Source organism: Primulina tabacum, chromosome 17, assembly GCF_025594145.1.
Source record: "Primulina tabacum isolate GXHZ01 chromosome 17, ASM2559414v2, whole genome shotgun sequence".
Classification (NCBI taxonomy): domain Eukaryota; kingdom Viridiplantae; phylum Streptophyta; class Magnoliopsida; order Lamiales; family Gesneriaceae; genus Primulina; species Primulina tabacum.
Genome location: NC_134566.1, coordinates 26,953,750 through 27,025,838, shown reverse-complemented (window position 1 = coordinate 27,025,838; position 72,089 = coordinate 26,953,750). Strand labels below are relative to the sequence as shown.

Genomic DNA, 72,089 nt, shown 5'->3' with positions numbered 1-72,089 from the left:
CGAAAGGAAAAGATATTGAGAAATAAATCGATTCCTTTAGTATGAGTGCAATGGACACGACATGGTGTTGAAGAATCAACGTGGGAATTGGAGAGCAAGATGCGAGATTCGTATCCGCAGTTTGTTTGATTCTATGACATCTGTTCCATTGTATTCGATGTATTCTGATCCTTTTACTGATTTTAGCTTTGATATATACTATAACTGGTGACATATGTATGTTTGCCAATGTTATGTATATAGAAATGTTTGAGATTTCGAGGACGAAATCTTTTAAGAGGGGGAGAAATGTAAGGATCGTGTATCGTATTATCGTAAATCCTGTGTGATTATCGATAATTCATGAATTTGATATGTGATTATACATTTGATGTATATTATGACAATGAAATTGAGAAAATGAATATTGAATAAGAGTTGACGTTGTAAGAGCTCGAGTGGAGAAGCCGGACGCCAGTATAGTACAAAAGTCAATATTTGTACAGAACATGTGGCGCCCGAGCGGTAGGAAATGACCGCCCGAGCGCCAGCATATATAAAATGTATGTTCGGGCAGAACATGCCGCGCCCGAGCGGTAAATTTGTGACCGCCCGAGCACGGTGCAATTGTTAGCTGGTGGCAGAATGTCTCGCGCTCGGGCGCGAGAATTCTACCGCCCGAGCGCGAGAGCGGTGGAGATAAGAATCAGATTTTTGTTTGTTTCTTCTTCATTTTCATTTCAAGAATTTCGAGAGAATACGAGGGAATTCGATTTCTTCAGTCCGAATCGACTTCGAAACGCTGTCTAAACGCGAAACAAATTATATATTTGTGATCGTCGCGTTGAGGGTTTCTGACTGAGGTAATTTTCTTCTAGTTCCAGCAGCTCTAAATATCAAAGTGCTGGAATAGCATGTATTTGAAGTTGAATTTCCTATATGTAGTAGAATAACCGACAAGAAACTCATATTCGAAGTCAGAATTGAATTATGATATGATTTGAATTTGATATGAATTTTTGAAGTTTCAAATGATATTTGAAACTCATATTAATGATTTTGGAGTATGTTATTGATTGGAATGAGTATGTTATTGATGTAGATAAAGTGTAATATCAATATCTTCAGGCTACATCAACTGGAAACGAAGAATTGAGGTATGTTGCGACCGGGTAACATACGACAGGTATCTGTATTATATGATATATGTCGGATTGATTTGATAGATTGGAATGAGATTATGTGTCTATATGCCTTATTTGTTGATTGATGTGGCATACATGAGATTGAGATATCGATGTATAAAATAAATGTTTTGTTAACACACATCATTTTATGCATACATCGATACATGACATGCACGTTGAGCTATGATCCTTGGATACCTTGATATGATTGGATTGGATTCCGGGGTTTGTGAACACAATCGCTATGCCGGTATTATATGACCCGTAAAGCATAGACAATTGTGGCCCCATATGATTGGATATGAGATTTGGGATTTGATGGCGCTTTGCCGACGCTATCATACGAGTATCCCATATTGGCCGGTGTGCCAGCTCGAGCATTGATTTGATAGCGATTCGATTGGTTCTGACATGTGCTCAGTGGATTGGCATATTACCTGATACCTCCACGACATACATGCATTGCATACCATATATCATTATTTAGATACTTGTGGTATATATGATTGGTTGTTCCATACGAAGCTTTGTTCACCCCCAAGGGGGGCTGTTGTTGTCTTTGTGTGTGGACAATGGCAGGTACTCCAGGATATCAGGAGACCGGAGAGGGTACTTCTGGAGGGAGCCACATCTTGGGCTGAGGTTTTATGTTTATGTCTAGTTCCCAGTATATATGTATATGTATCTATATACCGGGGCATGTCCCGAGGATATGAGTTGTTTGTATGTGATTGGCTTTGATTACGTGTGGGCGTGTTTTATGATTTGAGATGAAATACTATTTTTAGTATTCAAATAAAATGATTTGGGCTCATTGTAAAAAAAATTTAAACTCGTTTTCCGCTATAATTACTTAACCCTAATCAGATTGCATTGTAACAACGATTAGGAGCTAAGGGCCCCACATCATCTAGCTCCAGTTGTTCACGACAGAGCCAGAGTTATACCGGAGTCTATTGTAGAACATGTGGAGGGAGACATCCCACAGAGCAATGCTACGGGTATATGAGAGTTGCAACATCTGCAAACAGCCGGGACATTTTGCTAGAGTATGTCCACAGAGTGGTTCCCGAATATCCCAGGGAGCGGAATCATTTGGATCAGTGGCTCAGACTGATAGATGATCATCAGTTGTTCACTCTTTCCAGCCACCACCAACTACTACTCAGTCACAGCAAAGGCCAAGAGGAAGCCAGACTGTTAGCCAGCCTCCGAGACAGCAGGTCGGAGTATCTGCTTTGACTGAAGGACAGGCTCGAGAAGAACCAGATGACGTTGTTGCAGGTAACTGTTATTATGTGGTTATCCTGCTTATGTATTGATTGATACGGGTGCGTCCCATACATTTATTTCTGAGTGATTTTCATTGAGTCATGCATTGCCTGTGGAGTCTTTATCAGCTGTAGTATCTGTCTCTTCACCTTTCGGAAGAGGTCTTGTATCAGTGACGTCTTTTAGACATTGTATGCTACAGTATGATGGGCATGAGATTGAGTTAGATTGTATCGTACTTGGGTTGTCTGATTTTGACTGTATTATCGGTATTGATATGCTGACCAAGTACAGAGCTACCGTTGATTGTTTCCAAAAGATTGTGAGATTCAGACTTGAGATGGCTGAAGAATGGAAATTTTACGGTAAGGGTTCTAGATCGAGAATTCCTTTGATATCTGCATTATCTATGACTCGATTATTACAGAAAAGAGCGGAGTGATTCCTTGTGTATTCAGTTGACTTACTGAAATCGAGCCCATCATTGGCTGATTTGCCAGTGGTCTGTGAGTTTGCTGACGTCTTCCCAGATGAGATTCCGGGTTTGCCTCCGATTCGAGAGATAGACTTCAGCATTGAATTGGTACCAGGTACAGTTCCGATTTCTAGAGCTCCGTACAGAATGACACCGATTGAATTGAAAGAATTGAAAGAGCAGTTAGAAGATTTACTGGCCAATGGTTACATCAGACCGAGTGTTTCTCCTTGGGGTGCTCCAGTACTGTTTGTGAGAAAGAAAGACGATGCAATGAGACTCTGCATTGACTACGGCAACTGAACAAGGCTACGGTAAAGAACAAATATCATTTGCCTCGTATTGATGATTTTATTTGATCAGTTGCAGGGTTCTTCTGTATATTCCAAGATCGATCTGAGATATGGATATCATCAGTTGAGAGTCAAAGATTCTGATATCTCAAAGATAGCTTTCGGAACCAGGTATGACCATTATGAGTTTATTGTCATGCCGTTTTGTTTAACAAATGCTCCAGCTGTATTTATAGGTTTGATGAATCGTGTGTTTCATAAATATCTTGATGATTTTGTGATTATATTTATCAATGATATTCTGATATATTCGAAGAATATGATTGATCATGCTGAGCATTTGAGAACAGTGTTGAGAATTCTGAGAAAAGAGAGACTGTATGCTAAGCTGTCTAAATGTGAATTCTGGCTGAAACAAGTTGTATTTATGGGTCATATTATATCTGGAAATGGTATATCTGTTGATCCTAGCAAGGTTGAGGCTGTGATCAGTTGGCCTAGACCGACATCTGTGCCAGAGAAACGCAGTTTTATGGGTTTAGCAGGTTATTACCGCCGATTTATTAAAGATTTTTCGAGTATTGCTAAACCTATTACTCAGTTGACGCAGAAGAATGCACCATTTGTTTGGTCAGAGGAGTGTGAATTCAGTTTTCTAGAGCTGAAGAAGAGATTGACCAGTGCTCCGATGTTGACTATCCTGTCAGGGACTGGTGATTTCGTGGTTTATTGTGATGCTACTCACAGAGGATTGGGTTGTGTTTTGATGCAGCGAGGACATGTTATTGCTTATGACTCAAGACAGTTGAAGCCACATGAGACTCGTTACCCAATTCATGATCTTGAATTGGCGGCCATCGTCTTTGCCCTGAAGATTTGGCGACACTATCTATATGGTAAGAAGTTTGAAATTTATTCTGATCACAAGAGTCTGAAATATCTATTTTCACAGTCCGAATTGAATATGAGGCAACGAAGATGGCTTGATTTGCTTAAAGATTTTGATTGTGAGATCAAGTACTATCCGGGGAAATCTAATGCAGCAGCTGATGCACTGAGTCGAAAGGTATGTTTCTTATCCTTATCGACGATTGGTGTTTCGAATTTGATTGAAGATTGTTGTTTGTCTGGATTAGTATTTGAAACAGATTGTAAACCGTTGAGACTTTATGCTATTCAAGTCGAACCAGAGCTGATTTTGAGAATTAAAGAAGCTCAGAAAGTTGATCAGAATGTTCAGAACTCGATTTCGATGGTCAGAGCAGGGCATCGATCAGAGTATCAGGTACGTGATCATGTACTGTATGTGAATAATCTTCTAGTTGTGCCAGATGTTTCAGATTTGAGACGACAGATATTGTCAGAAGCGCACAGTAGTCGATTCAGTATTCATCCTGGTGGCAGAAAGATGTATAATGATTTGAAAAGACAATTTTGGTGGAAACAGATGAAAGCCGATATTGCTGAATTTGCATCCAAGTGTCTGAATTGCCAACAGGTAAAAGTGGAAAGAAAGAAACCAGGAGGTTTGTTACACAGCTTGTCTATTCCTGGATGGAAATGGGATCACATTTCTATGGATTTCGTGACGAAGCTACCGCGTTCCTCCCGAGGTTGTGATGCGATTTGGGTCATGATTGACAGATTGACCAAATCAGCATGCTTTATTCCGTACAAGATGAGGTACAGACATGACCAGATGGCACAGAGAAGTGGTCAGATTGCATGGAGTGCCGAAGTCGATTGTATCAGATCGTGATCCTCGGTTTACTTCGCACTTTTGGCACAGTATACAGCAGGCTCTAGGTACGAAGTTACATCTGAGTACCGCATATCATCCTCAGACCGACGGACAGTCAGAGCGGACTATCCAGACATTAGAGGATATGCTTAGAGCTGTAGTGCTAGATTTTGGCACTAGTTGGCAAGAATCTTTGCCACTTTGTGAGTTTTCGTACAACAACAGCTATCAGACGACGTATAGAGATGGCTCTATTTGAAGCGTTGTACGGCAAGAAGTGGAGATCCTCTCTGTATTGGGATGATATCTCTGAGGTACCTGAGATTGGGCCTGATATGATTAGGGATATGACAGAGAAAGTGAAGCTGATTCAGAAGAGAATGAGAACAGCGCAAGACAGACATGCCAAATATGCCAATGTTCGTCGTAGACGGTTGGTATTTGAGGCTGGAGACCGAGTATTTCTGAAGATTTCTCATTTCAGAGGTGTTGTCAGATTTGGCAAGAAAGGGAAGTTGTCTCCACGATATATCGGTCCTTATGAGATTCTCGATAAGATAGGAGATCGTGTCCTATCGACTCGCCTTATCGCCTTCTCTATCTGGAATACATGATGTCTTTCAGGTGTCTCTGTTGCGGAAGTATCTCCCTGATGCATCTCATATTATTCAGCCAGACGAGGCAGAACTTGATGAGACACTGAGTTATTTTGAAAAGCCGATTCAGATTCTCGATCGTAAAGAAAAGCAACTCAGAACGAAGACTATTCCGCTTGTGAAAGTTCAGTGAAGTCGTCATGGCGTTAAAGAAGCTACGTGGGAGACTGAGTCATATATTAGACAGAGATTCCCAGAGTTATTTCACTGATGTGAGTTTACTGTTTAGCTTCTATTCTCCATTTCTTATTGTATCTGATTCGTTATCTGATTTGATTGCATGTGATTTCGGGGACGAAATCAGATCTTAGAGGGGGAGAAATGTAATGCCCGAGAATTTTGTTATTGTAATCTGAAATAATTTATTGATAATTGATGTGATTATAGACGGAAAGGAACATACCGGAAAAGACGAAAAAAAGACTTGAATTATGTGCGAGTAATGAGCCTCGCGCATATGCACGACCCAGCCGGGCGCATATGCGCGAGATAGGCAGAGAACCTCGCGCATATGCACGACCAGGACCCACGCATATGTGCGAGATTGGCAGAGAACCTCGCGCATATGCGCCTGGAGAGGGCGCGCATATGCGCTAGCTGCCAAGAAGACACGCGCCGAGACAGAATGTCTCGCGCATATGCACCAGAGGAGGGTCGCGCATATGCGCGAGACGTGCTGCATAAAGATGAAGCCACTTGCCCCGTACATGCATGATATATATATCATATTCTTCATATATCTTCAGACGAAACAAGGGAAAAGAAATCGAGGCCCAAGGGAAAAGTTTCAATTCTTGATACTAGAATTGTGATTTTGTTAAATACGTCCGTCCGAATTTCAATCCGACTGTAGTACTGTGTTTCTATTGACGAGAGCTTCAACTGGACGTTAGTTTTATCATGTTTTGATATGACTTGAAATTATGATATGGAAGAAATCCTGATATAACGGATATTATCTGTTCCCGAGATTGATGTCATCGTATAATTGAAATCAGATTGAAAAACGGATACCGTATGAATTTGTTATCATTTTCAGAATTGATTTGATTAACATTATACAGATTTGATATCAGATTGAGTTTTTTATTGATTATGAGTTGAGATTGGTATTTGTTGATATCTGTATTGCTGGGTATATTGAGATTGTGCGGCTATGACGTTGAAACAGAATTTGATTGAGTTCTGATTATATCCAGTATTGATTTGAGTGGTATATTGATATTATACTCCTTGATATTGTCATTGCCAGATTGAGTATTGACAGATTCGAATTCGAGACTTCGACTTCGTCAGATCGACAAGAGGAAGGTATAAATCAATGTCAAACCGGGAAGATACGACTCGAGTTTGATTTGACTTGAGTTTCCCAAAACCACATGCTTTACTTTATTGCATTGATATTTGTAATTCATAAGATTGATATGCTTAGTCTATTGATTTATAGCAGAGCATATATTGAGTCATTGGCGGATGTGCCTAGTCATGGGCTGATGTGCTTATTATTGGCTGAGTTGCCAAGTCTTCGGCAGAACCGCCATGACACTAGACTTTTGGTGTATCGATGTTGCGTAGGATTGGATCGACTTCTATTGCGGAGATTCGATACAGAATGCCGAAGTCTGTGGGCTGATGTGCCTTGTTATTGGCTGAGTTGCCAAGTCTTCGGCGGAACCGCCAAGACACCAGACTTTTGGTGTATCGATGTTGCGTAGGAGTGGATCGACTTCTATTACGGAGATTCGATACAGAATGTCCAAAGTCTGAATTGGACCGGGATCCCTAGATTAGGAAAAAGTCGAGTCAGAGATTACGAGTCCAGAGTTTAATTTACAGTTTTATATCGATTCATGTCTTTCAGATTATGATACATGTTATTGATATTTGTTTCACGCTTTTATATATGTTTATATGATTGCATGTATACATTATTTATACTGGGAATGTATTTCTCATCGGAGTTATCCGGCTGTTGTTGTGTTTGTATGTGTGCATGACAACAGGTGGGACAAGATCAGGGTCAAGAGGAGGATGATAGATCAAGATTAGCGTGGAGATCTGGACTTAGAAGTAGATTTGTTTCATCACCTGATATATAGTGAATGAACAGTAGTTTGTTATGTTTTACTTTTGTACAAGATTTGTACTTTAGATTTGGATGTTGATCTTGTAAATGAAATAAGAATTGTTTCATATGTTGCGCACTCTTGTATTTTTAAGAAAAAATTTAGACCCAGATTAATTAATTGATCCTAATGATGATTGAGAATACGAATTAGGTTCGGGTCCCCACAATTATCAACTGTTAATTTATCTCTAACCAAATCAGATCATTTTCGCACTTAATCTATTTTAAAGTGGTTCGGTAAAGTTAGTTGTTTAAGAATAATTCTTAACATCTTAAAAAATATTAAGAACGGTTTAAAGTTCATATAATTGTTAAAGAGTTTATTTACTTCCTCTAAACTCTAACTCGATCCTAACAGAGATGTATGTAATTTTTAAAACTAATGTGTTGTAAACGTAAGATTTGTACAAACCTCAAGGACGACATATTGTTTCAAAATTATCTGGATGATTTTAATATTATTACAAAATTTAAAGGAGGTATATTATATGCATAATGACATATTTTCAAAATCTCTAATTCTCCGTAAGGAGAACTTGCAGGCTATTGTTTTTGGTAATAATGAATGAAATATTACGATACTTGTAATAAATATGTACACAGAGATTGTCTCATGGATACATTTTGTGAGACAGATTTTATATCCGACCCGATCCATGAAATTTTTTATTTTTTACGCCAAAGAAATAATTTTTCACTTCAAAAATATATCAGATCGACTCGTCTCACAAATCGGATCGATAAAAAATATATTATTCCTTTCAAATATAATTAAATTGATGGGGGTTTAATTTTGTTTATTTGGTGAAAGGGATTTGACTTAGTAAAACATTATAGCTAAAAATTAAAATTTGATTTTTTTAAAAATATTTTTTATTGGGTTACCAACCCTCAACATCCTCGTTCTCTCAAATCCCAATGTTGCTCTATTCTTCTAAAAGAAACAAAAAAAACTGAAGTCATGATCATTTGAAAGAGAAAGAAAGTATAATTTTACAATATATGTATTATTTATACCCAACTATATATAATCTTAAAGAGATATCTGAATTTGTTTGGTCTTTTATGATGGAAATATTCTCTTTATATTTACAGACTAGTGTTGGGCTGGATTCAAGGATTTGGGTCGAGTTTTGGGGCAGATTTCCATCATGTTGTGCAGAGTTTTTGGTCGAGTTTCATCATGTTGGGTCGAGTTTTGCTTCAGATTTATGATAGGATGTTGGGTTGAGTTTCATCATACAGGGTCGAGTTTTTGGGACGGAGTCGGGATTTCACGATGATCCAGGCCCATGGTTTTGGGTCGAGTTCCATCACTATGGATTAAGTTTCATCATATTTGGGTCAAATTTTATATTGAATTAAATTTTTTTGTTTTATTGGAGCGTAGTATCAAACATATGTTATATATTTTTGTAGGTTAGACCAGCAGTCATTGTCTTTGAGTAGGATGGTGAATGAGAAAGTAATGAATATTATATCCATATATTTAAATAGCTTTCATGGAATAGTGGTAAGTGAGCATCGAATAATGTAGATTGCGAAATTGTTCGATGGAATATCTACAAAGTGGGATATACGTAATTATGTAACTAGATTACACAAAACAATTGAGATTAAGTTATCTACTAGATGTGTAACATTGCAATAGTCGTCCTATGTATAATGAGAATGAAAATGATTTGAAGACATACTTTTACTTTGGTTGTGCAAAAGATAAAATTGTACTTTATGTCGAAGTTAAAAGTAGTATTATTGCTAATTTGGATGTTGTTGAGAAGGATAAAACTCTTGATATTGTTGAAACTGATTGCATTCTGTCCGTTGATTTATATGTGAATGATGGCATTGTGGATAATGAATACATTGATAATAATGAAAAAGATTTGTATGATGACTAGTTTGATAGAACTTTTGTATCTGATGATCATTGTAGAAATAATGAGATTATCAAATATGTAACTAATGTTTGTTTAACTCGGGATATAGAAATAAATCATATGTTCAGTCGAGAAAATGATGTGGAGCACTTGATTGCAGCACATGTGGATGGCAATAACCTCATTCAGCGAAATGATATTGAGTACATTGTTTTAGCGCATTTGGATGATAATGAGATTCATATGTAGCATAGGAATGATACATATTCATTCACTGATGATTCTAACCTCTATATTGGAATTTTCAAACAAGAACGACTTAAAACAAGAGTTATCCAAAATTATTTTGAACTCCTCTTTTGAGTTTGAAAGTGTCAAATCTTCCCTAAGTGAATATGTTGTTCATTGTGTAAGTAAAAGTTGCAGGCGGAGAATTTGGACTTCAACACTTAACAACTCAACACATTTCGTGATTCTTACATAATGCACGTAAAAGACACCGACAAAGAAGCTCATCTGTCGTTTATGACATGTTGGTAGAGAACTTTTGGGGGAAACAAGCGACACTTCAACTGAATTATACTATGACAATGATGTGGAATAAGAGGCTTAACATTACCATTGCAAAGTCTTGAAAGACAAATGACTTGCCAGTGATATCTTTAGAGGTGATCTAGAAAAAAGGTTTGCTCTTCTGTCTTTTTATCTGAAGATGGTTGATGAAATAAATCTAAGTAACATAAGAAAACTAGTAGTAGATGAGCATAATAGATTCAAAAACATGTTTTTAGCATATGATGCTTGTGTGAAGAGATATAGATGCATGAGAAAAAGTCATAACTATCGATGGTACATGGTTGAAAGGAAAGCAAGATGACAATTTACTCGTGGCTTCGGCACAAGATGGATATTTTCACCAATATCTATTGGTCTGGGGCATTGTTGATGTAGAATCAGCTGCTTCGTGAAGATGATGTTTGATGAAGCTATTGGGAGTAAATCTGACGAGGAAGAGTTGATGATAATCTCATACACACATTTGGGGATCATTGCTGCAGTTTTGGAATTTACAAATATATGCATCATGGTCACTGTGTATGTCATGTCTAAAAATATGTAAAATTGTTGCAAAAAGAAGGGTTATATAGAAATATTTATGCGTTTAGCAAAAATTTATAAGAAAACTGATTTTGATGCAGAGTACCAAAATTGTAAGAGCATATATACCGATGGTGCAAAGTTTTTGGATGAAAGTGATTCCCTGGATAAATGGACTCGAAGCTCTAAAGGTCCTCCATATTTTTCCAAGCTCCAAAACAGAAGAAAAAGGTAACAAAAGTAATAATATTTATTTTACTGTTTATTTATTGTGTATATATTTAATATATAATATAATGTTATAAATTTTTCAAAAACTTGTTATAAATCCTGGGAGGATGTTAAGACGACATCCCACACTCCCGTTAAGGGATACGACAATTATAAAAGCCTATAAGATTTTTAAACAAAATAACTTATGACACCTCATTATAATAATGTGATATGATATACATAATTATTTAAACATGACTAATATTATATACATCATATTATTACCATAAAATTATACAAATACATACATTTATTTTTTTGTACACCAACGGTCATAAACGGTAACAAAACGGCTAGTTTTTGCCCTATAAATATGATCTCACAAACACATTCAATCACTCCAACTTTTTATTCTTCTCTAAACAATTATTCTTCATCAAATTTTCGAAGAAAAAAAGATGGCTTTCTCAAGGTTATTTTTAATTATTTTGGTTATCATACTCACGAGTCTTGTATTTATCGGAGAATATCCTCCTCGTGTGTTTTCTTTATTTTTACGAATGCTTGTACTTGTTGTTTATCCATTACTTTGTATTGCAATATTCATTAACTAATAAAATGCATCGTAATTTTTTTTAGTACCACCATGTCAAACTTGACAAAGCTCGAATTCATTGCTCTTGATATTACGGGGAAAAATTATATGACATGGACTCTCGATGTAGAAATGAATTTTGAGTCATTGGGTCTAAGTGAGACCATAAAAGAAAATGGCATATCGACATCACAAGAAAAGGCAAAAGCCATGATATTTTTGCGTCGACATCTTGACGATGGATTGAAATTTGAATATCTAATTGAAAAAGATCTCATGGCTTTGTGGAAGGGATTAAAAGAAAGATTCGAACATATAAGGGAAGTTATACTTCCGACCGCCCGAGATGAATGGAATACGCTTAGATTCCAAGATTTTAAAAAAGTCAGTGATTACAACTCGACGATGTATAGAATAATCTCGCAATTGAAATTTTGTGGGCACGAGATTAGTGAATTGAAAATGATTGAAAAAATATTTTCCACTTTCACGCATCGAATATAACTCTACAACAACAATATAGAGTTCGTGGATTTTCGAGATATTCTGAACTTATTGTCTGTCTCCTTGTGGCGGAAAAGAATAATGAGCTGTTAATGAGAAATCATCAGGCACGACCCACTGGTTCAACGGCATTTCCTGAAGTAAATGTCGTAAACAAAAATGAATTTAAATCTGGAAACCAAAATCAAAGTTATAGACAAGATTTTGGTCGAGAACGAAATCGAGGTCGTGGTCGTGGACGTGGACGTGGACGTGAACGTGTAAGTGGTCGTGGTCGTGGAAGCGACCGTGGTTTTTAAAATAATCTATATAGTTACTTCCATAACTCATCTCAAAAGAGTATCCCAAACCATCCACAGAAAAGGCATCATGAAAATATGAGTGTTAATCAGAATCACTCAAAAAGATTTGAAAGTTCTTGTTTCAGATGAGGTACTCCAGGACATTGGTCCCGTATTTGTCGAGCCCCTGAGCACCTTTGTAAACTTTATAAAGAATCAATAAAGGGGAAAGAAAAGGAGACCAACTTCACTGAACAGAGTGAACCTTTGAGTGATTCAACTCATTTTGATGCCGGAGATTTTCTTATTGATTTCTCAGACAATGATCAATTTGCTGGTGGAATAAATATGTAAAATATTTTATGTACCCGTATGATAATGTTTTATCGTGTGCTATATTTTTTTACATATGTATTGTATTGTATTTTATTTTTATAAATGTATTGTCAGTAATTTTATTTCATTGCATATTTTTTTGAAGTTCAAACATGGAAAATGCTATGAACAAAGCTGAAGTTTGCATACCCGATAGTGGTACAACGCACACTATCCTCCGAGATAAAAGATATTTCTTGGAACTAAAACCAACAAAAACAATGGTGAATACAATATCAGGTCCTGTAGACTTGATTAAAGGATGTGGTAAAGCACAATTTTTGTTACCTAATGGTACAAAATTTTTGATTAATGATGCTTTATATTCACCACAATCGAAAAAAAATTTATTGAGTTTTAATGATATATACTCCCATGGGTATGATACTCAAACAATGAATGAAGAAAATGAGAAATATATTTGTCTTACCACATATAAATCATGAAATAAATATGTGATTGAAAAACTACCAATGCTCCCTACTGGATTGCATTATACACATATAAGTCCCATTGAATCAAACATGGTAGTTGATAATTCTTCAATATTAACCAATTGGCATGATCGATTAGGACATCCTGGTTCAACAATGATGCGAAGAATTATAGAAAATACACATGGTCATCCGCTGAAAGACCAGAAGATCTTTCAGAATAATAAGTTTCAATGTAAAGCATGTTCTCTTGGAAAACTTATTATAAGACCATCACCAGTCAAAATCCAAACTGAATCACCAATGTTTCTTGAACGTATTCAGGGTGATATTTGTGGACCAATTCATCCACCATGTGGACCATTCAGATACTTTATGGTATTGATTGATGCCTCCAGCAGATGGTCACATGTATGTTTATTGTCAACTCGAAATGTTGCATTTGCAAGATTACTTGCTCAAATAATAAAATTGAGGAATCAATTTCCCGATTATACGATCAAGAAAATTAGACTTGATAATGTTGGTGAATTTACTTCCCAGACTTTCAATGATTATTGTATGTCTATGGGAATCATTGTTGAGCATCATGTTGCTCATGTACATAAACAAAATGGATTCCCTGAATCATTGATTAAACATCTGCAAATGATTGCTAGACCAATGATTATGAAAACAAAGCTCCTTATTTCTATATGGGGACATGCAATTTTACATGCTGCTGCATTAATTCGCATCAGACCAAGTGCATATCATAAATACTCCCCATTGCAGCTTGCATTTGGTAAAGAATCAGACATTTCTCATCTGAGAATTTTTGGATGTATGGTGTATGTGCCTATTGCACCACCGCAACGAAAGAAAATGGGACCTCAAAGAAAGATGGGAATTTATATCGGTTATGATAGTCCATCAATCATTCGATATCTTGAACCTCAGACAGGCGACATGTTCACAGCACGTTTTGCTGATTGTCATTTTAATAAGGAAATCTTCCCAATGTTAGGGAGAGATAAGAAACATACCGAAAAAGAAATTACATGGTATGTATCATCATTGTTACATCTGGATCCAAGAACAAAACAATGTGAAAAAGATGTACAGCAAATTGTGCACTTGCAAAGAATGACAAATCAAATACCAGATGCATTTACAGATACAAAAGGGGTAACTAAATCATATATATATGCTGTAAATGCTCCTGCTCGAATTGAAATTCCAAAGAAAAAAATTGAAAATACTCATGATGTCATAAAACGCCTGAACCGTGGAAGACCAATCGGTTCCAAGGATAAAAATCCTCGAAAAAGAAAATTCATAGAGAAACACGATGATCACAAAATAGAGAATGATGTTCCTGAAGAAACACATGATGATGAAAATGTTCTGTCAGAACCACAAACTGACGAGAATCGTGAAATCTCTATCAATTATATTAATACTGGAAAAATATGGAATCGAAAAGATATAGAAGAAATTGATGATATATTTTCTTATAATGTGGCAATTGACATCATAAATGATAATGAAGATCATGAACCAAAATCTTTTGGTGAATGTAAAAATCGGCAGGATTGGATAAAATGGAAAGATGCCATCCAGGTTGAATTGGATTCGCTAAATAAACATAATATTTTTGGACCTATAGTCCTTACACCTGAAGGTGTAAAACATGTTGGATACAAATGAGTTTTTATTCGAAAGCGAAATGAGAAAAATGAAATTGTAAGATATAAAGCTCGACTTGTTGCACAAGGTTTTTCTCAAAGGCCTGAAATTGATTATGAAGAAACGTATTCTCCTGTGATGGATGCAATTACGTTTCGGTATTTGATTAGCTTGGCGGTATCTGAAAATTTAGAAATGCGTCTTATGGATATTGTTACAGCTTACTTATATGGATCACTTGATAGTAATATATATATATGAAAATTCCTGAAGGATTTAAGATGCCTGAAGCACAAAGTTCAAAACCCAGAGAATGTTATTCTGTGAAATTACAAAGATCGTTATATGGGTTAAAGCAATCCGGCCGAATGTGGTATAATCGGCTAAGTGATCACTTGATGAAAAAGGGATATGTAAATAATTCAATATGCCCTTGTGTTTTCATTAAGAAAACAACATCCGGATGCGTAATTATTGCTGTATATGTTGATGATTTAAACATCATTGGAACGAATAAGGAAATTCAAGAAGTTGTGTCATACTTGAAGGAAGAATTTGAAATGAAGGATCTTGGAAAAACCAAGTATTGTCTGGGTTTACAAATTGAACAAAAAGAATGTGGAATGTTTGTTCACCAGACAAATTATACAGAAAAGATCCTTAAACGTTTTAATATGGATAAATCAAATCCTTTATGTACTACAATGGTTGTTAGATCATTAAACATAGAAAAGGATCCATTCCGTCCATGTGAAGATGATAAAGATATTCTTGGTCCAGAAGTACCATATCTAAGTGCTATCGGTGCCCTTATGTATCTTACAAATTGTACAAGGCCTGATATATCTTTTGACGTAAATTTATTGGCAAGATTTAGCACATATCCAACAAAGAGACACTGGAACGGAATTAAACATATATTCCGTTATCTACGAGGAACGACAGACTTGGGACTTTTGTATTCAAAAGATACTAATCCAAGTATAATTGGTTATGCCGATGCTGGATACTTATCTGATCCGCACAAGGCACGTTCCCAAACTGGATATGTATTTACTCGTGGAGGCACTGCAATTTTTTGGCGTTCACAGAAACAAATGCTCGTAACAACTTCATCAAATCATGCCGAGATTATTGCACTACATGAAGCAAGTCGTGAATGTGTGTGGTTAAAATCAATGATCCAACATATCCAAATCTCATGCGGATTATCATTTGACGAGAAGCCTGTGATACTATATGAAGATAATGCTGCATGTGTTGCTTAAATGAAAGAATGATACATAAAAAGCGATAGAACTAAACATATTCCTTCTAAGTTCTTCGCATTCACCAAGGAGCTTGAGAAGAATAAATGTATTGATGTTCGTAACATTCAATCAAGTGAAAACTCATCAGATCTCTTCACAAAGGCACTTCCTACGACAATATTCAGAAAACACATATATAATATTGGGATGCGCAATCTACGAAATTTGTGAAGAATTGTTCGTGTCAACATGAGGGGGAGTTTACGTGACTGCACTTTTTTTCCCTTACTATGGTTTTTATCCCAATGGGTTTTTCCTAGTAAGGTTTTTAACGAGGCAGTATAAAAACACGTAATGAAGACAATCATTATGATCATCATCACAAGGGGGAGTGTTGAAAATTAATATTTAAAACATGTATCTTGAATATATATATATATAATATACAAATAAAAAAGACGTGTCATGTTCCACCTGCCAGTTCCTCTCCTTCTCGAACAATTTTTCTATCGGCTAGTTTCTGTTTTTCATTGCAACACAAAACCGTTACTTTGATTGAGTCTTGCCGTTGCATCCGGTTGTCAAAAATTGAAAGCGACCACATTTTCGGAATGCTCTCCACTTAAGCTTTCTTTTGGTATCACTTTTATGAAGCCCGTCGCACCTTCGTCGCCCAATTCCCCCGGAAAACATGAGTAAACCTTGATATTAGGTTGCCTGAAGCTCGATTTCCTAATCTTGAGTTAGATTCCGATTTTTGAAGGTATTTTCGAAAATTAGGGTTTCGAATTTTTGGGTATTTTGGATCGAATTTGATTCAAAAATTTATGTGTGTTGTATTATTGATCGTAGGTACAATATTTGAGCCGATTGGATGTATTGACAAATTTTCGAAATTTGTTTTGGAATTATTTCGAATTTCCAGTTTTATATTATTGGGGATTTCGAATTTAATGTTTAATAAATCTATTTTGGATGTTTAAATCCATTAGAATTAATAAATGATAATTTTGGAACTTCCTAGCACATTTAAAAAATTTCAGATTCGGTATAATTGGATTTTCGAAATTTCAACATGGTTGTAGTTGATGATTTCGAGTTGTAGAGCTGTATAATTAGATATTTGGGACATTGCGGTGAATTAGGAATGCTGAATATACTTCTAGAAAGTTTATGCGAATTTTGGAAGTAAAATGCTAAGTTGAAATTTTATTTGAATTTAAATGGTTCTGAGATTGGTATATAATAATAGGCCATTTTGCTCATAGTGAGATTTGAATTTAAATGGTTCGATCAGACGGTCCGATTATGAAAATTAAACATAAAGAAAAATCGAATTTAAAAAAAAAATTAATTTTTTTTTTAAAAAGTGATGAATCGGCCTGGTTATGTAAAATTAAATGTACATACTTTGGCTTGGAAATAGCAAAATATAATTGTTCATAGTATGTCATACTTTAAATGGACTTCATACTCCAAAAAAATACATCACAATTTTATTTTTTTATTTTTTAAAATGAAATCAAAAAAAGGATGGCGGCATCGGGCGGCGGCGGCGGATCGTCGAAATCAACAGTGGTGGATCAAATATCGCAATCAGTGCAGTCCACCTCCAATCTCCTCAACCTCATGCTCGAGTCCTCCCCATCGCATGTAAATTTCCATATTTCTCACGAGTTCTTAGACCTGTGAATTATAAATACTAGATTGATTTGATTTACTAGCATTTGTCTCGGACCTAATGGTTTCTAGAGCTTCTTTAAATAAGTAAGGATCTCACAGGACTGAAATACCTAATTTTTGTGTTGTATAAAATCACTGCTTTTGCATATGTTATTGTTGTAATTAATTGGTTTACTGCAATGAAGAAGAAAGTGTGGTCGTATAATGGTGTAAAACTTCTTATTTGTTTTTCAAGTGCTTTGTTAGTTGAAGAAAATTTCTTATTTTGATGCTGATTTTGGTGAGATGTTATGGTTTGAATGGATAATAAGATGGATGCGAATACTGATCATAACTTTATGTTGTTTGCTGAGTGCCACCCATTTATTCACAAAATCCTGCAATCTAATACCAGGTGGTTTCCTTCACCAATTGATTGGCCTTGCAAAAAATTTTATGGTATCTAATATGTACTTTTAATGGCACAAAAGCTAACCAATAGAAGTTATTATATATAGATTGATTGCATTATCGTGATAAATATGACCTTTTGATTTGATTATGGTGTTTAGATGGTTCTGATAGCGTATCTGTGTCAATTCATCATATACTACTCATAGACAAGGTTTCCCACAAAATTTGATCCTCCCAATGAATCTTCACTAAAATATGTTAAGACTTAATTTTGTGTATGTCTTCATGGTTAAGCATATCTATTTTGGATATGCATAGTAACACTAAGGAAATTGTATAACTCATAAAGTGATTTGGTGTCAAATTTTTGCAGATGCTACTTAGCAAGCTCCCAAAAAACCTTTTGTCCAGGATCTCAACGATGAAGAATACAGAGCTGGTGAGTGAATGCTCTCATGGTCTTGATCTAAAACTACGATCACTTTTAAGGGGGTTATTGCCTTGGTCATGGCAAATTTATGGGTTTTAACACAGGTTTTGGAGCAGATGCCTCAAGTAATTTCAGCTCTGGATGCACACGTGGAAAGTGGACTGCAAAGGTTTTGTCTAATCACTTGATATTATTTCATTTTTGTTTTGTTTTAAAATCTCGAATATCTTTCAATGGATTTGAAGAACCTAAAACCAGAAATATCTTCAAGTATGAATTGAGAGCAATATTCATGTGTAAGTTGAAAGGTGGATGGTATATGACACTATTGGCTTCTTGTTGAAACAACATTATAAATAAAATGTAGAAAATTAATAATTAAAAGACAACATTTCAACTTTTGTGGCAGTCTATTGATTGGATTGAAGTCATACTGTAAATTGTGAGCCCTCAACTTGGGTTACGTATGACATATCGAGCATCAGTATATGAAAAACTATATTTAGGCGATCGGAGTTTCTTGTCAATTGTCAACCAAAAATAGTATGCAGTTTATCTATGATCATTGATCAATAATGCACAAATCCAGAAGTTTTATTTGTCTTACAGTATCTAATCAGCAAATGATATTACATGAGAGTTGAATTTTACAGTTTGCCTCATCTGGATACCGTTGTTAAGTTACTTTCTAACATGCAAAGCTCCCAGCTCAAGTCTTTGTCCAAAACTCAGCTTACTCAGCAGGTGCTCAGTTCATTCTGCCTTATCCTTTATGTTATTTCTTTTGTTTTTTTTTCCTTTCCTTGATTGCTTACTGAGATATGATGTGATATAAATTGCCTTCGAATGTTAAGAGTCAATAATAACTTGTGTTCATTGCAGGAATCTGAACCTCCCGCGCAAGATTCACAAGTGGGCTAACTAAATTAGTCACCTCCTTCCAAGACGCTCTTGTGGGCTAACCATCTATTCTTGATATCTTGTGATCCCTTCAATGGACGTGTAAAATTCATTTGAGAACATGGATAATTTTACCCTTGTAGCAAGTTTCAATTTTGATTTAAAGATACTAATGTATTTACTTATGCTTGAAGATCATTTTCAATATTGTTGATGATGTATCTCGCTATACTCGTGTTCAATTTGTTGAAAATTCCTGCAATGAGCACAAGTTATTATTGGCTTCTACATTTGAAGGCAGTTTATACTTCAGCATATCTTAGTAACCAGTCAAGTAAAGGAGAAAAACAAAAGAAAGAACATAAAGGAAAAGGCAGAATGAATTGAGTGTCTGTTGAGTAAGCTGAGCTCTGGATAAAGACTTGAGCTGAGAGCTTTGCATGTTAGAAAGTAACTGACAACGGTATCCAAATGAGGTCAAATGTAAAATTCAACTCCCAAGTGATGTACTTTTGGATCTATGCATTGTTGATCAACGATCATAGATAAACTGCATACTATGTTTTGTTGACAATTGACAAGAAACTCCGGTCACCTAAATATGGTTTTTTCATATATTGATGATCGATGTGTCATTCCTAACAAAAGTTGAGGGCTCACAATTTACAATATGACTTCAATCCCATTCTACAGAAGTTGAGGGCTCACATTTACAATATGACTTCAATCCCCCATCGATGTACTACCGTTTTTTGTCTTTTTATTGTTAATATCATGCATCTCTTCAACCTCTTATTTATAATGAGGTTTCAGTAAGGAACCAATAGTGTTATACACTATCCACCTTTCAACTTAGGCATGAATATTGCTCTCAGTTCATATTTGAAGATATTTCTGGTTTTAGGTTCTTCAAATTCATTTACAGATATTCGTGATTTTAAAACGAAAATGAAATAATATCAAGTGATTAGACAAATTTTTTGCAATCCACTTTCCACATGTGCATCCAGAGCTGAAATTACTTGAGGCATCTGCTCCAAAACCTGTGTTAAATCCCATAAATTTGCCATGATCCAGGCAATAACCACCCCTCAAAAGTGATCGTTGTTTGACATCAAGACCATGAGAGCATGAACTTACCAGCTCCGTATCCTTCATCCTGCACAAAAGGTTTTTTTGGGAGCTTGTTGAGTAGTGTCTGTCAAAATTTGACACCAAATCACTTTATGAGTTATATGATATCCTTGGTTTTACTATGCAGAGCCAAAATAGATATGCTTAACCAGGAAGACATCCACAAAATTAAGTAACATATTTTAGTGAAGATTCATTGGGAGGACCAGATTTTGTGGGAAACCTTGTCCATTAGTACGTGATGAATTGACACAGATAGCGCTATCAAAACCATTTAAACATTAAACACCATAATCAAATCAAACGGTCATATTTATCACGATACTGGAATTAATCTATACAATTTCAAGCTAATCTAACATCTATCTATATCCTTATAAAAATATAGCAGTTTTAATTGTGTTTTTACCTCATTGTCCTTTTCCTCTTCCAACTTTTTAAGTATTATTATTATTATTTAATTATTGTCATTTTCCTCTTCCAACTTTTTAAGTATTATTATTTATTTATTAACTTATAAATATAGCACCTCATTGCCCTTTTAGTAATTGTGTTTTTACCTCATTTTCCTTGTCCTCTTCCAACTTTTTAAGTTATAATATTCCAACACTTTAATATCCCAATATTTTAAGTATTTACGTATTATTATTTATTATTAATGCAGTTTTAATTTTTAAGTATTATTATTTAATTATTATTAATATTCCAATATTTTAAGTATTTAAGTATTATTATTTATTAATTGTGTTTTAATAATAATAGTAATTATTAATTAATTATTATGTAATTATCCGACTTGTTGGCTTCCCTTCACTGCAAGAGCTTTCTTTTTTCCCTACAGTTTCAGTATTACTAATTAATATTATTAATACTCATATTAATTATTAATCAATAAATAATATTTGTGTGATAATGAGTAATTAATATTTGTGTTTAAGTCCCGACTCTTTATTCTCGTTATGCTGGTTGTACGTGTATTTGCCTCCCGTGTTTCCCCAGCACCTCATACACACATTCGTTTTGTTCCTTGGCTGCATGTGGCTTCTTCTTCTCTGCCGTCACTCCACCCTGTTTCACGCTTGCCTTTTGTTGCCAGTCATGGCTCGTGGTCGAAAGCCTAGACCGACTTCTGCTTTCGTCTCCGGGTGTTGCTCTCGTTTACTTTGTTTCATTCATTTTTATAGCTTCCCGTTGTTTTCGATTTTTAAAACCAGCAGTTGGTGTGTTACTTTCTCCCATTCTCTTGCTCGCATCTTCCTTGGTGTTGTACTGGTTTTTATTCTTTAGTTCTTCCTTACTCATTCCCTCGTGTTTTGGCAGTGAAATGTTGGACAGTTCGTCGCGTTGCGAGAACACACTTTCTACTACGACTGGTTAGCTTCTGTAATTATAGTTCTTAAATGGATTCATGGGTTTTACAAATGCTTTCATCTCTGTTATCTGCAAATCACAGGTTGTGCAATTGGTAGTTCGTCTATTGGTCGGGGATGCTTAAGCCATTGTATGTTTTGTTTTCGTATTCTTGGTATTGGTGGATTTCCTTGTTTTTTCAGATGAAGGTTGTTTTTCTGGAATCCCTCCTTGTATATTTTATCACTTTTTTGTTTACCTCAAGTTACCGAGCAGGACATCGATCACTTGCAGAATTTTCCCGTGGTTCCAAAATGTCGCTATTGTGGTGCATGGAGGTTTCCACATGAATCCCCTACATTTTGTTGTGGTTCTGGCAAAATTCAGCTCACTTCCCCTATTATCCCGTCGCGTCTTCGTGATTTATTTACTGATGTATCGTGTCCTTCAGCTATTTCGTTTCGCCGAAAAATTCGGTTGTATAATAGTTTGTTTTCATTCACATCATTCGTAGTTTGCCTTGATAAAGATCTTGCATCTCTTAATCGTGGAGTGTATACATTTCGTGTATCGGGACAGGTGTTTCATTCTTTGCCACCTCTTGTGCCCAGCGATGATGGTCCTAAATATTTCCAACTTTATTTTTGGGACAGTGACAATGAGCTGCGTAATAGAATATCTGTTGTTGGTGAAGAAGCCGTCAATGAATCTACCATGGCTTTGTTGATGGATATATTAAAAGTGAATCCCTATGCTCAGCTCCTAAAGAGGATTAAGCAATATCCTTCTGTAAAGAATCTGAGGTTGCATATTTGCAAAGATGTATATATCGATCATAGGCGTTATAATAGCCCATCCGCCGATCAGGTTGCTGCTATATGGGTGGAGGGTAATGACAATGCTAATATTCCTTATGACCGAGATATTGTTGTTCACGCATATGATGGACATATGCATATGATAAAACCTTACTTTGGCTGATATGATCCACTACAATATCCGTTGTTTTTCCCCTATGGTGATGTTGGTTGGCAACAACACATTCTGAAATCTGGAATTGATCGTAGTCTTGCTTCTTTTGGCAATAACTTGGCATCTACTTCTGGATTTCCTTCTCTTCCTCAGTATGTTGGAAATTTAATATAAGGTAGAAAATATTTAAAATTACGTCATTATATGGTGTAGTTGATAATTATTATAAATCAAATTTTCAATTGTGCTTTTTAAACAACTGAAATTGAATAATTACTTAAACAAATTACATCTGCATATTAATAATTTACTTATGTCATAATGTGAATAATTACCTCTCCAAATTTTATTCTAATAAAATACTTCAGCATATCAATTTGTTTCCCAATATTTGTTCTTTGAACAATGGAGTTATCCTTAAATTTTTTAGGTATATAGAATGCAACTAAAATTTCAATTTTTTAAAATATGACCAAAATTTAAAATTACATAGACAAACCAATCCTTTAATATATTTAAAAAAACGAGAATAAATTAGTTGGCCATTAGTTAGACAATCAAGTAGGTGTATTGCGAAACAATTATATTATTAAAATAAAATATAATATGACAATATTAATAGAGATTTTAGCAAAATAGAAAGACCAGCATGGAGTATTTCTATCATTTTCAAGATTGAAATATATGTGAAGTAATCTAGGATGCAAAATAGGTAGCCCTGTATTTTTATATAATTTCCAAGATTAAAATATATTATCATGACATAAAAGATAATTATAAGTCACCTATTTCAGCCAACAATTTTTTACAGTATAAATTTAGTCCAAAGGAAATATAAATGAGTTGCCCTACACCGAGGTAAAAATCTGAGCTCGTCCTTGATAAATTAAGTTATTTACATATTTGCTTATACTAATTGAATATGTTGTTCAACGCTTGATATCTTCTCTCTTTTTCCAAACATACTTTCATTTTGCGATTTTAATATATATTCTTTTGATTGTAGCAATTATTCGTGGCAAAAATGATCGAATGGTGTCATGCATGGAGTATTATTGCTATCGGATACAAATCAGAGATAATGATTCATCTATTCTGTTATATGGTGGTAGACTGTTGCAACAATATATTGTTGATATGTACATTAAATTGGAGACAACTTGCCTCGACTACTACAGACGAAATCAAACAGAAATCAGATCAGAGATGTATCAAGGGATAGTCGACAGCGTTGTTGGTGAAGAGACCCGCGGTAGCGAGATTGGTCACCATATGTTCTCCCTACATCGTTTATTGGAGGCCCAAGATATATGCGCAAAAGATATCTTGATGCTATTGCCTTGGTCAAAGCGTTTGGGAAACCAGACTTGTTTCTTACGATTACTTGCAATCCCGAATGGAAAGAAATTAAAGAAAATCTATTTGATGGTCAAGTTGCCCATGATCGGCCGGATCTTGTTTCGCAAGTTTTTCGTTCGAAGTTGATTGATCTAAAAGACCAAATCCTCAAAAAATGTATATTCGGCCGCGTTGCTGCATATGTTTATGTTATTGAATTCCAGAAACGAGGTCTGCCACATTGCCACATGCTTCTTATCTTAACCACTGATTCCAAGATTAGTTCGCCTGAAATGTTTGATTCGTATGTTGTTGCTGAGATTCCGGATGAGAATCGTTTCCCAAAGCTCTTTCATTTGGTGACGAGGCATATGATGCATGGCCCATGTTGCTTGCTGGACAAAAAATGTCCTTGTATGATAAATGGAAAATGCAAAAGCCATTATCCTCGTCCTTTTTCACTTATGATTTGATTATGGAGCATCTAGATAACAATAGGAGTGGTGTATTCTTTATCAGTGGTCCCGGTGGTACTGGGAAAACATTTTTATATCGTGCTCTTCTTTCAACAGTTCGCTCATGGTCCATGATCGCTCTAGCAACAGCAACGTCAGGTGTTGCCGCATCTATTCTACCAGGTGGCCGAACAGCGCATTCGCGGTTTAAAATTCCCATTGAACTACATGAGAACAGCTTTTGTGCTATTTCAAAGCAGAGTTGCTTAGCAGAGTTGTTACGACAGGCAAAACTTATTATTTGGGACGAGGCTCCTATGTGTAAAAGATTTGCCATCGAGGCGGTTGATCGTACTTTACAAGATCTTGTTGGGAATAACGAAGCTTTTGGTGGAAAAGTAGTTGTTTTAGGAGGTGATTTCATGCAAGTCTTTCCTGTTATTCCAAAAGCAACTGTTCGAGAAATCATCGATGGGAGCTTCATTAAATCGTACTTGTACCAATCGTTGCAGATAATAACATTGACCGAAAACATGCGTGCAAGGAGTGATCCTCAATTCTGCGAGTTTTTGTTGCGCATAGGTAAAGGTGTTGAACCAGTAGACGAAAATGGGAATATTCGTCTTCCAAGCGAGATGCTGATTAATTTTAGTACCGAATCTCCCGATTTGTCCGAGCAAAGATTGATTGATTACGTTTATTCAGAACTTGCTGTTAGTTATTCCTCGGCTTCATATTCGACAGAGCGAGCCATTTTTGCAACAAAGAATACTCATGTTGACAAGTTAAACGACAAAATAATTTCATTGTTTCCTGGAGTTGCAAAAACTTTTCTAAGTTTTGATGATGCTACTGACGATACGCAAAATTTTTACCCGATTGAGTTTTTGAATAGCTTAACACCCAACGGCTTACCTCCTCATACTTTGATGTTGAAAAAAAACTGTCCTATCATGCTCCTTCGAAATCTAGATCCATCTAATGGTATGTGTAATGGCACAAGAATGGTCTGTAGAGACTTCAAAGACAATGTGATACATGCAGAGATAACGATTGGTCATCATGCCGGAAAGATGGTATTAATACCTCGAATACCTTTGTCTCCGGCCGTGAACGAAGGATATCCATTTCAATTTAGACGTAAGCAATTCCCAATCCGACTGTGTTTTGCAATGACCATTAACAAGTCTCAAGGCCAAACTATTCCAATTGTTGGTGTATATTTGCCCGAACCTGTTTTCTCACATGGTCAGTTATATGTTGCGCTGTCAAGAGGTGTTTCTATGAAATTTACAAAAGTATTGGTTAAACCAGATGTTAACAACGGAGATGATGGCACACTAACAAGAAACGTCGTATACAAAGAAGTACTTGCTGGCCTTGTTTGAACTTGAAATCAACTTTATTTGGTGTCTTTAAACTGCAGATTCCAGTAAATTTCGATGGTATAATCTTTTCTCCAAACCTTTTCTTTATAAAAATAAAATAAAATAAAGCACCTTTTGTTTTTGTTTACTCCATTATTTTCTTATGTGGTTGTTTCGCCTCAAACAATTAAGTTTTCCATTATCACCTAATGTTTATTATAGTTTATTAATATATTTTACTTCTCAGTTATCTATGAATAATTACATTGAATTCGGTGATATTTAATCTATTTATATTTTCAAACAAACCGAAAATAATCAATGAAACGTTGGCTGATGTTTATTCATACGACTTTGAAAAACACTATTTTTACTCAATTCTCCAAAATAATTAAGAATTCAAATATCAAATGGCTATTAAAACACATTTGTTTAATAAATAATTCGCTCAATAAAAAATATTAACAAATAAATTCATAGGTGAACAATCAAAGATAAAACTTCTGATCGAAATGACGACAAATCTTTCAGTTTTATTCATCAAAAATGATTTTCCGGCGTTGGTTGAATCAAGATATACATGACTTGTGCTTACAAAATTCTACAATAGAATCTATTATTCAATATTTTCTCCAAAGTTATTATCAAATTTTACAATTAATTACTCAACTCTTTCCTTTTGGCTGTGTACTTGTTTTTTTTCTTAAAAAAATACAAATTACCAAAATAAATCAAGGCTAAAAAAACAGTTTCTAAATAAAAAAAATCAAACATTGAACCATAAAACATTTGAGATATGCATTTCAACTTCACCCAAATACGGAAAAACTTATGAGCTTTGACGAACAAATTTCACATGTTAGATTTTTAATTTGACCTACCATACATAATATATATATATATATATATATATATATATATATATATTATTTAATCGCAAAGAGAACAAAATCAATACATGAATACTACGATGAATCGGTTAATTCATTTTGACGAATAACGATATAACTTGACCCATTCGTTATAAAGTGCATAAATCTGTCATGGGGAAAAAATAGCATTACAAGAATCAAGCGTTTGAATAATCATTATCTCGTAAATCATAAAATCATTATTATATATTTTTTTAGATAAAATATTATATTTTATATAAACATATTATCAATTAAATTTAAGTGAACAATATCATAAAATAAAAAACTGGCAGTAAAAAAATAAATGTATATCCTGATAAGTCTTTTCCTCTACTCTCAACATACATGTATTTGTAAACCTTCTCAATTATCATTTACACCAATATAAATAATTCAATACAATAGAGTTTTTTTTCCCGTACGTTATATGAATATACATAATTTATACATTGTACATTGAATAGAAAGAGTAAATACACATACTGCTTTTAATCACACAATCAGTTACGAAGAATGTGAAAAGTGGCAACTTTTGGAGTGGTTCAATTAAGTTATAAATTTCACATTCCACACTTCAAGAAACCAAAAGTTTTCCATAGCATCTGCACGTGGTTTCACATATCACCTACAGATTATTATTTGCTTATCTAAACTACAACAATAAGATGGAAAAAGTTAAGCACACGTACGTCACTCAAAGAACTCAAGCTAAACAACAGTACAATTGTTGTTAAGGTTCTTATTCTTTGACAAGGATCCGAAATCACAACCAAACAAGGAAAGATGAACCGAAAAATGATTCTCGTCGATGAAGAGGTTCATACTTTGATTTGCTACTGTTGCTTTACATTCACATTTTCACTTGTGATTTACATTGGTTTTTCCTCATTGTGTTACGTTGTGTCTTATTCTGAATTACCTCATTATACTCTAAAAGTAATCTGCATAATATTTATTTACTTCACTCTACGGTATTTTTGTAGGGGACATTTATTCATGGGCTGATATTCTCGAATGTTATAAAGCAATTTCAAGGAATAATGGAGACATATAAATCTTATATCATCTATAATCCGTTTGTTAAGGTCATCAACTCGAATTACGAAAATGTTCACTCAAGTTTTGAACTCTTATTCCAACGAGGTACCGTCGTTACAGAGCTACCAGAAAAACTAGCAATACAGCAACTGCACTTGGCTTTCAGGCGATTTACTGAAATAACACATCAACTAAGCGATAAAGAAAATCAACGTAAGCAATTATACGTATATTATTCTTACTTTTCATAGCTTTAAAATAATTTATCCTTGTGAAAATCACCTTTTGCCTACAGATGTAATAGGTGTTCTGAAAAAGGTCAAGCAACTGATTGTTTTTACAAAACCAGAAGGTATCATGGGATACAAAAGAGACATTGTTTTATTGGATACGACGTAAGCACAATTATATTATTTGTGTATGTAAAAACCTTTTGCGATCAAGCTATGTATGTTTTCAATGCTAGGCTAACATCCATTAATATTAATCTATGGGACGACCTTGCTTTGAATGAGGCACAAATGATGAAGCATATGGAATCGAAGAACCCAATAATCATTTTTACCAACCTGAGGATGCAAGAATACAACAGTAAAATTCATTATGTTCATTGTTTATTTGTTTGTTATGAACAAACCCCATCAATTTTCCCATCTAATATCAAACAGGAGTATATCAGTTGAAATCAACGCAAACTACATCTGTTTTTTTCAACCCTCCATGCAGATGCTGCAAACTCATGGTAAATTACAACTTCTCTATATCAACTATCATGGATCTGATAACTCATCAAAAAAAATAAATTTCTTCTCATTTTAACAGTTTCAAATTTGGCGTTTAAATCTCCGCATTAACATTAATATATGTGTCAAAAGATATTAATCATCATTTTTGTCTATCACCAATAATTATGAATTTAATTTCTTCGTATATTCAGACTACTCCATCTCTTTTTCCTAAAAAAATATATTACTTGTTTTCAAACAAATATTAATCAACAGGTTGGACGCAGAAGAGAGGCGCGAAAAACTAATTACTATTTGGATGAAGCAAATGTTTGTTGACTCTAAGTGTGTAACAATTGACGAAGTGATTAAAAAAGAGGCAGCTTTAATAGAGGTTTGAATATTTATTTCTAAACATGTCTTATTGAATTTAGTCTGCTTATTCCAGTTGTAGAGAACTCATATTTATTAATCGGTGTTAATGATCATCCTTAAATAAAACAAAAAACATTACAATTTCAAATTATCATTAATGATCGAACTTTTTTTCAAATATAGAATGCATATTACTATTTGCAAGGAACTATCAAGGAGATTGAGAATGGTTCTTTACCATACTACGAAGCTTGTGATCATTGTCTCAAAGCGGGTACAAAAATGTCAAGTGGCCTTGCGTGTCTAAATTGCTTAAAATTACAAGTCCAGATAGTTCCCAGGTAATACTATGTATTCAAATTTTTACATCTGCCATATATTTATTTATCTAACATTGATATTGAACACTACAAATTCAATCTTCCAGGTATAGATTATCATTTTTGTTGGATGATGGAACAAATATTGCTAGGATTACAATCTTTGAAGAAGTTGTTGACGCATTAATTGGATATCCTGTTGAAGACTACCTAAAGATTCATAATCAAGTAAAAACAAAATATTACAATTTATTTCATATAGGTAATAATTCTTATCATCACAATAAATCTAAACATTTTTGTTTCTTATTGCCTTCAGCTTGCCCCTGATACCACAATTACAAATCCCGTTGATGCATTGCTGAATGAAAACTACAAAGTCTTGTTTAAATTAAATCACTTCATCAACAAACGTGGTCCCATATGTTCTATAGAAGCTGAAGGTGTTGACAAAATCGATGACAATTTGAACAGAGAAAGGAAGATCAGAAAACGGAAATTGACGAAGAAAAGTAAGCCAGAATCTCAATCTATCCATAGAAGACAAGAAGGGAACAAATGCATCATCAATAAAACTCGCCAAAACCACCAAAGAAAATAAGAAGCAAATAGAGATCAACGACGATGAAACATTGAGAGATTATACAAAAGGATAAGATCGCAAGCTACGTCAAATTCAAAGGATTTGCTACGAAAATTTCAAATCAAACAAGAAAAATAGGGAAAATAACTTTTGGAGCATTACATATGTATGTATGCAAATTATATGGAGGATACCAATCAAGCCATTTGCAACTTATATTGAGCATACCAATCAAGCCATTTGTAAGAGCCTCTTTCAACTTTTGTTGCTTAAAAAAACATAATTGCTCATAATCCAACGTTCCTAATATATTACATGAAATTTCATTATCATTAAGAAAAAAGTTAATATTACTCAAACTCGGAAAATACACATATTTATGTATACTCCTTTCAAATAAATCACCGACAATTACATACCATCCTAGTACATATAAATATACCACTTTCAATTGTGAATTTCCTTATATGTCCTTGTTCATTTAAGTTGGCCAATTAAATTATTAGGTTATCTTATGGGTTTTTTTTGTAATTCATTGTCCATCTTAAATGAATTTGGACATTAATACAGATTCCTCTTTATTTCTTAAATTTTTACGCCAAAAAATTTATTTTTTTACATTTCCTTGTTCATTTAAGTTAGCAAATTAAATTAATATATCTTTTTAAGGGTTTTTTTGTGATTCGTTGTCTATCTAAGATAGATTTGGACATTAATTCACATTCTTCTTTATTTTCTAAATTTTATGTAAAAAAATTATTTATTTACATTTCTTATTCAATTTTTGTGATTCATCGTCAATTGTCTATGTGTACTCTATTTAAGTAAATTTTAGTTTTGATTTTGATAAAATTCATTATTCTCTTAATTTTATTTATTGTTTTTTCCGTTTTGAATGATATTTGAATGAAAAATATTTTTGCTGATCATTTATCATTTAAGAGAGCTGTATTATTTCGCGGATTGAAAAATGTCATTGTTTGAGCCAAAATAATTTAATTAGAAGCCCAATTTAATTATTTAATTAGAAGCCCGATTCAATAGAAGTTAATTAGAAGCCCATCAAGTGCAGCGGATTAATTTTCAAAAACTGATCATGAAGCGTTGAAAAGGGAAAAGATCGTGGGAGGATAGGTAGAAATCGTGGCATGAATGGGAAAGATCATGGGCTCATGGGAGAGTGGAGAGAAACGGCACAGCTCTGGGAAGAAAAAGACATCGGCAGACAACTAAACAGACACAACTTCTACACAGACAAATCTGCAAATACTCTCTACTAAATTTCAATCTTCAATCAATAGTCTTCAAGTTTTTTCCAGTATATTTCTAGCATTTCACGTCTTCTCATTTTAGATTTCAGCAACAAGTTATTATATTTTTCATGTCTTTGATGAATTCCTACAGTTTTGTAAATTCAAAATCATGTCAGGGGTTTATTTGCATCGATTCACAATAGTTTTCTTTATTTTGGTATTGCATTTGTTTTAGGAGACTAGAACTGTTGGTCGAATTTAGAATTCACAGTCGCTTGAATATTTAGAAGTTAGATTTTATCATTTTCACACAAATCAGTGCATCTTCGCGCCTGGCACGCCCGCAAATCTCAAATATTGTGCAAACATATTTTTGGCACGCCCAGTGGGACCATCACTATGCCGCCAAGAAGAAAAGAAAACGTCAATCAAGGGGATGGGGAGTCTCAACCAAGCCAGGAAGAGGCTCACGCTCCACTGACAGAACAACCGGTCGCTGAAGAGCCGACTAGGGAGTTGGATTTGCATCCAAATAATGTTCCAGAGGTGTATGCTCATATTTCAAACCGTTTGGTTGAAGAATTGACTGCGATGAAAATTGAAGAAATATCACAAGCACTGTCCAAGGCTATGTCTGATTGCTTGAAGACAGTATTTGGTAAACCGAACCAATCAACCAACAAAGAGCAGAACATAAGTGAGAAAGAAGGGAACCAAGGGAGCAACCAAGTCCAGGGAAATAACCAGGTCCCTGAATTTGACCAGGGAGTTGGAAACTCAAGGGCTGGCGATCCTCGCCGCCCGGAGTTTACTCTCCCAAATCATCCAGAAAGAAGGTATACACCACCTCACAAGAGAGAAGAAACCTTAGGAGGAAGATCTCAGCCATATCCACGTGCTCATGGAGTGGGGAGCTCGAAACAACCAGTTACTCAAGTGTACAGCGTGACAAATCCTCTATACCTACCAGGAGCTTATGATGACATATCGCACATGGATTATCAAGGAGTGGATGGGGGCTTCCTAGGAGGTAATATTGGTTTAAATGCAGGGTTTCAAGCTCGGGGGGCAAATTACTATCATCACAAACTCCCCGCTCGGAACATGCACGGGATTGATCCAGAAATGGTGAGAGAGGCTGTTCAAGAGCTATATGGGCCGGCCTTGAAACATATAGGCCGCCCAGAGTTCCAATAACCCTATCCAAACTACATAGACGTGAATAACCCGTACCCAAGGGGTTATAGAGTTCACGATTTCAGTTTATTCTCCGGGGAGGATGGCCAGTACAGCATGGAACACATAGCCAGGTTTACCATCCAGTGCGGGTAATTAGCCAACCTGGAGAACTTCAACAATTTAAAGTTGAGGCTATTCCCAAATTCTCTCACAGGAACTGCATTTGCATGGTATGCCTCACTCCCCAGAAATTCAGTGATGAGTTGGCAAGAGATGAAAAGACAATTTCATATCCAATTCTATAGAACAGAGCCAGAAGTGTGTATTGCCGATTTGTCCAGAGTAACCCAAAAAAAAGGAGAATCTGTGGAGTCTTTTATCGACAGGTTCAAAAAGATGAAGAATAGATGCAAGGTGTTCCTACCTGAGACCGAGTTCGTGAAGGTGGCACAAAAAAGGCTGGATTTTGAATTAAGGAAGAAGTTCCAAGATATGGAGTTCAAGGATTTCTTTGAACTTGCTGACAAAGTTGCTGAATACGAAGAACTATTGCGGAAAGAGTCATACAAGAAGAAAACTACTATGGGGTCTTATTATCAGGAGGTGTAAGACGTGGCATTGGCTAGAAATTCGATCAGCTGGTTCTTGCACAGTTCCCCTGCTAAAAAAGAAGCCAGCAGAACTTGAAAAGAAGAACAACTCACAACTCCCCAAAGACATGCAGTATACATTTGATGTATCAAAGACCGAGGAATTTTTTGATTTCTTGGTAAAAGAAAAATTCATCAATTTTCCACCTGATCACAGGGTGCCACCCACAGAAGAGCTGAAAGGACGAGAGTATTGTAAGTACCACAACTCCTACAATCATGCTACTAACTCTTGTTGGGCGTTCAAGAACATTTTGCAGGACAGAATTAACAGGGGAGTCGTGAAGTTTCCTAACAAACAGGAGTCTATGGCGGTGGATGATGATCTTTTTCCCCCAGTAGCTTTGGTCAATGTGAATGTGATAGATTTGAGGGATCTCCTCAATGAGAAAAGAAGCCGATCCTTTGCAGTGAAAGAGCGGATAGTCAAGAAATGCTGGATCCCAAAGGGTCAACTATATGAAGTTACTGGAAGGTATAATACCGATCGACTAAGAATATTTCAGCAGCGTTTAACTAGAAGTGTTGGCGAATCTGCGGCCTCTAGGCCAAGGAACCAACATTTCCTTGAAAGATCAGTGCGTGAGAATCAAAAGTTCAGAGGGGAATCATCTCATGATCAGCACCAAAGGTACTCGGACAGGAGAAATACATATGAAGTTGACTCACGAAGGGTGGAAACCAGGAAAGTATCAGCTGATCAAGGCAGAGAGCGGCGTGCCTATGAAATCTCAAAAGGAAAAATGATTGAGGGCAGGAGAGCAAAGCCCAGATACGTCCTTCCAGCTAGAGGGGAGTTCAGTGAGTCTTGGAGAGTGGCCCAACACAAAAAGTTCCCTAGGCCACCGACTAGGACTCAAAAGAGACGGCTGTTGAGAGAAAGAAGCTATTACAAGGAGATGAAGAGTCAGCTAAATTGAGAAAGGAACCCACAATTGACAGTCCAGTAATCAGAGATCAGGTGGAGAGTAAGTCCAAGTTTGGAAAATCGGCTACTGAGGATAAGGTTCGTAGACGATGATGATGATCTGCTAAGTGAGGAGGATGAACAAAGAGGAAAAACAATCAATTTTTGCGTGGGAGAGTTTCACATGACTGTGGATTGTGCCACAGGAGTGGTGATACTACCCGAGAGATTTAAAATGATGGAAGAAGAGGATGGGGAGTTGACGCCCAAAGAATCAGTGCAAAAGTAAGAGAATGCAAATAAATTCCCTGAAAGGAGTTCAAGAGCGTTTATAAAGGAAGATCACCCAAATAAACCTAAACAAGTGATACTTGAGAAACCTACACCGGCCATGACCAAGCACATAAGGCCGTTGTACATCAAAGCCCACGTGAATGAGAAGCCACTGTCTAAGGTCTTGATCGACAATGGCTCAGCCGTGAATGTTCTTCCAGTAAGGATGTTAAGAAATCTTGGCAAAACTGAAGAAGATTTGATCCCTACTGAGGTTTATGTTGCTACGTTTACCGGGAAAACCACCAAGACCATTGGAGTACTCCCCGGTGATGTTACTGTAGGGAGCATGTCGTCTTTATGTGCATTTTTGTGGTGAACTCCTCCGCCAACTTCCAAGCGTTGTTAGGCAGAGATTGGATCCATGCAAACCAGTGCATCCCATCCTCAATACACCAACTGTTGTTATTTTGGAAAGGGGATGATGTGGAGGTTGTAGAATGCAGATGGACAGCCGTTCCAAACAAGTGCAAGTGCAGTTGAGGCCAGATATTACAATGGGGATTTTGGGCCTATCAAAATTCGTAGCAATAGCAAGAAAGAAAGTCCATTGTACATGCAAACACCAACTCCAAGCTCGGTGTTGGAAAGAATCCTCAAGTCTACTGTTATCGTGCCGCCTAGGCCGATAATTCAACCGCTGATTGAGGAGGTTGATGATTGATTTGAACCAAAAAGAAAAAGAGGTAGCTGCAACCTCTATATGGAAGGCACATGTGCAGCAAGTACTGAACAAATTATGAGAGGAGGAACCATGGGACACCTATGGAACTGAGGTCGTCCAAGAAGAGGAATACGAAGATGATGAACTCCAAGTTGATGAATTATTGATGGTATCATCTCAAATGGAGGATGGCCAACACGAAGTACAAGACCCTTTGGAAGATGTTATCTTGGGGGAGTTTGAGAATCCTAAGCTGGTATATGTGAGCACATTGCTGGAAGAAGGGATTAAACAAGATTTTATCAGCTTGTTGAGGGAGTGAGTAAATAGAGCAGATGAACTTTATCCAGCGGGGTGTTGGCATCTGATGACACTTTGGTGTTGGCTTGAATAATGAAAATCCGAGTTCATAGTATTCTTCGAGCAACTCGAAAGGAAGCTACATGAGATGGGATTTTAGGCAACCGAGACATGGCTGGAAAAAGTTCAAAAGGGCATGGAAGTTTGGTTTTGATATAGGAGTAGACTTATTGGCCAGTTTTGTATATGTTTAGTTCTTTATTTCGAGACGTCATGTGATGTAGGCCTTAGGGCCACTGAGGTGAGTATCCGTTGATTATGATTCAACAATGAGATTGATCAGAAAAAGTGGGACAGTAAGCCACTTTCATCATTTTGGAGGTACTTTGTTTCATTAGAGAGTCGGCCTTATGGCCACTCATTACATATGCATTCTGTCGATATTTTTAATGTTCTTATGGTACGAGAAATCATGGTGAAGTAGACCATACCGTCATTATATAAATCGGTTGCTTGCATGTGCAGTGACGGACACATGAAGTAGGCCTTTAGGCCACTTAGAATATGGCAAGAAAGAAACACACCAAGCGGGGAGTTGAGCTTACCAAGCGGAACAACGAATAATAAAGGGAGAACATAAGAGAACAAGAGAGCTATGCGAACCCCAAGAGGACCCAGAAGTTGACTTTGGAAGAAAAATAGGCTAACCAGCCATTTTTGTATGTTTTTAGCTTCATGTTGTCAGATTTTGTTCGAAGTAGGCCTTAGGGCCACTAACGTAAATATTTGTTGGTTATGATTCGAAAACGAAAACGATCAATTAAAGTTTGCCAGTAGACCACTTTTATCGCATTGAATTCATTTTGTTTTCAATAGGGAATCAGGTGAGGTAATAATCGCGAGTGGGGAGTTTTAGGCCAACATATGATTTTGCTTGAAGCTATTGAAGTGAGTTGAGTTAATTGGATTAAGAACGAATAAAGACTCCTTCCCAACACCCAACAACATCCAACATCACATTCAACCCATCTCCACTCCCCAACAACATCCAACAATCAGAAGGACAAACCAACAGTCAACAGATAGAGAGTGAAGCCACCGCATGCAAAAACAATAAGTAGACGTATATGCGGGAAAGGGGTCCATCTGAAGTGATGCATGCAAATGGTTGCTTGGTAGGGGGATGTGACCCAAGTGAAGTGCAACACACAAAGAAAATATTAGAGTTACCTCTTGGCTGCCAATTCATGGTCATATGCACGTTCATTGAACAAGGGAGCCAGTGATCTAGCGGGGAGTTATGCCAACACATGGCTTGAATCAGTTGTTTGTCGGTGGGGTGCACAAAACCACCCAACTCCCCACAGGAACTCGAAACTAGCAAAGAAACAAAGGGCAGTGGCATGTAAACCTCTACAAGGAGCCAACATGGAAATAACATAGAGTAACATGTCAGTGATCAATATTGTGGCAAAACCAGTCATCATTCCCTCAAATTTCTCTAGGAGAAGTCAAAGTGCCTCAGCTTAATCATACAATGCAGAAAGAGGTAAAGAGTCTGCTCCAATCAAGACAACATGAAATTTCAGGGAATCGAATAGCATCACATAGTACTCAAGAAAAATGAAGAGAGATTACCAATAGCTGTAGAAGGAGCAGAAACAACCGAAGGGAAATCTTGCTTGGCCGTGGTAGTCGCAAAACCATGGCTCGAGAAGGGAGTAGTGTTCTCTCTTGCAGGGAAGGGAGAACTAAAACCCATTTTGACTCCAGTGGACAATCCAAAAGCAACAACGAAAGGAGACTGCGAGCAGATTTCGATAGAGGTAGTGGTGAACCGGGGAGCCATGGCGGTTGGGCGTCGGTCTAGCCAAGAATGACAACAACAAAATTTTAATGTATATTTGTTTAGACAAATTCACAAACACCATGAAGGCACAATGGTGATCAAAATAACTTATGGGTTGACACGATCGGCGTGGTGGAAAAAACAAGGGACGAAACTGAAGCTAAGATGGTGACTTGCGCAGAAGATGCACCCGTGGAGTTTGAACCAGAGAGCCGCGATGAAGAGGAAGTTGTAGCCATGATGTGGTCTAGGAAAAAGAAACAGGTGAGGAAAAGTTGAAGATAGAGAAAGAAGAAGATAGCAGGCACTTGAAATTTGAAATAAAAGAGTGGGGAAATGGGCTGCGTACATTCTTGGCCCATAACAAGTGGCCCAATTCACAAAAATCAATTGGGACTGTAAAGAAATGGATTAAAATTGGGCTCATATACAAGCATTTTGGCCCAACGGGCCAATGCTTGCGGGGGGCAATTGTTTGAGCCAAAATAATTTAATTAGAAGCCCAATTTAATTATTTAATTAGAAGCCCGATTCAATTAGAAGTTAATTAGAAGCCCATCAAGTGCAGCTGATTAATTTTCAAAAACTGATCATGAAGCGTTGAAAAGGGAAAAGATCGTGGGAGGATAGGTAGAAATCGTGGCATGAATGGGAAAGATCATGGGCTCATGGGGGAGTGGAGAGAAACGGCACAGCCCTGGGAAGAAAAAGACATCGGCAGACAACTAAACATACACAACTTCTACACAGACAAATCTGCAAATACTCTCTACTAAATTTCAATCTTCATTCAATAGTCTTCAAGTTTTTTCCACTATATTTCTAGCATTTCACGTCTTCTCATTTTAGATTTCAGCAACAAGTTATTATATTTTTCATGTCTTTGATGAATTCCTACAGTTTTGTAAATTCAAAATCATGTCAGTGGTTTATTTGCATCGATTCACAATAGTTTTCTTTATTTTAGTATTGCATTTGTTTTAGGAGACTAGAATTGACGGTCGAATTTAGAATTCACGTCGTTTGAATATTTAGAAGTTAGATTTTATCATTTTCACACAAATCGGTGCATCTTCGCACCTGGCACGCCCGCAAATCTCAAATATTGTGCAAACAGTCATATAAATAAGTAAATATATATGATTTATTGTCATGATATATTTTTATGTATTGTGTTTTGATATATTTAGATTGATAAATACTTATAAATATGATGTTATTCAAATGACTTTAAACATTATCTAATTCTCGTGATTATATTTTTCATTATTAGTCACCTACATTCATCGCACATGTACATTCCTAGTCAAATGAAATATAATACTCTGATTTATGCATAATAAGTTCTATTTGTTAGTTTTTGTGCCATGAAAGTTCATATGCAGATACCATAAATTTTCTGCAAGTGCAATCAAGTGGTGAAGGAAACTACATAGTATTAGATTGAAGGATTTCGTGAATAAATGGGTGGCACTCAGCAAACAAGATAAAGTTATGATCAATATTCACATCCATCTTATTATCCCTTCGAACCATAACATCTGACCAAAATCAGCATCAAAATAATAAATTTTCTTCAACTAACAAAGTACTTGAAAAAAAATTAGGAAGCTTTACAACATTATACGACCACACTTTCTTTTTTATGACAGTCGACCAATTCATCAGAATAATAACATATGCAAAATCAGTGATTTTATAAAACATAACACTTAGGTATTTCAGTCATGTGAGTATCTTTACTTAGTTAAAGAAGCTCTAGAAACCATTAGGTCCGAGACAAATGCTAGTAAATCAAATCAATCTAGTTCACATGTCTGAGAAAGTAGTGAAAATTATGGAAATTTACATGCTACGAGGAGGACTCGAGCATGAGGTGGAGGAGATTGGAGGTGGACTGCACTGATTGCGATATTTGATCCGCCACTGTCGATTTCGACGATCACCGCTGCTTGATGCAGCCATCCTTTTATATTTCTTTTTAAAAATACATATATATGTGATGCATTTTTTTGGACTATGAAGTTCATTTAAAGTATGACATAGTAGGAACAATTATATTTTGTTATCTCCACGCCAAAGTATGTAAAATTAAACATTTTTTACGTGGTTCACCCAATATAGGTTACGTGCACTGAGGCCTTCATGATCAATCATTTTCTAGACCCATAACACAATCCTTCACGCGGAGTCATAACAAAATCCTTATCGTTGTTTTATTTGCACTTTCCACTGTATCATACTTTATTTTTAATAGTATTGATTCTGGTTGTCCTGGATCTTGATTGTTGGGAAGATTAAATTGCACGAAGTGCTAGCAGATATACTGAAACCGTCATCTCAACATCTTCCCGAGTATCATGCATTATACCTACTTAATCAGGACAAATTTCGTGTTTATGCATATTAGCTGCTTCTTCCTTATTATAGAGACTAAATTGGCACATGCTTTGTGGTTGGAAGGCGACTCTAGTTATAACTCACATATAAATTAGAAGTAACGAAGATTTTTGAATGGTTGCGAGAGATTTCTTGTTTCTTGTTATTAGAGATTGTTAGTTTTGTGTTTTTGTTATTTTGTTATTAGAGATGGTTTATGTGACGACTGCACAAAGTGGACATACAGCTGAATGTGTTTCTTTATCACATGATACCCTCATAAGAATCCGGGTTGTCGTTAACCCGGTTTATTACTTGGATAGTCCAGATCAGAGCCATTAGGCCGAGCATTTTCTTCAGGACCCAGGCACTTCGCTTCTTCCCAGGAAATTATCATCATAGCCCGGGCTCTCAAGCAAATACCCGGGTACCCTACTACCCGGGGTACCTCGAGAATTACACCACACTCGAGTGTGATTGGTACAGGCCGTCTAAATCTGTCAGAGCAACTTGGACTTGGAGTATTTTAGAAGTCATCAGAAGCTACAAAGTATGGGCAGCCGACTTGCCATACTTAGTAGGTGGCGCGAGAATCGAGGTACATACCTCATTCTCCTACTATAAATAGCAGGTATTAATGTCATTTAGAGATTCTGAAATCTTTAAACTTTCAAGCACTTACATATTTCCTCTCAAATATTGCTTGTGTTCATCTGAAACTTGATGACTTAAGCATCGGAGTGGCTACGCCGGACACCCCTCCGGCGCTCATTCACGGGTTCTTTTCTTAGTTGCAGGTTTTGTTGCAGTCATTACCTTCACTCAAATTCCCAAACCCTATAAATTACCGATTTGATATGTTGGAGCCCCTTACCCGGCTCATCCATTTCAGCAAGGTCACATCATCACTGTTTCCTTTCATCTTTATGATTAATATTTTAACTTTGCAAATGTAATTTATCTCTAGAGTGCTACACGTGAGCAAGTTTAGGATGGCTGACCGTCCTGGTTATATAAGAGCTTGTTTACAGACTGGAAAAGTTGCTTGCTAGCAATTCTGGTGTCAGGGGGAATTGTACTGCAATATTCTTTGCCGGGTCAGATACTTCTTTGATGTACTCAGAATCAACCAGCAGGCAAGGTTTTTCTCTACAAACAAATTTGCTGATGCTATGTACTTACATCAACTCAATCGTGCTGGTAAATTTCTTATGGACCTTCATACTTGCATTTGCCATCAACCTGCATACAGTTGGATAGATGCAGCTAAGTTTCTGACGGATGCTTCAGCAATTGGAAGCATCGACATACCCGTTATTCTAATGCATGCTGGAGTGATTAGTTTGGGAACAATGGTGATGGAGCTTTCGTCTTTCTTGGTAATTGTAATCTTCATTCTGTGCTACCTTAAGACAAACGACGATGATGGATACAGTATGTTTTAAGCTATTAACTCTACCTGTTGTCCTATACAACACGCGTACAAGTCTCGGTCCAAGACTGAGCATTCCATTCATGTTCGTTTGTTGATAAGTTGATGAAGCAAAATGTATATCACTAACATGTTCTTAGAAGGACGTCTGAATATGATACGTCGATCTTGCTGTAACCATTGTTATATTTGTGTTTCTGTTTTCCTGATGTTGGAATAGAAAAGAGACGGAGAGAACATACCGTGAAGATCCGGTAATGGAGCAACTGAGCTCAAAGAAGAAGAATAAATGTTTTGTACAGTGTGTAATACCAACTGCTAACTACCCTATATAGAAAAACAACAAACTAAAAACGTAATTACAAAATAGCACCATTATAATTTAAAAACACAACTTTAACACTCCCCCTCAAGCTTGAAATAGGTTCACCATTCCAAGCTTGAAGACAAGATTTTGATGTTGAGTTTTGCTCAAGGCTTTGGTGAACAAGTCTGCTGGTTGCTCTTCCGTTCTGATGTAAAATGTCTTGATTAACCCTTCACGCACCTTCTCTCGAACTAGATGACAATCAATCTCTATATGCTTCGTTCTTTCGTGATACATTGGGTTTGCTGCAATGTGGAGGGCTGCAGTGTTGTCACAACACATCATCACTGGAAGTTCTAACTCCAATCCCATGTCTTTTAAAATACCGACTAACCAAATTACTTCACACGTTGTGTTAGCCATCGCTCTATATTCCGCCTCAGCTGAAGATCTTGAGACAGTCGCTTGCTTCTTAGTTTTCCATGAAATCAAGGATTTTCCCAGCTTGATGCAGTATCCAGTTATGGATCTTCTGGTCATGGGACAGGTTCCCCAATCACAATCGCAATATGCTGTCAAGGAGAAGGAGCAATGTGCCTTGAGTAAAATTCCACTGCCAGGTGCAGACTTTAGATATCTCAACACTCTTAGTGCTGCATCCAAGTGTGATGCCTTAGGATTGTTCATAAATTCGCTTAATGTTTGAACCGCAAAACAGATGTCAGGCCTTGTCATGGTGAGGTATATGAGGCGGCCGACTAATCTCCGATAGGCACTTGCATCTTCCAGCAAAGGGTCTATTCCAGTATCATGTCCTGCACTATCATCAAAAACTTTTGATGTCAGTTTACCATTTTGTTCCATAGGAGTATCACTAACCTTTGCATCGGCTAAACCCGCATCTGATATGAGCTCAAGAGCAAATTTTCTCTGGTTTAAACATATTCCTTCCTTTGATCTAGCAACTTCTATACCAAGGAAATATCTCAACGTTCCCAAATCCTTAACTTTGACGTGCAAGTTTAGATGTTTCTTGAGTGCTTGGATGGAATCCTCATGATTACCAGTGATTACTATATCATCAACATATACTAATAGTATGGTGACAAATTCTTGTTCTCTTTTGATAAACATCGAGTGATCATGCTGTGATTGACAGAAGCCGGCTCCCTTCATGATCGATGTGAACTTCATATTCCATTGTCTCGAATCTTGTTTGAGACCGTATAAGGATTTCATCAATTTACACACTTTATTGTTTCGAAGTCCATCATGAAACTCCCCCTGATTTCGAATGCCTTGAGGTAAGACCATGTAAATCTCTTCATCAAGGTCACCCTGGAGGAATGCATTGGTGACGTCCATCTGGTATAAGGGCCAACCAGACATAGCAGCAACGCTGAGAAGACATCGAACAGTAGCAATCTTAGCCACTAGAGAAAAAGTGTCATGAAAGTCGACACCATAAAGTTGAGTGTATCCTTTTGCAACGAGACGGGCTTTGAACCGATCTACACTGCCATCCGGTTTGTATTTAATCTTGTAAACCCACTTATTGTCGATAGGAATTTTCCCTTGAGGGAGATCAACAATATCCCAAGTGTTGTTACTTTCCAGAGCCTGTAACTCTAAGTCCATAACAGATTGCCAACGGGGATCAAGAATGGCCTCATGGTAGGTGGACGGTTCTTTGATGGCAGAGAAATAGGAAAGAAAGGCATGATATGCAGGGGACAGACCAGTATACTGGACATAATTGGAAATAGAATGAATATGGGGAGAGGAGGACCGGGATTGAGAACAAATGTAATCATGTGACCAAATTGGGGGTCTGCAAATGCGAGAAGAATGTCGAATAGGGAGAGCTGTTTGTGGTGGGGAAGGAGAAGAAGATGGTGAGGGTTCATGAATGGCAATGGGCATATCCTGATGAGGAAAGATAGCCTGAGGAGCTGGATGATGTGAGAAAGGAAATATGGTTTCATGAAATGTGACGTCCCTAGAAACAAATATCCTTTTGTTATTGAGATCCTAAACCTTGTACCCCTTTTGAGTACTAGAATATCCAAGGAAAATACAAGTACTTGCTCGAGGGGTAAATTTATTTCCCTTAGGTAAAGTTGAAACTATAACAAAGACAACCCAAAACTCGTAAATGTGTATAAGAAGGTATGGAACCAAATAAGGCTTCAAAAGGTGTCTTATTCGATAAAAGAGGGGTTGGTGTTCGATTGATGATGTAAACCGATGTAAGCACACAATCTCCCCAGTATTCATATGGAAAGGAAGCTTGGAACATCAATGAACGAGCAACATTAAGAATATGTCTATGTTCACGTTCCAATACGCCGTTTTGTTGGGGAGTGTAAGGACATGAGCTTTGATGAAGGATACCCAAGTTATGGAAAAGAGCAATACACTCATGTTGGAAAAACTCCATAGCATTATCCGTCCTAATGATTTTAACAGTGGCTGAAAAATGTGTCTTAATGAAAATCAAGAATGTTTTGATCAAGGAAAAGACATCTAACTTGGAGTGCATAAGGTATACACAAGTTGCACGTGTGAAGTCATCCACAATAGTGAGAAAATACCGCTCCCCATTATATGTAGGTGTGTTAAAAGGCCCCCATACATCCATATGAATCAATTGAAAAGCCTCAGAAGAATCAAACAATTTTTTATGTGGAAAACTCATACGTGTTTGCTTTGACAAGGGGCAAATAGAACAGTGGGATAAGGCAAAATCAGCAGGTAGGAAAGACAACATTTTCATTCGAGATAAAGAAATATGACTAATTCTTTGGTGCCATAAAATTTCTTGTGATACAGATGTACATTGTGTATTGTTTACAGCAGAAAGTGAAGATTTAAGCAATGGAAATTTAAAGTCAGTTGAAGTGGTAGATACACCTGTGGATTGCAAACTTGAATTGTCTAAGTAGTATAGTCCATGTCTTTCTCTACCAATCCCCATTATCTTCCCACTTGAGAGGTCCTGAAACACACAAAAGTATGGGAAGAAGGTGACAAAGCAGTGATGTTCTTTAGTGAATTTAGAAATGGAAAGGAGATTGTGACGGAAATCTGGAACAAAAAGGACATTGGAAAGATTGACAGATTTGTTGATACACATGGTTCCTAAACTGCTAATCTTGGTGGTACTACCATTCGGCAATTGAATTGATCCCGTGGCATTTGCACAAGACTTAAAATTTTCAAGTAATCCATCACGCCCAACCATGTGATCATTCGCGCCGATATCAATTATCCACTCGGTTTCAATAGAAGCACAAGATTTATTAATACCTGCCATATTTGCAGAGAGGATAGGGGTGTGATGTGCTTAGTGTCTGGTTGCTCCTTCGCAAGAAGCTTTAAAATGGCTGCATATTGTTCAGGAGTGAAGAATAACCCAGCGCCTTTTGAATGCATCAATTGTTCAACCTCTCCAGAACCAGTAACAGAGACATTAGCTTTTCCCATCATTTTTCCTCTGATGTCCCCTTCTTTGTTGAACCTTTGATTACCACCCTTCCATTGTCCTTTATACAGCTTGTGTCTAGGAGGATATCCAACCAACCGAAAACAATTCTCCTTGTTATGACCAAGCAAATTGCAATGCTCACATCGAACATCATTTTTTTTCTTATTTTGAGTAGAAAAGAACGCAGTGGATTCCAATTGTTGTGGAACCACACTCAACAAACTTCGATGGGATTCTTCTTGTGAAATGATGGCAAAAGCATTGTTAACAGTGGGAAGGGGGTTCATCATTAGAATATGACTTCGAATATGAACAAAGCTTTCATTGAGCCCCATAAGGAACTGAAGAAGCTTATGTTGTTGATCAAACTCAACATATTTTCTCGAAGATTCACATGAGCACGTAGGTAATGTTACTAGAGATCCATATTCATCCCACAGTTGCCTAAGTTTTGAATAATACATTGAAATCGAGTTGTTACCTTGGACGTGGCAACCTATTTTTCGATGAAGTGCGAAGATCCTTGAGCCATTCACTTTATTGAATCGTTCACGCAAATCATTCCAAACTACATCTGCATCAGTGGAGTACACAATTCCACTGAATATCTCCTTCGACACGGCATTCATGATCCATGACAAAACAATAGCATTACATCTTTCCCAGTGTAATAGCCTGTCTGAATCAGAGTTTGGCCTTTTACAGCTTCCATCTATGAACGCAAGCTTGTTCTTAGCTCGTAATGCAATTAACATTGCGCGACTCCAGATCGCATAGTTTTCAGTACCAATTATTTGCTCATTTATCAAATTGAGCCATGGTGTGTCGGACAAATTAACAAAGAGTGGATCCAGCGCGTCGATAGCAGCGGAAGTCATCTTGATTGAGGCAGATTCCTCAGCAACAAGGATTTAAAGAGAGGAAGAGGATATGGATCCTCCGATCAATTATGATCAAGAAATTACGAATCAAATCCAAAGGAGCATCGAAGCTCTGATACCATGTTAGAATTGAAAAGAGACAGAGAGAACATACCGTGAAGATCCGGTAATGGAGCAACTGAGCTCAAAGAAGAAGAATAAATGTTTTGTACAGTGTGTAATACCAACTGCTAACTACCCTATATAGCAAAACAACAAACTAAAAACGTAATTACAAAATAGCACCATTATAATTTAAAAACACAACTTTAACACCTGAAACGAATAACATAATCCATTGCTGCTTTACTTCAAAAGTTGTTGAAACAGCAATGTTGTTTGAAATGCCAAAGAAGTAAGGTAGTAATCGAGAATGGCATGGTTGGGGAGAATGAAGAAAGTAGTAGCTGTAGTTTTTGCAATAGATATAGGTTGGATTAAATTACTTGGCACCTTTCTTTTTATTTTTCTTTTAATTTTCAAGAAATAAAATCAAATATTCAACAACTTTCTTTTTTTCAAATATTTTTTTCATCCATTTACATCTCCGATATAATCATGATTTTTAATTTTCACACCTTTAAAAATATTTTATCACTATATGTAATTTTTAATACCAAAAATTATATTTTGAAATATTAAAAATATGACGTGTATAAGGAATTTTTTATAGTAAGCATCATTGAATTATCGAGTTCTTTTACCATATGATATAAAAAATGAAACGAGAAAGGAGTGGAGTGGAAACCTAGCAGGATGACTCCTCTTTCTCGGGAAGTAGAGCGAGTCACAGGAGGAGCTGTTTAAGTACTGGCCCCAACAAAAGGGAAAGAAGGCTCGGCAAGATTTGTTCTTTCTATTTGACTTGAGCCTTTTTTAAAGATTCTTCCATATATTTTTTGTTCATAATAGTAGACCGAGACGAAGCCAAGAGTCGAAAACACGAGGCTGGAGTGCGTCGAAGCATGCAAACCAAATGCAATCACTTGCACAGTTTTACACCAGGCCTATTTGGATTTAAAATATTTAGCTTAAAAAGACATTTTATTAAGATTTTTTTTAGTTTCTTTCCTTGAATAAAAAGTAAAAAGATTTATAAGTTAGATATAGAATTTACTTTTTAAAAAAAAAAACTAAAAGTTCGAAAACAAATTTTTTAGGTTCCTGAAATAGTTATTTGTACAGTACTTCACTTTCTGCTATCTGCTTTATTTTATAAATTGTTTTTATTTTTTTTCTATTAAGTGAAGCACCTGTGTCTTGAATTGTTACTTCTTTATCGTTTTTCTAACATGGAAACGTGCCTTTTTTATTTAAAATTGTTTTTCTTGAAAAAAAAAATTTACTCCAAAACTTTTTGCAGCCAAAAGTAATAATACTATGTGATTGAAGGGCATTACGTCAAAATTACGAATGACGATGAAGAGGTCAAAGCTCATTGCATTTCATGAACATTATGAATATCCAGGTCTAACCAAGAAGGTTTTAAAATTAAACGACAATAAAGAAAACATTTTATGTTTTTCACACAAAATACATGTGACGAGAATGCAACATTAATTACTAGGAATCCTTATCAATCCCTCCCACCCGAAATCTCTTGGGATATTTCTCTTCATCCTTGCAGTTGGTTGACATCCTTGTGTCTTTTGCCTCCACTGAGCATCTCTTATAAGGTTTGAATCCGGTCCGGAAAACTTTAGTCATCGACTCCTCTTCCATATCGGGTAACCGGCTCTGGTCATTAAGGTTGAACTGCAGCCGTCCTGTATTTTCCATGTCACTATTCTTCTTTCGCTTAAAATTTAAATCATGAGAAAAACTCTGAGGTAGTATTTCTCTAGAGAAAAGCGCCTGAAAGGCCAATCTCCCCTGCAAGCAAATTGAAAACAAATTAGTGCGATGCACAAACTTGTCTTCATAGAAAACAAGGCATAATTCTTGGTCACCTCTTCGGATACTTCCTTCCAAGGGTCATTTATGCTGCAAAGGCTTCTACAACGTCGGCTAACGGGGTCAGTTAATGGATGGTTTTCTTCATCTTCTTTCAATTCCTTATCTTCAAAGTCCTTTTCCTCTTTTCCATCCGCTTCTACTTCACTGCTGGAAGGTGTATTTGATCCACATGAAGAACGGTCTACCTGTTTTCTACCCTTGGACTTGTTCGAGTCCAGCGGCTCCACTGTGTCTGCCATTGGCGCTGCTTCAGCCGCTGCCGATCCAGAATTTGGCTTCCCGCCTTCGCTTCCTTCAGAGCATGATGAGAATAAAGTTGAATGCTGTTCTTTCAATTCCTCCAAACACTCAGGTCCCAGTTGTTGATCTTCTAATACAAGATCATGAATGTCTTCTTTTTTATCACCATTTGCTGATCTCATATTGCCATCTATTGGAGTTGCAGATGTTGACGGAGCAGTAGAGGTAAATCCAGGATGAAGTGGTGGACATAATGGAAGCAGACCGTGTGCAGCCCACCAAGCAGTTGCAGCTGCCACTGTAGCTGCAGCAATTGTCGCCATACTAGGAACTGTATTCATCTGCTTTGGTTGAAGTCCTCTGGGTGTGCCTGTAGAGGATTCCCCTGATGCGTCCATGGTAACACATGGCCATAAAGTTGCTGCAAAGCTAGCTGCAGCATAGGCTGCTGGATTTTGTAACAAAGCAGATACAAGAAGACTTGAAAATGTGGATGATATGTGCAAAAATGATTGGTAATCATCTTGGTGTTGGAATGCGTCGGATAATGGGTGAAAACCTGGAAAGGATTGATGAATGGATGAACTTGATGCATTACTATGATGCTCAGGAGTAGTAGACCCACCCGGATTCACAAAAAGACATGGAGGTCCATGAACACTCATTTTTTGGTATCCAGAGTCTGTGCGTGCAGTGTCTAAGACAACACTTTGTGTATTCATTCCAAAGCCTCCTTCAAGAATGTGAACAGGTATGCGAGGCAGACAGTTTTGTGAGGCGTCATCGTTTGTGGTTGGCAAGTTGTCAATATTTTTGGGTTGCTTCAACTCATCTATTTGTTTGCCCTGCCTATATTGTTCATGGTACGGATGTGAATTTCCAATATTGGAGGTGTTAAATGACTCATCATCCTGAAGCAGTTGCTTGTTACAACTCTGATTTGTCAGAAGTTGTTTGGCAACAGAGACTTGAGTTGTTTCATCCTGATTACTTGTTTCAGTTGAGAGTGGGACATATTCCCTAAAGGTGCATAAATTTGTTGGCGCAACTGACGCTAACGAGCTTTTGCTCACTGAATATGAGTTGGCACAAGCACCTGTCTCGTGAAGAGAGAAAACCGCGGAGTCATTTTCAAGGTTTCTATCATCATGTTTTCTGTTATTCCCATCATCAGTAGATTTCTGGAAGGATGCGAAAAAACCATGTCGATTCCAGTGATGGAAAAAATTTATAAAACAAATATGAAATTGCATACTTCAAAGAAAGGAAGAATAACGCACGGAAAGCACAAGAAAGAGATGATCCTATAAAAGACAATGTAGTATTCACTGCGATAAAAAAAAAAACAATGAAAATATTAAAGCAATACCTCAGACAATGGCTCTTGCTCTAAGTCCAGAGTCGTTTGACCCTGGCACAAAAAAGAAAGAGGAGCTGATAGTTTCCCATCCTTCACTCCTGTGCTCGTCTTTCGAGGATAAGGATTAGTGGGTTTCCTTTTAGGCCGTGGTGGAGGAATATTAATGTTTAGAGTATGCCCAATTGGAACTCCTTTAACAAGGGACTCCTTTTCCAACTGGATAATGCAAATACAAGTTACGGGTTTTAACAAAAAATTTAACTTAGAAGGAGCATTATCATTAAAGTACTTTGGACAATTCAAGGAAGCTTTGATTACCCAATCCGGAAATCTAATAGAATTAACCAAATGGTGTTCACAATGTGCAAAAAATAATGAGAATTTAACGCAATCTCTTTGAAGATTTTCACAGAGAAATGCCCACTATTAAGGCGTTATAAGAATCTAAGGTTCATACTCGTTAATCACCACACTATTGTTGATATCCGCAAGCAACACATGTAAAAAGTTAGCTTGTCACAGAACATATTATTTTAATTTAGTATTATTCTAATTCTGTCAATTAAGGTCCTGCTGATTATGCTACTTTCAGATTTATTTTTTTCTTAGATACTTGTCTAATTAAGTTCGTAAAAGGGTTGCATGTTTATCACATGTCTACCAACCAATATCAAGAAGCACCAATAATAGGACTTCCCTTCAAAGTCTAGGGCCACCATGGGCCACAAACTTTGTGTTGCAGCGACAACAACTAAAAAACAGCATATTAAGCAAAAAAAAAATTGCCACGTAAGTAGGCTCAAGGACGGCGACAGTTTGAACTTTGTTTTCGCCTATAGAGAAGAACAGAGAGAAATAAACTATACTCAGTGGCCAATGTCTTGGTCTGGACTTGTGTTCCAGTCTTATGAAGACATGAGATTGCTTTAAAAATAATAGATAACAGAAAATTGACCCGACAATTAAAGAAATAGAAATCCTAAAGCGAACAAGGGGCCATGCAAGCACACAAAAGAAGAGCACAAAATAAGAACTCGTCTTCCTCAGATAGGAGTGGTTATCTATTATTATTAATGTAATCTCATGTCTTCATAAAACAAAGAAATGGGATCCTGTGAACATGTGGTCTATGGAAAAGAATGCAACCGCATAAAAGAAGAGTACAAAATAAGATCCCGTCTTCCTCAGATAGGAGTGACTCAATCATCTTGCACTCAAAGCTGTCATTAGAAGTTTTCACCATATAATTATTCATAAACTCTTAATACTTTTGGAATACAAATTGTATATTATTAATTAACTAAATAGTTAACCAGTAGTTCCCTCAATTCACAAGCTGTTACGATCAAGCGCTTACCCCTAAGCCAAAAGCTATAGCTGTTAGCCAAGGCGTAACTTTATTTCCTTATACTCGTGATATCGAATAGTGCACTTACTTGGGTACTGATAGACTGGACTGTTAGGCCTATGAGTCTGGAGAGGTGTGTGCCTGTCTGCTGGTAATGTCTCACATCCCTTGGAGATTAGTCTTATATTTCCCAACCGTCGATCTTGTCCCCAATAGAGATAATATTTCCCGTTACGATTTGGTGTCACTCTTTTCCGGCCCACCTAGCTAACCAGATCAAGCAGCGTAATACCAGCAGCTTGACGCACGAGAACTTCCTAGGAGGTCACTCATCTCAGTACTACTCTCACTCATGTACGCTTAACCCAAAATCCTCCCAAGAAGTATATAAATATGTTTCTTGGGAGACTTGAACTTGTGACCTCGCTCTGATACCAATTGTTAGGATCAAGCGCTTATAACTAGGCCAAAAGTTATATCTGTTAGCCAAGGCGTGACTTTATTTCCTTATACATGTGGCAGCTCAGAGTGAACCTACTTGAGTGCTAATGGGTCGATCTGTTAGGCCCATGAGTCTGGGGAGGTGTGTGTCTATCTATTGGTGTTGTCTTATATCCTTTATACATCAGTTTTACCTTTTCCCTAACGCCGGTAATGTCCACCACAGAGATAGTATATGGCGTCCTCTTTTATAGCCCACCTAGCCAACTAGATCAAGCTAGTTGGCTTCAACAGCTTGACGTTACGTGATCTTTCCAAAAGTCACATATCTGAGTACTACTCTCACTCGTGCATGTTTAACCCAACACAAGCTTTGGAACACAATAAACTATATTATAACATATCATAGGGAGAGTTTCATAAACAAAGAAATAGAAAACCTAAAGTTAACCCTACAATGGAAAAGAATGCGATCACACAAAAGAAGACTACAAATAAAGACCTTGTCTTCCTATCTGTGATTCAATCATCTTGTAGTAATAGATGTCATTGTAATTTTCACCAAATAATTAACGAAGCAATCATTCTCCCAATTCACAAGCTCTGGAACCCAATGAACTATTGGATAATCATAACGTGGGAAAGTTTCATAGCTAAATTAAATCTTGTAGTAAAAGGGTCTCGATGTGATTCAATCATCCAACTAACTTGGGGTCTAGAACCTGACAAAGAGTTCATAACATTGTTCATGTGTTGCCCCTATCTCACATGTATTAAAAAACGATGTTTGAACTGGTTAATAATTAGCAATAATATACTCCTACAATAACTTTAGTTAACCATTTTCGTAGACCGAGTACGATTATGAAGTAGTTACTACGGGAGCCCATTGTGGAAATGTGTTTGTGCGGACTTGGGCAATCACCAGAAAAAACATCGGGAAACAAGTGCTATGTTGCACTAAGTATAGGTGTGTGAGATTCATAGCTTGAACCAGCGAGACATACTCCTACATCCACGAGAGCCATCTTTTTAAACCTGTAGGAGCCACCTCTAAATTCATGGCCTAGAAGGGTCGGGTCATGAAGAGGAATTCATATTCTGAAGGAGAGGTAACTATGATGCTCTAATCCCACATAGATTAAAAAATGAGTTTGAATTGGTTAATAATTTGCTACAATGTACTTCTGTAACAATTTGAGTAACCATTTTATGATTATAACATCATAGTGTATAACATCATAATTGTTAATTGGGCCCGGAGTGAGACACTTCAATTTATTTTAACCATGATGATTGTGAGAAAAAACATATGTCCCCTTGATGGAACTAGATTCTGATTACTAAAAAATAGATCACTTTGTGACACTCAAAACAAGGTACAAGATTGTTGTTGATCCTGAAAGGTTCAATTACATGGATCATCTATGGGACGAACCAAATTACCAAAACAACTCAAAGCTTTAATGATTAACAAACAAACAAAAAAACTGAAAATAGGCTATATTCCACTGAGAGACCTAATCTGAGTGAAGCACTCAGCCAAGGATTAAATCATTTTTCTAGGCCCAACATATTTGAGCTCGTAACAACCTACTCGCCACAAGGTGTGCTATTATTTATATAGGATAAGGCACTATGCCATGGATTTTGCAAGTTATGGTCAACAATAACACGAAAAGCATACATTATCCTATTATATACATTTTATATGGGTACAAAAGGAGTTCATGGTAATATAGGTTTTCTTCTCTTTTTCACACTTCATATACATCTTTTGAGTTAAGGAGTTAATTACCTATAAAGACAACAAAGAATAATGAGAACGACCAAGAGACAATTGTAAAGAGAAATCTGTCATATTTCAAATATGTTATTGAAGTCAGTCTCTTACTTATGCCATGTTGGTATCAAATAAGCCAAGATATTAGAGACAATTAATATGAGTTTGATAAGTGAAAATAGTTCCTCAGAGAGGTATGAATTGACATTTTCGTAAGTCGAAATTTAAACTTTTGGATTGGCTCGCTTTCACTCTCGAACGTAGAAAGTGCATGCGACCTTGGAAAACTACTATTCTTACGCAGATATAATTATATATACCAATACTCCGTGCAACCAGTAATGACAAGGTGTGTTTCCCGACAAGCACTCTCATAATCGAGAACACCGCACTGGGTAAAGATGTATTTTGAGGAATCAGGCAACAGATCTGTGCCGGAAAAGTGACTACAAATGTATTTTCTTGTTATGGAAAAAACAGTTTACATATAAAGTTAAATTTGAAAATTTTTCAGGTGAGAACCTCACAAACATGGTTTTACCTGTGAGATAAAATCTAGAGGGTGAAAATTTTCCAAGTCATCAATTCATATAGAAGTATAATTGATGATTAACCTTTGTGAAAAATTTCTGTGCATGACTTCTGATCTGCACTGCAGTCTTGGTTCCAATATGTTCTGCATCAGCACCAAGAGGTCTTTCATAAAGAGAAAATGCAGCTAAAAACAACGTTTCTTAAACAGAGTTGACAAAACAATAACCAATCTTTTTGAATGATTATAAATCCATGATTAAGAGACTTGATTAAGGGAAAATAAAGGGCCTTAACAACATAAGAATATTGGGCAGTCTCAAATCAATTATTGTCTCATCTATAAATCTATTAAGTAATACTAGAACAGTGACCTTCTATACGCTGCCAAGCTCGCCCATACAGCTTGAGGGCTTCTAAAAACTTATCATGTTCCTCCTCAGTCCATCGCTCACGTTGCTTTGTTATTGTATAAGGTTTCCTGGTCTATAAATAAACACAAATTCATTGCTACGTGTTGTTGAAATGTGAACGCATATATTTAAATGACACTAAACAGCGGAGAAAGGATACCTTAACTAGAAGTTCTTCTCCTGAAGAATATGGGTCCATTGAAAGGACAAGGAGCTGGTTCAGATAAAGAGGCTTTCCTTCATCACTATTCACAATAATTCATAATAGCTAGGGCTGTGGTGATAGTTTTATTGCAATCGACCTGCTAAAGTAACACTAGTAATGCAAAACAGAAACTTACAAAGAAATCAATGGATATCTAGGATCTATATCTGATAATCAGAGCACAGCTGTAGAAGTTGAGAATGTAATCATTTAAGTTGGTATCAAATACTTTACAATAATATGAAAAAACTGTAAACAGCATCTATTATTTCATATAAATTAAATCCCGGGCCAAATCCCAACATTTTTCTGCTGCATACAGTTAGACATTAGACTTTTCGCTTAAATTTCCTTTCAATTTCACACTCAAAAAAATATGGTGGACAGGCATTATCTGGTCAAATCCCATGAATCCTCCGAAACCAAAAATACTGTTACTATCTTCGTAAACAATTTAAAAACACGGCATGTGTAAGAATCAGAAATAAGCGGCAGACAGAGACAACGCAGAGGAGACCCACGTTAGAATCCAAAAGAAGTACCAGCAAATAGTAAAAGTAGAACTTTACTTAATTCCTTAACCAGAATCCTCACCAAAACGAAACACGCGCTGCCTTAACCCTTGCTTCCAATCCAAAAAGCCATGACAGAGCACAAACACATAAAATGGAAGGAAAAAAGACCAATTCAATCAGTGAGTAACAACCGTCACAACAGTCGCCATCTTCAGATCGCAAAACACCAATAACAAGCACTCAAGAAGGTACAATTATACCTGCGACGCTAAAAACAGCACGACACAGCTCCGATCCTTACCCGACCATGCATGTGCAAGACCTAGCCGGAGAATCATCAACGGCGGATCGGAATCCTCAGAACTCCGGCGGAGAAACCAGAGTATATGCGATAATGCGAGCAACCACTGAGCAGCAAACGCTCAAGAATTGCTGGTAGAAACAGCAATGGATTGAAGGAGAGAGTAGGATTTCTTATTTATTTTCTGAAATTTGCAGAGGAAAAATGTGAGCCACACAAGTGGGTTTCATTTTTTAATAATTAATAAAAATCGAGGCCAAAATGTGGCTGCGCCGCCACGTGGCAGAATACTGGTGGCTGGATAACCTACTCCAGGAGTCCTCGCCTCCCTTTGCACTTTATTTCAGCACTAAGCCAGCACATACATACATTTTATTTCGACCGTGCTAAAAAAAAAAGCTTTATGACCAATTAATTAATTTATAAGATCTTTAATTCATATTTTATAAAATTTTATAAAATATATAACTCAAAAATAAAATTCACCTATCCAACTAAATCAAATATTTTCGTCCCTTCAATTTAGTGACTTGATAAGACAGTCAATCCAACCAGATTCTCCTAAGCTAAGGTCTATCGAAGAATAGGTCCCTGTTTTTATCTGTGAATTGGGTCAATCTTACCAATATTTATAATAAAAAGTAATATTCTTAGCATAAAAAATAATATTTTTTCATGGATGACCCAAATAAGATATATGTCTCACAAAATACGATTTGTAAGGCCGTCTCACACAATTTTTGCTCTCTCGAAATACCCCTGAACGAGTTATTGTAACGAGGCATTTCTTCAATAGTAAAATTTATGATTTTTTATTGTTGATATTTCAGTAAAATCTATTCGAAAAACTGAGATTTTGAAGATAAAACAATATTTTTTTTTTTGGTAGTTTATTTTATATGCTTATAACCAAAGATCTCTTGACTCAGTGATAAGCCTTTAGACTGAATTCAAATCTCATTTGTGTAAATAATAGTTATTAGATAGAAATTCCTCTGTTATATCTAAAATGATATACTCTCATAATTCTTAGCACATGGGTTTGTAAATATATATGAAGGATTACATTAAAATGTATTCTTGTGCATGATATTTTATTATATAAAGTGTAATTATACTTCAGTAATTTTTCTCTTGTTAAATTTTCTAATTGAGTTTTTCCAAAATACTCGCTCGAGCAATTATTTAAATTGTATTATTTGATATTTATGATACTTATAAAATATACACAATCAAAAACATACAAGATAAGAAATTAATTTTAAATTTTTATTTGTAGTTTTAGAACATGCTAAATATTTTTATAAAAAAATTAAGAGAATTTCAATTTTCATCGATTTTCTTATTATAGTTTGTGCAATTAGCTCCTCAACTTCTATGTACAATAAGAAAATTAGAAATTTCCTAAATATTTAGTTGACCAACGTTATTTTTCAAATTTTTCCTAAGTTTGCGGTATCCAGGGTTTTGAAAATATGATGAGTATGTCTCTTGTGAGACGGTCTCACGAATCTTTATCTGTGAGACGGGTCAATCATACCGATATTCACAATAAAAAGTAATACTCTTAGCATAAAAAGTAATACTTTTTCATTGATAACTCAAATAAGAAATTTGTCTCACAAAATACGACATGTGAGACTGTCTCACACAAGTTTTAAGTGTTGTGAAGTTGTAAAATCGTGTAAGTGAGAAAAATTTTAAGTGTTGTGAAGTGAAGTGGAAGAAAATGGAGGAAATTTTAGGCGGGAATGAATTTTTGAAATTAACGACTACAACCGTCGCTAATATTAGCGACGGTTATAGCTAAATTGTCGCTAATTCAAATTAGCGACGGTTTTACTTACGTTAGCGACGATTTAAATTAAACTGTCGCTAATATGAGCGACGGGTATAGCTAAACCGTCGCGAATTTCTAATTAGCGACGGTTTTATTTGATTTTGTTGCTAACGTTAGCGACGGTTGAAATGAAACCGTCGCTAATTTGAAATTAGCGACGATTTATAGCGACGGTTGTAGGAAACCGTCGCTAAATACCGTTGTGTTTTATTCTAAACTCACGCTAATCGACAACGGTTTTCTAAAATCGTTGTCGATTTTCCAAAAAAACACGCTAATAGACAACGGTTCATGAAACCGTTGTCATAAACGTTCAAAGACAACGGTTTTACATAACCGTTGGCATTGACCCTAAAAACAGTTGTCTTTGACCCCCAAAAGACAACGATTTTATAAAAACCGTTGTCTTTTGTTTAACAACGGTTTTAGTTAAAATCGTTGTCGTATGTGTGTTGTTGATTCTGAAATTTTATGGTTCGACAACGAGACACACTTTGCGGTTACATGTCATATCATATATCTCTAAATCAAGAAAAACTGAAGTGACAATCAAATTCTGCGTCGGCTGTGTGTTTATTATGGCCCCAAATCTCATGGGGACACATAATGGAATTATGCATGATCATAATTGAATTGAATGGTACCTAATAGATCGTGTAATTTGTTGACCATCTTGTCATATGATATTAGCATAATTTTGTGGACATTGTACTATTGAAGAAAATTAATATTTGTAAACTTCGTTTTGTTTCATGGATTTAATTGGGTGACATAACTTCCATGTTTTTTAAAATTATTTTGGTAGAATAAAAATATCGTGAATAGTATAAATGAACTTATAATTTTGGTCACTGTAACACACATTTCTTTATTTCATAAAATCGGAAAAGAAATGTGGATACTCGATCTTCTTGAATTTGATAAAGAAAACGATCTTCTTGAATTTGAATAATTTGAAAAGGACCATGATGAACGATTTCATTAATCTTCTTGAATTTGATGAAGAACTCGACATTCTTGAATTTGAATAATTTGACGAAAAACACGATGAATGAATCATGCCGTGAACTTTGCTGATTTTCTTGAATTTGAATAGCTTAAGTTGAGAGAATTTATGCATTGGATTCTCATCTACTTCTTTGTTTTATTTTTTGTGTCTTATTTATTGGTCCTTTGCCCCTATTATAGTAGAATGATTAAATTCTTACTATTTTCATTTATTGATGTGCCGTAATTTGATTGCCTCCTCATGATTTATTTTGGTGATTGTTTTCCGTTAATCATAATATTTGATTTAAAATGCTAAAAATATTAGTATTTTCTTCCATGGAGTGCAAGAATTGATTTTAAATACTAAAATATTAGTATTTTCTTCCTTTTAATGCGAGATGCAATCTTTTTTTAAAAATATCAATTTGATCACAAAATATATTAAAATATCAATTAATTAACTATTTATTTTTTAGGAAATAAATTCTAAATAAATAGAAAATTCACATCGATATTTAATATTATTTTGTATTTACTATAATTTTAGGGTCAAAAAATTTAATTGTTTACAAATGCCCTCAGGACTTATTCATGAATTGATTATTTTTTTCGTGAACAAGTCATGAAAATTCCTTGTTGAAGTTGTTTTTTTTTTATATCTCCGACGTAAATTTGGATACATGAGACTTCGTCTTGCTTGACTTTCTTTCTTCCATTCCTTTTGTTTTCCACGTTTTTTTCTTTTGCAACACAACGGTTTTCTTCTAAGACATATCATCTTCTTCAGGCATCCAATGCTTGGTGATACTTGAGGGCGATAGTCAACCCGAAGAAAAATGCATTGTTTTGGTTGTTGATGAGCCTGTAGTTGATCCTTATGCAAAGATGGCCATGGTTGACAATCGAGGCCCCCTTCAACAAGACTTCCAAGATTAGGGTTTTACGAAATAAACTATCACAAGAGCATATTCTATTACCATCATTGGGACATCGTATCATTGAAGCAACATGGGATGATACATTTCAATTCACCGATGAGTTTCATTATATCAAAGGATATTGGGAGCGTAACTGATGACTTTTTTAGTCGGTGTGATGATAGACTTCAAGCAGCGTAACTATACAACCTAGTGTTTGCTTCATTGTTCACATATGATCGATATACCAACGTCATGAAGGCTTTTTGCGAGGCATGGAGTCCATGTTAGAGTAGATGCTCTGTAAGCCAACTGTTGGCTAGAAAATTTATTGACTCTGTTGTAATAAACAATCTTTATTTTAATATAATTTAATATTTCATGGTTTGTTATTTCTTTATCTGTATACCCATGTGAACAACATAGATAAAGACCTTGATTATACTTTAATACAAATATATCGTAATTCGATGTTGAAAGTCAATTGTAAACATTGTATTATCTAAATCTGTTCCTAGTCGATTCAGCCGCCTAAAACATGGATAAAGGTCGCTTGAGCTCGAGACTAGCAATTTGTGATGTTGTGTACCGCGTTTCTTGGTAAGGGCATGGAGATGTCCAAACATGCAGATGGGTAGTCATATGATGATTATACCGAACAACCCTCCATCGGACTTTCCAAGTGGTTATCATTCATCGAGAGGATAAGTCCATGGTTATGATTGTACACCATTAGTCCTTATGGCCCGGGACAACACTGAGGCTCTATATGCTAGGGCTGTGCTTTGACTCGTTTACCGGCTCCAGGAGAGTCATCAGGTGGCGAGGTTGGGTACAGTTGCGACACATATAAGAGTCAGTGCATTGTAGTCGGGGATTCACCGCTCACCTACGGGTGTAGATATCCTGTGTGATCTGATGAAATGATAGTGCATGGAATCTCTGGCCAGAGTATAAGATGTACGTTGGAGAAAGAGTTCTTCAATAGTACACGCGATCCCACTATTAAAGTTATCACATAGTTATCGAATTAATATGCGACCCTCGATGAACCAATGGTTGCAGATTCGATCGGGATATATGAGATGAAGGACCGTACTGTACGTTAATCATAACCGACTGGTTCTTGCAGGCACTATCAGTGATACCTAGGGAATCATGGGACGATGCTACTAGACGCTCTTACCACGATTCGATGGGTTTAATCAGAAAATAGTTTCTGACATTCTCATGATCAAATGTTGATACATGAAATGGGGCGAATTAGGGTAAGCCCGAATAAAGGAAAATGTCCTGAATCACAAAGAGTTGTGAACCCACGGCTAGCTGTATCCCTGAACCATTGAGGGTCACACAAGCACTAATTTACTTGTTCCCGTTGAGATAATAAATTCAATGAGTTAAATTTATAAGAAATAAGTTTGATATGATCAATCGATAAGCTTATAAACAAAGTTTATAAAAGCTTATAGAAATTTTGATAGCATGACTGCTAAAGACAGTCAAAAGAAGTAAACATGTTTTATTTAGATTTTGGTGATCTCACAAATATATGTATTAAAAGAAAATCGAGATTGGACAAGGTTGGCATGCATATTTAGAATCTTTCATTAATTTAATTAATTAGATTAATTAAGTTAAGAAATGATTAGAAATAATAATGAGAAATTTTGATTCCTAATTTACATAACTTTCGTCCACAAGGATTTTATTGAAATTCATTGACTTAATTAATATGATTAATTAAAAAAATGACAATTAGTTAATAAATTAATGATATATATGTTGGAGATCACCGAAGCAAAAGGAAGGTGAATAAGGAAAAAGGCTTTGATTTGGCATGCAATATTTTAGAATATTTAATTGACTTAATTAAGTTGATTAATTAAGTAAATTGAATATTAGAAATAATAAAGAGAATTTGATTCTCTATTAACTGTAGGGCATCCGAAAGTTTCCTATATAATTAAAACTTTCGGCTCTTCCAATTGCAAGAAAAGTTTTGCTCTCAAAAGGTTTTTGAACCATCTTGTTTTCTTGATCTCAAATACAAAATCTTCTACACTTCTAGCGCAAGTTAGAAGAGGAACAATTATTTCAGTCGTGGAACTGATTCGGAGATTTGAAGAAAGTTCGAAGGGATTTACAACAAGAGCTACATGCGCTAATACCGGAGTAGTTGGTGCAAAGTGAATATTCACTAAAGGTATAGTTTAAACATCCTATGTATGTTTAATTTACGAAAACCATACGAGTGTCCAAAAGAATTATTTTGTTTTTCAAAATAAAATAAAAATACTTTAAACTTTCGCTGCGTTTGGGCACGAAGAAAACCGAGATCCAACATTGGTATCAGAGCCAGGTTTTCTGAATCGTATGATTTAAATCATATTGAATAATTTGTTTCTAACCACACAAGAAAATTTTCAGAAAAATACATGCACCATAAAATTATTTTTTCGTAAAAACAAAAAAAAAATATTTTTTTTCGTGATCTGCCCGGAACGTCCGCACGCTGGGCGACGCAGCGTGCGGACGACTGCCCGGGCGGGCAGCGGGGACGACTGCCCGGGACCGTCTCGGGAAACGTGCTGATTGGTGGCTTGAATTGTTTGGGCCCATGATGCAATTTTCCGATTTTTCAAAATTTTGGGTAAAATTGATATTTTTGAAATTGATTCAATTTTTCTTTTTGAAAATTAATTTTTGAAAAATTAATAATTTTCTTGTAAAATAAATAATTAGAATATGATTTTAATTATTTATGGTAAAAATGAGTTTTTACAAGAAATCAATTATTATTGATTTAATTGGAAATAAATTCTTTAATAATTGTGGTGGTTAGTGATATAATTATTAGATATATGATTTATTAATTAATTAAATTGTTTAATTAAATTGATGTTAATATTTGATATTAAATGCATGAAGGATGATCAAGAGCCTTGACCAATGTGTTAGGTGTATGTTAGGATATTTTACTGTTTTATTCGTTTTTAATATTTGATATTATTAAAGTGAGCCTGGTTTATGGTCCGTTCCCACCCCATGAGATGTATCCCTTATGTGACATGGCTATTTAAATGTAATTATTAGAAATAGTGGGAGATCAAGACTGGAAGATGATGGGCCCGATGAACGAGATGAAGACATGTAAAATATTGGAAGCTCTTGTAATAGTTGCATTTGCATCCCTGCATTCACCTAGGTTTGGACCTGAATCCATGTATGGCTCACATGGATCTAATAGTGTTGGTGATCGGTCATCCTTATTTATTGTTGAATGTCATATTATGATATATATGCGATATATAGTAGTATGCATGTATATATATTATTAGATAATATAGTTGCATGAATCTGGCAAACATACAAACTCATGGCACGCGTTTTTGAAAATAAAATGATGAGACAATTTTTAAATTAAAATCCCTCATTTTGAATATGATTCAAAATTTATATCAAACCGAATAAGTAAAAATTAAAAAAGTTTAATTTTTCCTTGCCTTCCATCAACCGTGGTTGCATGTTGATCGCTACCCGCGGACAGTGTCTGGCTCATATTATTGGGGAGGCCTGGACGTCGGAAAGATGTGACTTCCACCGGACATATGATGTGAATTGAGTGGAACTCCCATGACTTCGGCTCATATTATTGGAGGAACTCATGGCGACCGTCCACTGCAATTCAATATTGATTGGTTGGTTTGACACGTGAAAATAAACGACGCCATATTATTGGGTCCTTATTAAACGTGAGGCGAAACACGCGGAGGTTGCATGGGATGCAATTGTATTCTACCTTTTAGATATTATAATTGGCTGATATTATTCGGGATTATAATTGGCTAATTGGACTCTACGTGCCCACTAAGGAAATACGATTTCCCTTTTTTATCAGAGGGTGGTGGAAATGTCAAAATAGTGGGAGGAAAATTTATAAAATAAAATCCATATTTTATATCTTAAAATTATTTTAAAATAGTCAGTAACAATTATCTGTTTTTTTTCAGTATATTTGCAATGTCGTCACGCAATCCACTTTCAATCATTCTCGATCAAAACAAGTTGACTGGCCTTAACTATAATGACTGGTTTCGAAATTTAAAAATTGTTCTGAGCTCGGAAAAGATCCTGTATGTGCTTGATAAGAAGCCACCAAAAGAGGCTGCTTCGGACATCAGTGAGACTGAACTAGCTAAGCCTGAGAAATGGTGGGACCATGATCTCCAAGCTAAAAGCTATATGTTGGCTTCTATGTCGAATGAACTGCAGAGGCGGTTCGAGGAGGCTGTGAATGCTGCTGACATTCACCTTCATTTGAAAGAGTTGTATGGAGTACAGACTCGCTCAGAGAGACATGCTACTGTGAAAGAACTCATGACTACACGTCTGCGAGATGGGACTTCTGTACATGAGCATGGTGTCAGGATGATTGGGCTCATTGAGAAATTAGTGGGGCTCGACGTGGTTATTCCTAGTGAGCTCGCGAATGATATTCTCTTGCTGTCACTGCCCCCCTCGTTCGATGGATTTGTGGTTAATTTTAATATGAACAAGCTTGAGGCCACCCTTGAAGAGTTGGTCAATATGCTTACTACTTATGAGGCCACAATCAAAAAGGAGAAGCCTGTTCTTCTAGTGGGTTCTTCGTCTGGTACGAAAAAGGGAGCCCCAAATAAAAGCAAGAAGTGTTCTGGCCCTCTAAAGAAGAACAAGCCCAACAAAAGGCCATACAAGAAACCTACTCCGGGGCCCTCAAAGCCCGACAAGTCAGAGCATGTCTGTTTCCACTGCAATAAACCTTGACATTGGAGGCGTAATTGCAAGGAGTATCTAGCCCAGAAGCGTTCTGGCCATGGTATGTTTTACATAGAAGTAAATGTCTCAATTAATTCCTTTTCTTGGGTATTGGATACCGGATGTGGTTCTCATCTTTGCAATGATTTGCAGGTGATGGCAAGAAGCAGGAGACTTAGAGATGGCGAGACATTTCTAAGATTGGGGAATGGAGCAAGGGTTCCTGCAACTGCTATTTGAGACATTACTTTGATTTTGAACAATAATTTTAAGTTACTTTTGAGAGACGTTTTATATGTTCCTGAATTGGTTAAAAACATTATTTCTATTTCTATGCTTGATAGAGATGACTATTCTTGTATTTTTGCTAAAGGTGTTTGCAATATTTACAAGAATGAATGTTTGATAGGAACCGGCGAATTAATGAACGATCTCTATAACTTAAAATTGAAAGATATTTCGTTGAACAATATCCAAGCACAAAAGAAAACAACAACAAACAAAAAAAAGTTAGATGATCCAAACCCCGCACAGATATGGCACGCTAGACTAGGTCACATTTCTCAAAGAAGGATGCACGAACTAGTGGGAGAAGACATGTTTGACTTGTCAGACATAAATTCTCTACCTACTTGTGAGTCACGTCTAAAAGGAAAAATGACCAAGGCTCCCTTTAAGGGAAACGTGGAACGTGCAAATGGTCTACTGGATTTGATCCACACAGACGTTTTTGGCCCGCTAAGCGTTAGCACAAATTATGGGCAATCCTACTTCATTATTTTTACTGATGACTATTCGAGGTATGGGTATGTCTATTTAATGAGACACAAATCTGAAGCATTTGAAAAGTTCAAAGAATTCAGATCTGAAGTAGAAAAACAGCTAGAAAGGAGTATTAAGACACTTCGATCTGATCGAGGTGGAGAATACTTGAGTGTTGAATTTTTGGATTATCTAAAAGAGAATGGGATTCTCTCACAATGGACTCCGCCAGCAACACCACAATTGAATGGTGTTTCTGAACGTTGTAATCGAACCTTGATGGACATGGTTCGATCTATGATGTGATTCACTGAATTGCCTACATCGTTTTGGGGCTTTGCACTTGAAACTGCGCCAATGTTATTGAATAATGTCCATACTAATGCAGTGGATAAAATACCATATGATATGGATGGGAAAAACTCCCAAATATTCTTATTTGAGAATATGGGGAAGTCCTGCTTACGTGAAGCAGACAGTGGGAGACAAATTGGATAGTAGATCTATTTTGTGCTACTTTGTAGGATATCCAAAGAATTCTGTTGGATATTATTTTTATCATCCCAATGAAGCAAAATTGTTTGTTTCAAGAAATGCCACCTTTTTGGAAAGGGAGTTTCTATTAGATAGAAAAGGCAAAATGATTGAACTTGAAGAAATTCAAGATACTCCCTCAACTTTAGAAGTTGAACATAATCCCCTAGAACCAGTAGTTGAAGTACAAGCTCCTAGAAGGTCTGATAGGGTTATCAGACCACCTGCCAGATATACACTTCTTCATGAACAAAGCCATGATGAGCATTGTGTTGGATGTGATCCAATTAATTTCAAAGAAGCAATATCTGATACTGATTCAACCAAATGGCTTGAATCCATGCAGTCAGAAATGGACTCTATGTATTCAAACCAAATCTGGACATTAGTGGATCCACCTGAGGGAATCGTTCCCATAGGATGCAAATGGATCTACAAAAGAAAGCTTGGGGCGGATGGGAAGGTAGTGACCTTCAAAGCAAGACTGGTTGCAAAAGGTTATACTCAAAGGCAAGGAATTGACTATGAGGAAACTTTTTCACTAGTCGCTATGTTTAAGTCCATTAGAATACTACTAGCCATAGCAGCATGGTATGACTATGAGATATGGCAAATGGATGTAAAGACTGCATTCCTCAATGGAGACATCAAAGAAGAAATTTATATGTCTCAACCTGAGGGATACACATCAGTAGGAAGTGAGCATAAGATATGCAAACTTCAGAGATCAATATATGGTCTCAAGCAGGCGTCAAAGAGTTGGAACCTCAGATTTGATAGTACTATCAAAGAGTTTGGTTTTGCTAAGAATCCTGAGGAACCATGCGTGTACAAGAAAGTTAGTGGGAATGCAGTGACATTCCTAGTACTTTATGTTGATGATATCCTACTCATTGGAAATGATGTAGGATTACTGCAATCAACTAAAGTATGGTTGGCGAGTAAATTCTCCATGAAAGACATGGGTGAGGCATCCTATGTATTGGGAATACAAATCTATAGAGATAGATCAAAGAGGATGCTTGGGCTCACCCAAGCGACTTATATCGATACCATCCTGAAAAGATTCTCTATGGAAGAATCCAAGAGAGGATACTTACCAATGTGTCATGGTGTTACTCTATCTAAGACAATGTGCCCCAAGACTGATGAAGAGATAGATATGATGACACGTATTTCATATGCGTCAGCCATTGGTAGTATCATGTATGGTATGATATCAACGCGCCCCGATGTTGCTTACGCTCTGAGTGTTACAAGCAGATATCAGGCGAACCCTGATCCAATGCATTAGAAGGCCGTGAAAGATATTCTTAAGTACTTGAGAAGGACTAAGAACTTGTTCATGGTCTATGGGGGTGGAGAATTGAAATTGGAAGGATACACTGATTCTAGCTTCCAATGTGACGTAGATGATTCGAAATCGACCTCTGGTTTTGTATTCATGCTTAATGGTGCGGCTGTCTCTTGGAAAAGTTCCAAGCAAGACACCGTTGCGGATTCCACCACTGAAGCTGAATATATTGCTGCATCGGCTGCAGCCAAAGAGGCAGTTTGGATGAGGAATTTTGTCCAAGAGTTGGCGTCATTCCTAATGGAGTTGATCCAGTCCCGGTGTACTGCGACAACACTGGTGCCGTTGCGCAAGCAAGGGAACCAAGGTCTCATCAAAGATCCAAACATATACTGAGGAAGTTCCACATCATCCGGGAGATTGTGGGAAGAGGAGACATATCAGTCGAAAGAGTCCCCTCTGCAGATAATGTTGCTGATCCACTTACAAAGCCCTTGCCAGGACCATTGTTTGAGAAGCATCGCGAAGCAATGGGATTAAAGTTTATGGTTAGTTGGCTCTAGGGCAAGTGGGAGATTGTTAGAGTAGATGCCCTGTAAGCCAACTGTTGGCTAGGGAATTTATTGACTCAGTTGTAATAAACAATCTTTATTTTAATATAATTTAATATTTCATGGTTTGTTATTTCTTTATCTGTATACCCATGTGAACAACATAGATAAAGACCTTGATTATACTTTAATACAAATGAATCATAATTCGATGTTGAAACTCATTTGTAAACACTGTATTATCTAAATCTGTTCCTAATCGATTCAGCCGCCTAAAACATGGATAAAGGTCGCTTGAGCTCGAGACTAGCAATCTATGATGTTGTGTACCGCGTTTCTTGGTAAGGGCATGGAGATGTCCAAACATGCAGATGGGTAGTCATATGATGATTATACCGAACAACCCTCCCTCGGACTTTCCAAGTGGTTATCATTCATCGAGAGGATAAGTCCATGGTTATGATTGTACACCATTAGTCCTTATGACCCGGGACAACACTGAGGCTCTATATGCTAGGGCTGTGCTTTGACTCGTTTACCGGCTTCAGGAGAGTCATCAGGTGGCGAGGTTGGGTATAGTTGCGACACATATAGGAGCCAGTGCATTGTAGTCGGGGATTTACCGCTCACCTACGGGTGTGGATATCCTGTGTAATCTGATGAAATGATAGTGCATAGAATCTCTGGCCAGAGTATAAGATGTACGTTGGAGAAAGAGTTCTTCAATAGTACACGCGATGCCACTATTAAAGTTATCACATAGTTATCGAATTAATATGCGACCCTCGATGAACCAATGGTTGCAGATTCGATCGGGATATATGAGATGAAGGGACCGTACTGTACGTTAATCATAACCGACTGGTTCTTGCAGGCACTATCAATGATACCTAGGGAATCATGGGACGATGCTACTAGACGCTCTTACCACGATTCGATGGGTTTAATCAGAAAATGGTTTCTGACATTCTCATGATCAAATGTTGATACATGAAATGGGGCGAATTAGGGTAAGCCCGAATAAAAGAAAATGTCCTGAATCACAAAGAGTTGTGAACCCACGGCTAGCTGTATCCCTGAACCATTGAGGGTCACACAAGCACACATTTACTTGTTCCCGTTGAGATAATAAATTCAATGAGTTGAATTTATAAGAAATAAGTTTGATATGATCAATCGATAAGCTTATAAACAAAGTTTATAAAAACTTATAGAATTTTTGAGAGCATGACTGCTAAAGATAGTCAAAAGAAGTAAACATGTTTTATTTAGATTTTGGTGATCTCACAAATATATGTATTAAAAGAAAATCAAGATTGGACAAGGTTGGCATGCATATTTAGAATCTTTCATTAATTTAATTAATTAGATTAATTAAGTTAAGAAATGATTAGAAATAATAATGAGAAATTTTGATTCCTAATTTACATAACTTTCGTCCACAAGGATTTTATTGAAATTCATTTACTTAATTAATATGATTAATTAAGAAAATGACAATTAGTTAATAAATTAATGATATATATGTTGGAGATCACGGAAGCAAAAGGAAGGTGAATAAGGAAAAAGGCTTTGATTTGGCATGCAATATTTTAGAATATTTAATTGACTTAATTAAGTTGATTAATTAAGTAAATTGAATATTAGAAATAATAAAGAGAATTTGATTCTCTATTAACTGTAGGGCATCCGAAAGTTTCCTATATAGAAAATTAAAACTTTCGGCTCTTCCAATTGCAAGAAAAGTTTTGCTCTCAAAAGATTTTTGAACCATCTTGTTTTCTTGATCTCAGATACAAAATCTTCTACACTTTCTAGTGCAAGTTAGAAGAGGAACAATTATTTCAGTCGTGGAACTGATTCGGAGATTTGAAGAAAGTTCGAAGGGATTTACAACAATAGCTACATGCGCTAATACCGGAGTAGTTGGTGCAAAGTGAATATTCACTAAAGGTATATTTTAAACATCCTATGTATGTTTAATTTACGAAAACCATACGAGTGTCCAAAAGAATTATTTTGTTTTTCAAAATAAAATAAAAATACTTTAAACTTTCGCTGCGTTTGGGCACGAAGAAAACCGAGATCCAACAGTCCACTCAATAATACACTATTGACTTTCACTCGGTGAATTATCTGCAACTTTGTGGGATTTGCATTCTTTGTCGGGCCTCTCTATCATCGAGCATGTATATGATGAAGTCGTTCCTAGTGCAAAAGAGATCACCATTTGATGAAGCAAGTAATAGATTTTTTCATCTATCTTGCCACTTGTTATTTCATGCTTATCACATACTTCAAAGGAATTCAAAAGGTGAGTCAAGTCCAATATACTCAGGAGGAGTAGGAACACATTATTAAAGAACCTGGTGATTTGAAGAAGAGAAAAAGAATTATCTGCTTCTTTGAAGAGACAACAACGATCGTTGTCCAATGCTCAAGCAGAGATCCATGAGATTGAGGCATGATTCAAGGCATAAATTCTCTCAACTTAAGATCTTCAAATTTAAGAATATCAAAGAAGTTCAATGTGTGATTCAAGGCGTTCACCTTATTCTTCTTCAAATTATTCAAATTCAAGAAGATCGAGTTGTTCATCAAATTCAAAAAGATAGTGTTCTTCATCAAATTCAAGAAGTTCGAGTTCTTCTTTCACTGTGATCTTCAAATTATTCAAATTCAAGAAAATCGTGTCCTTCATCAAATTCAAGAAGATCAAGTTTTTCTCAAATTCAAGAAGATCATTGAAATCGTTTATCATATTCTTCATAAAATTAAAATTCATCAAATTCAATACCAACAAATTTCAAGAAGCGGTCCAGGTGTTCATCGCTTTCTTCCCAAAATTTGAAGATTAAATCAATATCAAGGCTTTGATCCATTGGATTAAGACCACTGAAATACCAAATCATTCTCCACAAAGATCAAATATTCAAGAAATTCAAATTTCACAAGATATTGTCGTTGAAGAGGATAATCAAGGGATCGTTTAAATATTGCATTCACAAATTTTATTTAATTTTAAAAATTCAATTTTTATCTGTATTTCTTTTGAGATTTTACTAAACGAAGAAATTTGTGTTACAAATTTCTGGCATGCCCAGTGAGACCATCTATATTTTTCATCACATATCGATTGGTGACAAGATCTCAAAGACGAAGGTTTTTTTTTTTTACAAAGTCAACGAGAAGGCTTGGAGTCGTCACAAGGAATATGTCCAAAAAGATGCAAGTATCCTCTGGAGTAGCTCACTTCCATGAGACCACCCAAAAAGACCACCCAAAAAAATGAAAGTGAATATTCATCATCCATTCCTTGACCACCATCAAGCTACTCGTGCACATTAAATACTACCACAACTTTAGAAGATCAAGTAGCGAATCTGACGAAAGCCATTGAAAGATTAGTGAAACATGTTAAAGAACAAGAGTCTTAAATTAATTACAACGTTGATGGACAAGATAGATCATCCTGATGCAAGTCACATGAAAGGAAAACATCATGAAACTAATTATGACACAGAATCATCATCGGAGGAAAGATAAAAGGTTACAACAAATAAATTTCATGTCTCATCCGATGGAACAATCCCATCGACCAGCTAAAAGAGTTCACTATGGGGACTATCAAAGATAAATTTGCCGAATTGATTATTTAATAATGTAGATGGGCTATCAACCTCCAAAATTTCAACAATTTGATGGTAAAAGGAAACCGAAGCAACATGTGGCTCACTTTATTGAGACATGTAATAATGCTGTCACGTATGGAGACCACCTAGTCAAGCAATTTGTTTGTTCGCTAAAAGAAAACACATTTGATTGATACATTGATCTAGAGGCATACTCGATTGATTGTTAAAACCAATTAGAACAAGAATTTTTTAATCGTTTCTATAGCACCCGATGAGTAGTCAGTAATGGTTGAGCTAACAAACTTGCGACAATGTAAAGAATAGTCTATCATTTATTGTGTTAATCGTTGAAAAAACTTTAGCCTTAACTGCAAAGATCGATTTTCGGAATCTTCTACCATTGAGATGTTCATCCAAGGCATACACTGGGTGCTTCCATATATCCTCCACGGAATCCAGCCAAAGATATTTAAAGAATTAGCTATATGAGCTCATGATATGGATCTGAGCATGACTGCAAGTGGAGCCGAAGGACCTCCAGCTCAAGAACACATATAACAAAAGAAAGAAAAAGTTCCAAGAAATGGGGCGAGTCTTTCACCAAAACCTCAACCAAAGAACCTATGTCAGTTAATGCAAAACCGGTAGAATTCAAGGGAAACACGAGTGATAAGAGCAACAAAAAGAAAAAAATCTATAAAGAAGGAGAGCGACGAAATCTGACCTTAAAGGAGATGCAAGCGAAGCAGTACCATTTTCTTGACTCCGATGTTTCTGGAATATTTAATGATTTGGTCAAAGAAAAATTGATTGAATTACTAGAACTGAAGCGACCCAAAGAAGCTGCACGAGTGAATGACCCAAAATGATTGATTTTTATTCAAGGATAAAGTAATGCAGTTGGCTCGCCAAGGGAAAATCACACTTGAAGAAGATAATTCAACTATGAATCATGTCGAAGTCCAATGGAATGATGATGAAGTGCATAACCATAATGATGTGTTATGCTACATGACAAATTTACAAAGAAGTCCCTTCGACGAAGTTTGACAGCCTGAAACTGAGAAAGATTGTATGGAAACCTTGGCATAAATACTAACGAAGATCTATCATTCAGTTCTGGATTTCACAATCAGCCACTATTCTTCACAAGCTATAATCGTGAGCACAAAGTGAATATGATATTGTTGATGGACGTTTAGCAGTCAACATTATGCTCTTGTGCACACTGAAATAATTGAACATTGCCATGGAAGAACTTGAAAATAGTCGTCTTATGATCCAGGGATTTAATCAGAAAGGGTAAAAGGCTCTTCGGCCATTAGATTAGAATTACTAATGGACAACATAACCTTCAGTACATTATTTCATGTCATAGATGCCAAAACATCCCAAAACATGTTGCTTGGTCGACCATGGCTTCATGAAAATGGGGTTGTTCCTTCTACATGACATCAATGTTTGAAATACAATCGTTACAGAATGGTGGAGAAGGTTCTTGGAGATGAGAGACCATTTATGAAAGCTGAATCACATTTTGCTTATGCCAGATATTACTTTAAAATTTAAAAGACAAAAATCAAAGAAGATTTAGCTCATCAAAATCCAAAAGGCAGAATAATGAAATTGAAGAAACTTTGGTGGTCCATAAAGGTCAATCGAAAAGTTAATTACCTCTCCGAAAATTGGATCCCTCTAAAGAGATAATACTCCCCCTTACAAAACTATAGGGATTCAATCATCGAGAATGAAATATGATTTGTAAATGTTGTTTTATTTTTAAATTTTTAACATGGTATTGAAAAAAAAATTAAAAAATTAATACACTACTAATGTGGATATCATGATGGGGTTGTAGCCCACCCTAACCCAAGTTGGCTCCGCCCTGCTCATACCTAAGTAAGTTTGGGCAACACATGAATTGGATGCTAAGATCAATGTCGCAAGAAAGATTTTTATTTTGGGATGGAGGGAACAAAAAATCGGACTGAATTGATTGTCAGGTTA

At 36.2% G+C, this 72,089-nt stretch overlaps 5 protein-coding genes and 1 pseudogene across 15 annotated transcripts; 5 read left to right on the top strand and 1 right to left on the bottom strand.

The window, feature by feature from the left end:
• Nucleotides 1-16,486: 16,486 nt before the first annotated feature.
• On the top strand, nt 16,487-19,723 carry LOC142531313 (tobamovirus multiplication protein 2B). 2 transcript variants are annotated; one of them, XM_075637409.1, is made up of 7 exons: nt 16,487-16,792; nt 16,882-16,905; nt 17,562-17,682; nt 18,479-18,544; nt 18,640-18,704; nt 19,189-19,279; nt 19,418-19,723. In XM_075637409.1, coding segments are annotated over exons 2-7 (384 nt in total). In that variant the 5' UTR covers nt 16,487-16,792; nt 16,882-16,903; the 3' UTR covers nt 19,457-19,723. The 2 variants fall into 2 exon arrangements, with proteins under 2 accessions (XP_075493524.1, XP_075493525.1); XM_075637410.1 differs by lacking the exon at nt 16,882-16,905.
• A 1,665-nt stretch (nt 19,724-21,388) lies between these two features.
• LOC142531312 (uncharacterized) lies at nt 21,389-23,012 on the top strand. The gene is made up of 3 exons (XM_075637408.1): nt 21,389-21,942; nt 22,023-22,070; nt 22,185-23,012. Exons 1-3 carry the CDS (start codon nt 21,894-21,896, stop codon nt 22,898-22,900), a joined length of 813 nt encoding a protein of 270 aa, XP_075493523.1. The 5' UTR covers nt 21,389-21,893; the 3' UTR covers nt 22,901-23,012.
• Nucleotides 23,013-24,201: 1,189 nt separating this feature from the next.
• On the top strand, nt 24,202-24,702 carry LOC142530627 (uncharacterized). Its single transcript, XM_075636450.1, has one exon. The coding sequence runs from the start codon at nt 24,202-24,204 to the stop codon at nt 24,700-24,702; it is 501 nt and encodes a 166-aa protein (XP_075492565.1).
• Nucleotides 24,703-24,704: 2 nt separating this feature from the next.
• On the top strand, nt 24,705-26,072 carry LOC142530625 (uncharacterized). Its single transcript, XM_075636449.1, has one exon. It carries the CDS (start codon nt 24,705-24,707, stop codon nt 26,070-26,072), a length of 1,368 nt encoding a protein of 455 aa, XP_075492564.1.
• A 14,440-nt stretch (nt 26,073-40,512) lies between these two features.
• LOC142530310 (vacuolar protein sorting-associated protein 55 homolog) lies at nt 40,513-40,965 on the top strand (annotated as a pseudogene).
• A 6,115-nt stretch (nt 40,966-47,080) lies between these two features.
• LOC142531125 (protein LATE ELONGATED HYPOCOTYL-like) lies at nt 47,081-54,962 on the bottom strand. 10 transcript variants are annotated; one of them, XM_075637173.1, is made up of 8 exons: nt 54,719-54,962; nt 54,538-54,568; nt 53,899-54,054; nt 53,700-53,811; nt 53,409-53,470; nt 49,232-49,438; nt 47,616-49,043; nt 47,081-47,538 (listed from the first exon to the last, which is right to left on the bottom strand). In XM_075637173.1, the coding sequence occupies exons 3-8, from the start codon at nt 53,935-53,937 to the stop codon at nt 47,230-47,232; spliced, it is 2,157 nt and encodes a 718-aa protein (XP_075493288.1). In that variant the 5' UTR covers nt 53,938-54,054; nt 54,538-54,568; nt 54,719-54,962; the 3' UTR covers nt 47,081-47,229. The 10 variants fall into 10 exon arrangements, with proteins under 10 accessions (XP_075493288.1, XP_075493287.1, XP_075493290.1 ...); XM_075637172.1 differs by having other exon boundaries at nt 53,899-54,040; XM_075637175.1 differs by having other exon boundaries at nt 54,538-54,564.
• Nucleotides 54,963-72,089: the final 17,127 nt, after the last annotated feature.

What these genes read in the sequence shown, in the direction of transcription:
- LOC142531313 (XM_075637409.1), top strand. An exon ending in CGATGAAGAATACAGAGCTG is followed by an intron (nt 18,545 to 18,639) that starts GTGAGTGAATGC and finishes GTTTTAACACAG; the next exon opens with GTTTTGGAGCAGATGCCTCA. An exon ending in GTGGAAAGTGGACTGCAAAG is followed by an intron (nt 18,705 to 19,188) that starts GTTTTGTCTAAT and finishes TGAATTTTACAG; the next exon opens with TTTGCCTCATCTGGATACCG.
- LOC142531312 (XM_075637408.1), top strand. Translation starts at nt 21,894, where the DNA reads ATGTTGGACAGTTCGTCGCGTTGCGAGAACACACTTTCTACTACGACT. An exon ending in CACACTTTCTACTACGACTG is followed by an intron (nt 21,943 to 22,022) that starts GTTAGCTTCTGT and finishes TGCAAATCACAG; the next exon opens with GTTGTGCAATTGGTAGTTCG. An exon ending in TCGGGGATGCTTAAGCCATT is followed by an intron (nt 22,071 to 22,184) that starts GTATGTTTTGTT and finishes GTTTACCTCAAG; the next exon opens with TTACCGAGCAGGACATCGAT.
- LOC142530627 (XM_075636450.1), top strand. Translation starts at nt 24,202, where the DNA reads ATGCGCAAAAGATATCTTGATGCTATTGCCTTGGTCAAAGCGTTTGGG.
- LOC142530625 (XM_075636449.1), top strand. Translation starts at nt 24,705, where the DNA reads ATGGAGCATCTAGATAACAATAGGAGTGGTGTATTCTTTATCAGTGGT.
- LOC142531125 (XM_075637171.1), bottom strand. Translation starts at nt 53,937, where the DNA reads ATGGACCCATATTCTTCAGGAGAAGAACTTCTAGTTAAG. An exon ending in GAGAAGAACTTCTAGTTAAG is followed by an intron (nt 53,812 to 53,898) that starts GTATCCTTTCTC and finishes GTTTATTTATAG; the next exon opens with ACCAGGAAACCTTATACAAT. An exon ending in GGAAGGAAGTATCCGAAGAG is followed by an intron (nt 47,539 to 47,615) that starts GTGACCAAGAAT and finishes ATTTGCTTGCAG; the next exon opens with GGGAGATTGGCCTTTCAGGC.